A 67,994-nucleotide genomic window follows, 5' to 3' on the forward strand; every position below is an offset into this window, starting at 1 on the left:
TTGGAGAGGTAGCCAAAACAAATTGGCTTCCAGCAAAATTTGAGGACAGATAAGAACTATTTGGTCCCTCTAGTCTGTCCATTTTGTTCCTGCTGTTAAAAAAATTAAAAACCATAATTGGTCCTTTGTCTTGTGATATATTCAGGATACCCTCACGCATATCCTATGCATGTTTATATTCTCTTACTGTATAGAAAGAAAACAGACACATGCTCATACATTAAAACAAATTTATCTTGGGGAGGCAATTGCCCTGTTGCCCTCCCTGGATCTTCCAATGCTAGGAGCAGTTGGACACTTATCATGCAAACAGTTGATTACCAATCCCTGGCAAAGGGAGTCGGAACGCTAATTTTCTTTACTTTTTTTCAGCAAACTTTCCAAGTTTCTTAGGATTGTTTGCATAGATTACATGTAACCGCAGAGAAACCCACCCAAATATATTCAACTGTATCTCCAGATTACAGAAATACTCCATATTATTTTATTTTATTATTAGATATTTTTATCTACAGAACTAAGCCCACTGTCTGACACCCTCATTTGATTGCGCAACAGCACACAGAATACGGACACAGAACATAAAGGATTACATGATAATATGCTATACAAACATGGTTTAGGTAAAAAGGAACATTTTCACAAATGTGCAGCCATATGATCTCACTATAGATCAGCTGGCAACCTGTTGGCACACTTTTTTGTAACTTTTATGTTTTTCCTTTTTTTATTACTAGTGGTTTTTTTTACTTTTCTGAGGCTCCTGAAGCCAAAATCGATGGGAATTTAAGTGTTTGGAGGGGATGTGTTGCTGCTGTGCATTAGCAGTATCTTCACAAGCTGTAAGAGCTGCATATTAAACTACATAATAAGTAAGCACTCGTTTTGGTGAGGCTATTTGGGGCAGCAGACCGTCCCTTTAAGTAACACAATTCAGTGAGCTTATAGTCTTATCCACCAGAGGGCAGCATCCCACGGTGTTGTTGTCTTTAATAGTGAGTAGAGCACTGTCAATGATTGACAAAATCCAGTCTTACGTACGAAAATATTACACGGTTCGCCTCGCTGCCCACAGTAAAGATGGCTGCCTGCGCACATCACTCATCAGACATGTCAAACTCGGTCGCCCCTTCAGTCTTGGTAGTGGGCGTGCATTGGCAGGAAGTCACGTGACCTCGAGTGTCACGGGGAAGGGAGGCGGGTTGGGTATAGTGTTCCCTCACTCGTTTGATCGGTGATGGCGACGACTACGGAGGTTCTCTCCCCGGAATGGGAATTTGATCGTTTTGATGACGGCTCCCAGAGTAAGTAAGGGCATGTTCTGAGAGCTCTTGGAATGAAGAAGGGCGTGTGACTGGGACAGAAGGCTCCTCTGCGTTATACTGTCACATATGTGTATAATGCCCCAAAATACAGAGGGGCACGTTCCTTGTCATTTGCATGAATTCCAAGTAGCGACATCATATGTTCACTCTTAGCTCGGTGGCATTCCCATGATCTGGCTGTGAGTGTTGGTAATGACATAACAGCAATACCCCAATTATATCTAATCAACCTTCCAGTAATGATGTAAGAAACATAAAAGTGGGCATTGTCATGCGTGATCTCAATGTTGAGTTCTTGTTAATACCTCCTAAGACTGTTACATCTCGTTTACTAATGAATTAAAGTGATTGTTGTACTGTGGGGATTTGCTTGTTAAGTCACTGCGCCAGTGTCCCCTTACGTCACCCAAATTGTTATATGTGACCTCGCAACATTTTAAAAGGGGCGCTCCAGTCATCAATGATTGCTTAGAGGTCCCTTTAAATTTACACGGTGCCCCCCTTGCAGAATCCCCCATATGCATTTCTCCCTTTCCCTAATCCCAGTTCAGTCAAACACATCTCCTTTATGTGATCTACTTCCAACCGGTCATCTCAGATACCCCAGTAACTGTGTAGTCAACGGTGTATTAAGATCCTTGTGTGCATTGCACAGAAAGTGCTTCAGTTGATTTCTGTGGGAGCTCTTTCTTGCCACTGATTGGCTGCTTCAAGAAACCAATCAATAGCACAGGATGTTGGAACAGCGGATTGGGTGGGAAGCACTGCAGCTTCTCCCTCAGACAAAGCTCCTTTCCCCCCGATTTGAACAATACATATGAAAGTACGTACAAAGTATTATCACATGCATTGTTTAGGGGCTTCCTGGGACACTGGACTGGCCCTTTAAATGCAGATCATTTAGGTTTACAGGCAGGGCTTTGCTTAGACTTTATGTGACTTTATTATTATCTTTTATTTATATAGCGTCAACAGTTTACGCAGCGCTTCTTACAGTACATACAGTCAAAGGCTATGACAAGACTAGAACAGACAGACTAACCGATCCGTTAGATAAAGAGCTTACAATCTAGAGGGAGGATGACAGTGTTATGTGTAGATGGTAAGGAAGTAGAACTTGGGTTTGGACTTTGCACTTTTCTTCTATGATGGATTTTTTTATTGGTGACGATGGCTCGTGTAGGTTTTTATTATTTTTTGTTATTTGTATATATAACGTTTTCATGAAGAAAGCCAATGTCCCTTATCACTGCACTCATACTTCACAACACATTTAGATGGAAGATGCATAAGTTAATACTACTTGTTAAACACCCAAAAGTGCAAAGAGCATTACATTTCTTAAAAAAACGAAACTTTTTTCCTGCATGGCAGCTGCTGTTCTGTGAATAGAAGTCATGCTGAATAAATTTAGATTTGCCCATGCCTTTTAAATGAACTTGAATTGAATTAGCGAATCGCTATGGCAGCAATCGGCTGCCTATCAAAGAAACTGTGTTGAAGGGCAGTGTATTCTTTGTATACAGCTATATCCTCTGTCTCCACTGAGGAACACACAAATTAACATTTTGTCTATTACATTCTAAAGATATATAATATATATATATATATATATATATATATATATATATATATATATATATATATATATATAAATTTTGTAGTATACTGGCAATTTTCCATTTTGTAAGTTTACTGTATCTTCATTGGATGACAGATGTGTGCTACGGGTAATGATAATGTTAACGTTTAAATGGTAAGTTTAACAAAAATGTTAGTATTGTACACAATAATAGTTAATAGCCTTGATAACCTAGTTTTGCGTAATGGTTGTCTGCTTCAGTATCCAAGGTAACAGGTGAGACTGAGCAGCTTCTAATATAGCAAATATATAAGTATGTATTACCTGTTACAAGGCCTTTGCTGTTTGATCTTGGTCTTAGGTCTGTCTCAGTCCATCATAATAATCCCACGTTCCTGCCAGAGATTTCACCAATTTGTTATAAAACTAGCATTTAGATTTACTGAACAGCATAGGCTCTTCATGGTCTAGAGTCAAATCAGCAAATGCTATGTAAAAACACCTATCTGAGGCATAAATATTGGAGATTCGGTCACACTATGTGGCCATATATTGCTTAGCCCCCCACTACGTCAAAGTATCCCAAGTTTGGTGAGTCCTGTTTAATTTTTCATGGCTATATTACTTCCGCGGGTCATTTGACAGTTCTTTTCTGCTCCCCACGGCTCACGGCCTGCTCAGTACACCCACGTGAGAGCTAACAAACTCATTGACTGTTTATATAGACACCCTTTGCAATTTAAAAAGCCACAGATGTGGGAAATTAACCTTTAATTGCCATTTTAACCTGTGTGTGTGTCACCTTGTGTCTGTAACACAGCCAAACATTCAAGGGTATGTAAACTTTTGATCGGGCCCATTTGGGTTGTATCTCTTGTCATTATGTTGTAAAAAAATCAATGCCAACATTTCATCATTTCTGCCAGGGTACGCAGCCTTATGAGCACAACTGTAAGTTGTCCGTAAAGTACCTGGGAAGTATTATGTGGTTTTTTACTGATGATTTTATTGGCTTTAAGTCTGTTGGAGATTGGGCAGCTAGTGTTCTCTGAATGGTATTCTAGTGCCTGTAGAAAATAGAACGTGCGCTGTCGTTGCTAATAAGTGAAAAGGGACCGCACTGTCACATCTGTGCATTGTTTGATGGAGATGCTAACGTACTGATTCAGATCTTGGAAGACATATAATCCTCCAACTATGAAATACTACTTTACGCTTCAGTATTATTTCCATTGAAATGCTTTATACCATACACATAGTTCAGTCTAAGCAACATTAAACATTTTTGACTTATAAAGATAAAACGGCTTTGCTGGTGACTTCCGCCTGCCGGTTTGTCCCTGGTCAAAATCATTCCTTAAGTAAACCGGGCTTTTTTTCTAAACTCGTAAAGGAGGCAATGACCCTGCATTACATCTCTCATTTACTATGAAGGGTGTCTGAAGTGTTTGTGTTGCTGAAAGCAACTTTGCTACTCTGGATCTGTCGGTTCTTTTGAGTTGTTGAAAATGCTTTCTTGTAGCATGAAAACTGAATCGGGTTCCTCGTATTTCATCATTGCTCTCTAGTTACAATGTACTGTTGTTGCAAAGTACTTTAATATAGAGTCGTTGTCTCGGAGGCTACTTGGGGCAACTATTGCAGAAAACATTCAAATGACTGCCAATAGGCACTTTTAATTCCCAATTCCCAACACTAGCACCAGTGAAGCCAACGGTTATTTGCTTTACTGACGCCTTTCTCATAGGAAAATGAGCATCATGTTACTTGGAAACGCACCATGCTTCCTGGGAACATTTTCTGGTAGAAGCGTAGCATAGCTTCCCGGGTATATGAAGCCTTGCATGTGTGTTCAGAGACTGGGGCTCACGTCCGCATTTGCTCAGTGGATTCTTCTATAGAGGACAGGATCTGGGTTAAAAGGAAACAAAGGCCATTGTTATCACAGTGAAACAAATACGTCAATAAAACAGAGCCTTCTTTATCACCGCTAGAAGCCAGGTATGGGTGACAGGTCCTCCTTACTAAATTGTAAGAAGCCCAAACGTCACAATGTTTCTATTTAAACTTTCCTCTTACCCGCAGACCTCGAACATGCCTGGATGTATTTCCCAACCTTGCACAACATCTCAAACGGATACAAATCAGTTGATTACTAAATCGTGTATGTGGGTAGGACATATTACGAACATGAAATAATGGAACTGAGCCAATAAACGAACACTCTTCCAATCTTACATTGTACGTTAACCTTTTATGCTCCACTGGTGCCATCTGAGTACATATGTAGCATCCTACTCATTTATCTAACTGGTTATTACTGTTGCTTTTCCTTTGACTTTATAATGGGATGGGTTCTTTAAGGTGTTGATTTTGAAGCAGGCATGGAATGATGAATCTGGGATTAGGAGCAACGGATGCAATAAGTGATCCAGTATTCCATTGTTGCTTTATCATACCCTCTTTGAAATAGTTACATTTCAGCTATACGTGACAGGTCCTATATAAACAGACGTCATTGTTATGTGGGTGTATGGCATATTCAGATTGACTCCGCCAAACCAATAAATAAGGTAAAGAAAGCCTTGCTTACAAGCTGTTTAATTGGATATAGTCTTGGAAGTTAAAGCTTTGAAATTGGCAGTTTTGACATGTGAATGCAGAACTTCCTAAGAGTGCTGTTCCACTTGGGCACAACATTAGCTACACTAGTAGCAAATCATTCTTAGCAGAACTGTCTTTTCTTTAATGGTTTAATCAATTAAAAAATTCCGAATCTTTTAAGACGCTCTTTCAGTCTCTATGGCGGGGGTGTCCAAGTTTTTTTCTGCAGTGGGCCACTTCATCAGAATTGTATGCGTGTGAGGGCCGCACTCATTTTTCACTGAGAGAAAATATGGCCTTTAATAAAATATGCAGATTAAAATAAAGTAAATGACACAAAACCTTTACTTTTCTCTCACTGATTTCTGGAATTTCTGGGCCTACAAATTCAGGATTCTGGATAAGTAAAAATAAAATAGTTCTATTTATTTTAGGGATGCACCAAAACCAAAAATTCAGGGTTCACTTAGCCGAAACTGAAAGTGCCCCCTCCCCCACACTTTTAATAAAAGTAAGTTACACACCAAAATTGTACAAAAAATTATATATTATGATTGTTAACAGCAATCTCAGGCATACCCAGATTCCAGCATGTACTGGTTGGCTGGGCATTGTATTTTTTGTCCAATTTTAGTGTGTAACCACACTTTTATTAAAAGTAACACACCAAAATTGGACAAAAAAAATGCATGATGAGACTGTGATTGCTGTTAGCAGATTGCTGTTAGCAATCACACTCCTATCATCCCAAGTCAGCCAATACATGCTGGTACAGGGTGGCTGTGAGTGCAGACCCCATACTGCTGGCAGCCTCAATACACAAGAGGGGCAGCTTGCCAGGTTTCAGCATGTACTGGCTGACTTGGCATGATAGGAGTGTGATTGCTAACAGCAAACACACTCTTTTTATACCCAGGCAACCAGTAAATGCTGGAACCTAGGCATGATGGGACTGTGATTGCTGTTAGCAATCACACTCCTATCATCCCAAGTCAGCCAATACGTGCTAGTTCAGGGTGGCTGTAAGTGCAGACCCCATACTACTGGCAGCATCAATACACAAGGGGGGCAGCTAGCCAGGTTTCAGCATGTACTGGCTGACTTGGCATGATAGGAGTGTGATTGCTAACAGCAATCACAGTCCCATCATGCCTAGGTTCCAGCACTTACACATCCATGCTATCACACACACACACATTCATTCATTCACAGATTAATTCCCTCAATCAGACATACTCATTCACACACCCTCCCCCACCCCCTTACCTGCTCTACAGCTCTCGATGCCGCTCACAGACTTCAGCAGGGGGCGTGGCCTCCCTCGTTCTCCCCACAGAGGAGGCAGGACTGGAGCAGAGAATAGACCCTCCCACAAGTAAGCAGCAGGGCTCTTATGATCCTGCCTGCCGATCTCACGCGAGCCGCACCTCGAGGTTCCGGCCCGCGGGCCGCATGTTGACCGCCCCTGCTCTATGGCAACAACCTATTAGCCCTTGCTTTTGTGTAACATGATAATTAAATGTTCCAGAGAAACCTATAAATGAGACAATTGTACATTTAAGCGTTCTCTTCGTGTCTAATGCTGCATTTTTAATTAAAACATATATATATATATATAGGGCTGCAGCAACGAATCGATAATAATCGATTATGAAAATCGTTGTCAACGATTTTCATAATTGATTAGTTGAATCGATTTTTATCGATTTATAAAATGATGGTTTTTAGAGCAAATGCTCTGAAAAACTCCCTTCTATAATCCGATCTCAAATAGAGATGGGATTATAACTGTAGAATCCAGACCCCCCGCAAAGCTGCAGGAGATCTGGATCCTCTCTGCACCCGGAGAGGGTCTGTGCAAAACGCGCAGACATCCTCTGCTTCTCCCCTCCCCTTCCGCTGCTCCCCTCCCCTTCCGCTGGGACTTCTATTACTGAACCCGGCGTCAGGTGAACTTCCGGTGCGGCTTCCATCGTGGAAGCCCCAACGGAAGCGGAGGGGAGAAGCGGCTGTCTGCGCGCATCGAACAGACCCCTACCGGCTGCCGGAGAGGATCCAGGTCCCGTGTAGCGCTGCAGGGGATTTGGAATTTAGTGCGCGATGTGCGCAACCTCCGCTACTTCATCTCACTGCCACTTCCACCTGCCCCACCAGGGGTTAATATATCAACAGAAGAAAAACAGGACAAGTAAGCAGCACTGGGTAAGTATTATCTTTATTTTTATGCTCATTTGCCCTGTGTTTCTTCTGTTGATATATTAACCCTTGGTAGGGCAGGTAGAATTTTTGTGGGATCTATTAATTATATGCATTCTTTAATTTGTGTGTTATTTTTTGATGTCTGTAATATTTGATTTATTGTTTATATTTTCCATATATTTATATATATTTATATTGTATTGTGTATTTTTTTTTGGTCTATATTTAATAAATATAAAAAACCTATTTAAGCGATGTCAGTTTTTCTTATATCGTGGGGGCATAAGACATATCAGGGGGCACAGTGGTATCAGAGGGGACAGTGGCATAAAGGGGCTATAAGGCGTATCAGGGGGCACAGTGGCATAAAGGGGCTATAAGGCGTACCAGGGGGCACAGTGGCATCTCAGTGGCATATAGGGGTAAAAGGCATATCAGGGGGCATGGTGGCATATCAAGGGTAAAATGCATATCAGGGGGCATGGTGGCACTGTGGCATATATGGGGCTATAAGGCATATTAGGGGACAGAGTGGCATATAGGGGTATAAGGCATTTCTGGGACAGAGAGGCAAGCTGGGGGTGAGATGTGCATAACTGGGCAAAAATAGTTTACATGAATATTTACTAGTAAAGCTTTTTTTGGTATTTTTTGGGTTCTTGTTAAAGTATAGCTTTAATTATTATGTCAGTAAAATAAGAAGGCAAATCATGAAATGCCATTGTAAATTATACGTTTTTTTATTTTAAATAAATGAAAAATTTGCATATTGGTTTTATTTTTTACCCGATTAATCGATTGATCGAAAAAATAATCGGACAACTAATCGATTAGGAAAATAATCGTTAGTTGCAGCCCTATATATATATTCAGCTCAATAGGTGGGACAACACCATTAAAATGTACATGGGAAATACGAATGAGGATCCAAGAGTATATTGACTCTTCTACTTGCTGCAGCTTTCTATAAGCAGACTGTTTTATTATTCCAGAAATCCATGCCGAGGTCCAGCTGAAAAACTATGGCAAGTTTCTTGAAGAGTACAGCTCTCAGCTTCGGAGAATTGAAGATGCTTTGGATGATTCTATCGGGGATGTTTGGGATTTCAGTCTGGATCCAATTGCCTTAAAGGTTTGTGTTCCTTAATATTACGCAAAAGTGATTTGCGTCCAATAAATAACACCCCATTTAGAACTGTCATTACTACACTGCACTGTTTGGGGGGGGGGGCTGCAACTCCTTGTTAGTCTTGGAGAATTTCTACATGTATAAATATGTGTATAAAAAAAATTGAATCTCATGGCTTGGTGACTTTGTAAAAAAAAAAAAAAATTAAAGCTTTATATGTTTATTAGGTGAAAAAGTCAGTTTATATTGCAGTTATCTAGAAATACTTATTTTTAATATAGTCGGGAGTTAGAACTAGGGCTGCAACTAACGATTATTTTCATAATCGATTAGTTGGCCGATTATTTTTTCGATTAATCGGATAAAAAAAAATGAATGTAAATTTTTTTATTTATTTAAAATAATTTAATAAACAAATGATGTTAAATACAAACAGCAGAATAAAGAAACTTTGATAAAATGCATTTCTTGTCTTTATTTCCCAACCAGCCCCCCCCCCCATTTATGCACATTTGAGCTTGCCACGCTGCCTCCCAGACATGCCACTCCCCTCTACCCCCACATATCTCACTGTGGCCCCTGATATACCACTCAATCCTCCCCAGACATGCCACACTGCCTCCCCAGACATGCCACACTGCCTCCCCAGACATGCCACACTGCCCTCCCCACATATGCCTTATATATACCGTATATGCCTTATACCCCCAGATATGTCTCTCCATCCTCCCCAGATATGCCTTATACCCCCCAGATATCTCATAGTCCCCTCATAGAGTCACAGACCCGTTCACAGCACACTGACACCATACTTTTATAAATAAATACAGGGTTAATCTTCACTGCCCCCAGGATTTAGATTCTCCTTAGTTTGCCCCCCCCTTTACCTCTAACTGCACCTTAAGTTAACTTTATTAAATTAATTAAATTAACCCTCAGTCCTCATCATTAAATTAACCCTAAACACCCCATTAACCATAACTACCCCTAAATTAACCCTAAACACACCATTAACCACAACTGCCCCAAATTAACCCTAGACATCCCATTAACCATAGCATCTCCTAAATTAACCCTAAAGACCCCATCAACCACAGCATCCCCTAAATTAACCTAAACACCCCATTAACCATAGCTGCCCCTATATTAACCCTAAACACCCCATTAACCATAACTGCCCCTAAATTAACCCTACACACCCCATTAACCATAACTGCCCCTTAATTAACCCCCAACTCCCCTAACTTTCAGCAGCCCAAATATTAATTTTATACTTAGTTAGACGAGTGTCACAGCCATGTGGTTCTTGGAGAAGGAAGGGGGCGGGGCCAGTTGTCACGGTGATTACAGGGAGGGACTGGTAAGTAGGAGTTGCTGCTGTGAGTCACTGAAACGCATTATATAAGGAGGGGTATTTTTCACAGCGTTTGCTCTGAAAAAACCCTCATTTTCTAATCGATAAAAATCGATTCAACTAATCGATAATGAAATTCGTTGGCAACGATTTTCATTATCGATTAGTTGTTGCAGTCCTAGTTAGAACCCATATAGGTGTAGTTGTGTTTTCTTAATTGTGCACAATAACAATAGACAACAATAGACATCATGCAACAATGTTGATGTTTGTATATTAATAAGCTCAAGTTTTAAGGATCTGCTCAATCATCTTTAGTAAGGCATGAATGGTGCCTGATTTAATAAACTGTTGTCTCTGTTATGGACATGACTGTTACATGAAACAGTCTCCCTTCCTCTGACCCTAACCTAGGGCCATAAAGAGAATGGCGTGGTCAATCTTACTTTGAGATTACACTAGACAGGGGCATGACTTCCATCAAATTTCAGTTGTGAGCTACATGGCTTCTTGTCTTGATGTACTAGCTTAGCATTGCTCCTCTTACTCAAGCAGACCCTTGTGACTTTGGTGGCAAACTGTTATGGTAGGATCTAGTGAGAGGTCATCGGGAGAAAAGGACTAGGGTGCCACCTTTTTACTACTAATCTAAAATTCCCCAAGTGAGCCAAAAATTCCACACCATTGATTTTTGTTTTTCTGCAAATATCTATGAAGGGAACAGTGCTTCCTTACTATTTCATGTTTTAGCTCTCTAAAACAGCTAGAGGTAAAGCCTCTGGTAGACACCATAGACTATGGAATGTATTATCCGTTAATGACAATTTATATGTTAAACTCTTTTTTACGATTATAACCGGCTTTATAACTCATAAACTGACCGCGTGACTATAGCATTATTACATGTGCCAGCCTGGTATCAAGTTCCATTTGGTCCCATTTCCCGAGTCAGTCTCTGCACACTTACTTGGACCTTCAGAAAACATGTTTTTCATAATAACCTCTGTCATCTGACGCCTGACATCTATAACGTTTGTTAAGTCAGCATCCTCTGCTGTATATCCTGTGTCGGTGGGAACATGCTTTGTCAGAAGCAGGGCATTCCCGTAATGACCACTTGTATGTTTGTGAACTTTTCTTCCTCTCTGCAAACCATAGAACAATAGCGATCACCATATTCTTTAAAATGTATTTGATGCGGCCTTTCTGATCTATGCCTAGCCTCTAGTCACATGTGTATATAAATACTTTGGATGATCGCAATATATTTAAATAAACTTTACTCCAAAGTTTCTGTATAGTATTGTTGTTCAGTGTCCATATTCTGCCCTTTTTATTTAACCAATTGATATCTGGATGTGTCTTCAGTTGTGTGTCTTTTTTTTGGAATGTACCGTATTTGCTCGATTATAAGACGACCCCCCAAAATCAAAATATTAATTTAGGAAAAAAACAAAAAGCCTGAATATAAGACTACCCTATAGGAAAAAAAGTTTTACTAGTAAATCTTAATTCATGTAAACTATTTTTTCTTATTTAATAAAAGCTATGATTGAGAAATATATATATATATATATATATATATATATATATATATATATATATTTTATTTCCTTTTATTTGCCAACCTGCCCCCCCAGTTATGCACATCTGCCCCCAGGCTTGCCACTCTGCCCCCAGAAATGCCTTAAACCCCCTATTTGCCACTCTGCCCCATGATGTGCCTTTTAACCCCCTATATGCCCCTCTGCCCCATGATATGCCTTATACCCCTATATGCCACTCTGGCATATAGGGGGTTAAAATGCATTTCTGGAGAGATATATATATATATATATATATATATATATATGCTAACAGGAATCACACTCCTATCAAGCCAAGGCAGCCAGTACATGCTGGAACCTGGGGATGATAGTAGTGTGATTACAGCCTCCCTATGCCCTGCTACCACCACCACCCCCCTTACACATCCATGCTATCACACACACACTCATTCACAAACATTTAAATACTCATTCATTCCATTAATCACACATACTCAAAAACCCTCCCCAACCACCTTACCTGAACTGCAGATCTCCCACTCGCAGACTTCTGCAGGTGCCCAGCTGTGCGAGCAACTTCTCTGGCCCCGCCCCCAGAGGAAGTAGGGGGGAGGTAGCGTTATGTGAGGACTGTGCAAGCTTCCTGTTCTCCTGCTGCAAGTAGCAGCGACGCTGCTCGCGACCAAAGCCCGGTAAGCAGAACGGCCCCAGCAGAATGAGGTCTGGAAAAAACCTCGTCTTATAATCGAACAAATACGGTAATTTCCTGGTTTTATCCCATCACCTGGCAGTTATAAAACTTCTAAGCTCATATGCAGCACCAGTCAAATAAATATCTCTGAAAAAATTTACACATGAACAAGTCAGGGGGGCTCTGTTACCTCTTTGTCAATGACTAGATGCAGTAAGACTATGCCTTCCAAGTATCTTGACGTTCAACAAATAATCCCACACTTGACCCATGTGCCTTGTCTTCTGATATGCGGTTGGCACCATGTGATGTATCTCAGGCTCATTGTTGTCTTTCCAAACTTGAAGGTTCTGGAGGTCAGGTCACGGTTGGAATGATCATACTCCCTTTTCTGATCTGTCTCGGCTAGTTGAGCTCGCAGTAACTCATCGCTGATGTCTGGCTGTTACAAGTGTAGTTGAAAGGGAAAACTTAAACTTATTTTAAATGGACTCTCTGGTGTCCCAGGCATCCCTGTGAATACTAAATGCATAGGAAAGTACGTTGCCTTCATTTAACCACTTTAGGGAAAATGTTTTTGTCGCAAAACTCTCTTTTGTTAGACCCCCTACCATGAGTTTTCGCCAAGCCAAAAATTTAAAGGGACCTCTTAGCTATCATATGCATTAAACTTCCTATTCGTGATATGTTTTTATAGACTGTAGCAGTTGCTGTTAGGCATTTTACTTTATGCTATATAACATTTAATTGTCAAAGAAAAATACTTTGGACATTTCCCCCTTCTAGATTGTAAGCTCGCCTGAGCAGAACCCCCCTTACCTCTTGTTTCTGTAAAACCAAATTGTTATGCTCTTTGTCATGTCGTGTTTACCCATTGTACATTGCTGCAGAATATGATGGTGCTAAATAAAATGATTATCTTATGGAAATAAACATGTCTTCTTATCCATGTTTTAGCTTGTCCCGTACGAACAGTCTACTCTTTTGGAGCTCATCCGGACAGAGAACAAGGTACTTTCGCAAACATTCTTAAGCCTTTGCTATTCTTCTGAGATGACGTGCTCATAGCTCCACCAGGTATAAAGTTGTATTACAAAGACAATAGAGCGTGTTATTCTTGCGCTGGGGTGCTTTGGATTCTGTTTTGTTGTTTTTTTTTGTATTAATGGCTTGTTTACTGGCTGCTTCAAACATTTGTACATACAAACTTGAGGCTTTAAGAATTCTTTAAGAATTCAAGTAGGCTATTTACAGCCCCCTCTTTTTAAAATACATTGAGTAGTAATTTTGTAATGTTAGCAAGTATCCTTGTGACTCTGTTGTCTTTTTATTTTATTTTTTATTTATTTTTTTAACGTCATTGACTTACCATCTCAAAACCGCTTTCTTTCCTTTCCCCCAGTAACATGCTTAGTCTGCTTACCGCACTTACATTTTTTTCAGCGATTCTATGCTCCCAATGGTGTTAGTAATACCTAACACCTTATGTTTTTTGTTTTTATTTGATACAGTAACACATTTGTTATTCATTATGAAAAATACAATATTTTATGTAAAATTATTTCCCTGTAAAAGTAGTTTCACAGCATGTAAGATGTAGGAGAAAGTAAATACTGCTAATGGTTTTTTCAAACATTTACATATTAATTAAGCAATGCTCCAGTAAACATTTTGAAATGAGGAGAAAGTATATTTTTCTTCACTAAATGCTTTCTATATTCCATTTTTCTTTGTTCTGCTTTCTGTAGGAGTTTTTCCACAAATACATTCAGTGTGGTGTCATACTTATGGATTACTGTTAACGCTGCTCTTTTTTCCCCTACAGGTTTTAAATAAAGTCATAACAGTGTACGCAGCCTTGTGTTGTGAAATTAAGAAGCTTAAGTATGAGGTAAGAATTTCAATTTGTCCTAGATTTTAGTTTCCTTCCTTTTTTTTTTTTTATATAAAGCAAAAGTGTGTGTGTGTGTGTGTATATATATGTATGTATATGTGTGTGTTTTTTTATATATATATATATATATATATATATACACACACACAATATTCACAGTCGTGTGAAAACAAAAGTACACTTCCTTTGAATTCTATAGTCTTACATCAGGACATAAGAATCATCTGTTCCTTAGCAGGTCTAAAAATTTGGTAAATACAACTTAAGATGAACAACACATGACATGTTACAGCGTGTCATGATTTATTCTACAAAAATAAAGCCAAAATGGAGAAGCTATGTTTCAAAAACTGAGTACACCTTACTTCTTCCATAGGAATTAAGATGCTAAGTAGCAGACAGGTGCTGCTAATCAAATACCCTTGATCATCAGCAAGTGTAACCACCTCTATAAAAGCCGAAGTTTTAGCACTTTGCTGGTCTTGAGCATTCAGGTGACAAGGAGGAAAGACATCAGCAATCTTAGAGAAGAAATTGTTGCTGCCTTTCTGGAAAGGGTTATAAGGCCATTTCCAAATGTTTCCATCATTCTATAGTGAGAAAGATGCCAGTCTTCCCAGGAGTGAACTCGTGTGTGTGTGTAATGTATATGAATTAATTTACTGCATTTCATAATGTTTATTTTCCTGTCTTGTTCCAGGCGGAATCCAAGTTTTATAATGGCCTTTTATTTTATGGAGAAGGTGGTAAGTTGTCTTTCATAAACTCTTTTATAGTTACTACAGGCATTTATTAATAACTCAGATGGGTTGTGGGGAGTAGAAGAATATATCACATACGGCAATACACATTATACAGGACCATCCCTGGCAAGAGATGGCACTAAAACTTAGGGGCCCATTTCACACTCAGGAAAAAAAGTAGTTCTAATGCAAGCTATTTTCTTTCCAAAGCTGCTGATTCCAGTGTTCCGGAGGGTGATTCCCAGATACAAATGGGAAGGTTTGTTTCATTCTTACAGGTAAACCTCCCTTCACGTATAATCCATTTCATTCCCATTTGTCATGTAAATTCAGATGGATGTTTGTTCCTGGCTTTCCTCACCAAAATTACTTTTTGATGAAAAAATATATCTTTAAAACGTCTAGTTGATTCTTAGTCTTGTGATAATATTGTGTTTTCTTTTGGGTAATTAGATGGTGAGAGTTAGCAATAATAATGTTTAAACTGCAAGCAACGGTCAACGTCATATCTGCAATTAAACCTCTTGTTTATATGCCCCCCTCTTTTAAAGGACTGGTAAAGTCTGAATTCCATTTTTGTAGCTATAGGCTTATCTTTGAAACCATCTACTAAATATATTATGTGTTTGGCCACGTATTTTCAAACGGGCCACAAAAACAAAAGGAGCTTTCATCTATCTATGCATAAAGTGCATATGGTGGCTGGAGTTTTCATTTAAGGACAGATTGTAACATATTGCATGAAAAAATATGAATACATTTGAGTCTCACAGGCATCCTCAGCAAACATTACCATCTATTTATGTGGCATAGGGACATAAATATGACAGCATTTCATACTTATTGGGGCAACTGTGTTAAATGTGTTTTGTGTTGTCATGATCCGCTGTACGTGTCATGCTTTTATAGTCCACACCAATTGATATTTGTAGGTATTTCTCCTATGCGTTTCTGTGATGTTCCTTCTTAATTTTGTTTGATAGCTGCAGCCCCAATATTGGGAGTGGGAAAAAATCATTCCCGTTCTGAAGTCACCTTGGCGTCATAACAACAAATAGAATATTTAGGTCTAGTTATCATTCATTGCGCATCCAAAAGAAAGCCTTTTATGATGGGAGCATAAAAAATGAATGGCATTGATACTGGTAGACAGTGTTGGTTTTATCGACTGGTTGTGTGTGAACACAGCTGACACAGCTAGGAAACGGGACAGGATTTTAACTTGTTTTAAGGTTTAAAAGTAATCCACTTTACCAATGCAAATTATGCACAAGCTATTAATGTGAAGAAACATATCTTCATCTTGCAGGCCGGCCTGTGTTAAATCCAATGTTGAGCACACAGACACGCTCACGTTTCTAGAAAGGGCCTTTGGAGCAGCTTTCAGCTTGGGAATCACAGATGAGACATCTAGGATATCTTCTCAAAACATATACGTAGATACGGGCACAGGCCTCTCAAAGCTACAGCCAAATTTTACCTGTAGCTTTGGCCTGATGCTGTAGTTTAACGGGAGATTATTATTTAACAAGGGTTGCCCACGTTATCACTCCTGGTTACTTGATAATCTCCAAGCCTAATCTTATTTTATTAAAATGATCAGTATCTGGAATGGACACTTATGTCGGCTTTGCTAGCCGCAGAACTAATGATATAGCCATGAGCTAAATCTGTTTGATCTGCAGGGAAGTCAAGGTTGGTCATATTTTCTCACCCCTTGTCTGTAATCCGTTGATTTCTTACAGGAACTCTCGTGTTTCGTTACCCGGTGTTATGAAGTAGCTACGAATGTTGTTCATCAGCTAGCAGCCTTGTACACAAGCAGCAGGTAATGCCTAACTTTATAGACTAGAATAAACTTACCACCTAATAAGAAATGGGGATGATTGGAGCCCTACTCTTTTATAGAGCCCACTAGTGAAATGCGATGTGGAACCAGGGAATCTCTAAAGCCAGCAGGGAATTGGATTAAGGGCACTAGGTGCTAGTTGTTCTCATCCTGGTAGTAGCTAGTAACGTATGCTATCTCCACCAGCACGTACCTTTTTGGTAGAGGATAGCTGTCTGGCTCCCTCCCTTTCAGACCACATCAGTTGAACTGGAGGGCATTAGGATATTGTATGTTAGGATGGGACCATTGATTTTTATAGCGTCTAACAGTGTAGTATAACTTTGCTTTGTGTATATCAGTTGGTCTCCGACTACTGCACTTATATCAAGCTTCTTCATCTGGGGTCTGCTTGAAAAGGTTGCTTTGTCACCTTAGCTATCCATTTGCCTTTACATACATCGTAATATACCAGAAACTATCAGCTTTGGTAGCAGTAAATATAATTATTTCCAACATGTGTTTGAAGGAGTACTTCAAGGCATCTGGGTGACATGTGGACATTACGTAAACGTCGTGTATCCCACTTTATTGCAATGGACGCATGCTAATTATCTGCAATTTTACTTTTACAGAACTGAACCCAAAATTATAGAAACCACAGGAGTTCATTTTCTGGTAAGAACACCTCATTTTCACATGGACAGTGTACTTTAACTACTATAGGGAAAGTCTACATACAAAACAATTACCCTTTTAGTTATTTAATTTTTGGATTACAAAAAACAGTTGTGTTCCTTACTTTACTTAGTGGGTGAAAATATAAACATGGGATAGGCATAAAGCTCACATGGATGTGACGACCAAGGAGCGATTTAAGGTTTGACTCTTTACAGCAGGAGAAACAGGCAGACTAGTTGGCTGAGTGGTTCTTAGCCACTGTCACATTATGTGCTTCTTTTTATTGTATTAATATTGATTAAAACCCCTTGGTCTGTTTCATTAACCTACATGTTGAATTAAAAATGCATCACTGTGTTTAGCCAGCATCTCTTGGTTTTGTGATAGCTTTATACTTCTAAAATGAACCATACACAATTTATTCAGACAATGTATGAGCACCTCGGAGAGCTGCTGACTGTTCTGTTGACCCTGGATGAGATCATTGAAAACCACTCTGTGCTGAAGGATCACTGGACCATGTATAAAAGGTTAGATTGCACTTGAGCTTAATTCTTTGTTAATGTTATAAAATGATGCTGTATATTGGAAATTACAATTTAATTGCAACATCGTAATGGTTAGGTTTGACAATATCATGGTTTCCATTTTACACCAGTTACTAGTTAGCTGATTTGCTGATTAATAGCTCTTGAGCTATGCCCCTATTATAATATGAAAGTACATACCGCAAATTGTTTTTTCTATTTTTTTTTAATCAAATATATTTTGTAATATAGTAAATGACCACGTTTTTAATATATTTAATAAAGAGACGATGGGGCTGACTCAGCCCTTCTCACAGATTGTAAGGTACCAAGCCTAGACTACCCATCATTGAATTGCTTAACATGCGTAGGAGTGCTGGCCAAAATGTCTTCTAGCCGGCAGCAAAAAGTACCTAGTCCACTAAATGTTGGGTGTATTGGAAATCAGTCTTTCTGTTTGTCATCTGTCCTTACTTACTTATTAGACTCAAGTAGACTGCTATAGATTTTCCAATCATACACAGATGCCCGATACAGTTAAGATAACAGGGCCACTTTAGGGCCATGACAGAATGCCATTGTTTAGTCTATTCAAGCCTTATACTTTTAGTACATCAGTGAATGCTTTTTCTTGTTTAAGCTTATAGTAGAAGTTCTATCCACTGACAGGAATAAAGTGCTTCTACTAGCTGGATAAGCTTTATAACTTTTGTATATTCCTTTTCATAGTGCTGCTTAATATGTTTATTTACAGGTTGCTAAAATCCGTTCATCATAACCCTGTAAAGTTTGGGATCCAAGAAGATAAACTAAAACCTTTCGAGAAGCTGATGATGAAGTTGGAGAGCCAGTTGCTTGATGGCACGCTGTTTCAGGTAATTTTGAAGCAATAATTCATTGCTGAGCGGAGAACCAAAAGAGATCTGGGATAGATTTTCCTAGTTAGAGGCTGGATTCTCGCTCATTTAGCAATTTGCAATCCAGAACTAGGTAAGTACTGCAGGGAAGCTAGCAACCACAAGCACTATGCAATCATTGTTAAAGGTCCGATTAGATTGAAGCATCCTATCAGTCCCTGGTGCTGCCATTGAAATCAACATGGGGGATCTGGTTATACCCTACCCAGGAGCATTCACCAACCTTGTACTTTAGCTGACCAGTAGTAACTATAGCATTTATCAGGAGATAAGTTTACTTCTGCATGGCAGGTGATTGTATTGGTGCAATAGCACCGTGTTACAGTCCCCCTGTGTGCTAGAAACTAAACTTAAAACTAAATGTGCGCCGCTTCAGTATGGTTCTACATAGTGAAGCAGCGCGCACTAGAATGAATGTGCAGAAAAAAATAATAGACCTAAATGTTTGTGGCATTGTGTGATTTGTTGTGTGTGTGTGTGTGTGTGTTTTTTCTTTTAAATTTGGTTGTCTTATAACACAGGGCTGTGTTGAGCAGCAGTTTGACTCCTCCAATGGTGGTCCATCTGTATCCAAGAATGGGGCGTTTGCAGAAGAGTTTGCACATAATATCCGAACAATATTTTCAAATGTAGAATTTAAACTTGGTAAGCCCTTTTTTCCACAAGCAATTGAACAGATTTATAGTTTATTAATGTGATGTGATACACTGATGCCTCTCACTCCCAAAATAAAGGTGAAGCTTCTGAGATAGACCAGCGGGAGCGATATGTGGGACTGTGTGGACTTTTCGTCCTTTACTTCCAGATCTTTCGCACCGTGGACAAGAAATTGTACAGATCTCTATTGGATGTCTGTAAAAAGGTACTGTTGATAAAACATTTTCACAATTGGGTATAAACCATGGGAATAATGTTATAAGGGTTTGCTTATGTTCCAAAATCCAACTCAAAAATCATTTTTTATTTCTTTGGAAATTACAATGTGCATTGTTTCATATGTGCCCTTTAATTTGTTGAAATTGGTTGAAATCCTAGGTGTAAGTCAAGTAAATGAACATTTTTTTCATTTGCATTAGCCATATGCATTTATAATACAATAATGAAACAAAATCGCACAAAACTATAATTTATATATTTATTGGTACGTTTTTGAAAGAAATGCTTTAAAAAAAAAAAAAAAGGCTATATATAATTTGTGAGTACACTAAATGTGAGAGTGGGAATTTAGGACTGAACGAAGACAACAAAAATGCTTTTGTCTTTAAGTGGAAAAATCTTTTGGCCTTAAAGGTTTAATAATACCAGTTTTACTTGGCTGTAGGTGCCGGCAATCACTTTAACAGCCAACATCATATGGTACGCTGACAATTTCCTCAACCAGAAAGTCCCAGCTGCTGCCAAACTTATGGACCGGAAGAGTTTACATTCCATTAAAGCACAAAGGGAAGGCTACCTACAGACTCGGGCTCAGTCCTTAACCAAGTGAGTTCATGCCAGATTGTGTGCTCCCATTATGTGTATAGTACTGGTGGCAAGACTGGATAATACAATAAATATAGATATACAATCAATATATATATATATATTCCGTCTAGTATTAAAAATGTTATGTAGTTTTTCACTAATTTCCTGTTGTGGGATTTCTCCAAGAGATGTCCAGTCATACTACGTGTTTGTCAGCTCCTGGATGATGAAAATGGAATCTATTTTGGCAAAGGAGCCAAAAATGGACAAATTTGCTGAGGACTTGACCAACAGATGTAATATGTTTGTACAGGTAATAACTTCACAGTCTAAAATCTGATGCGAATTGATTTTCACTTTTTATATGTGAGATCAATTGTTTTGAAGAGAAAAAAGTTGACAAAAATGAATTAAAATGAATTGCGTTCAGAAATGCATCTTGCCAGAAATGCCACATTTGTTGACACGTGTTTATTTTCTTTTTCTAGGGCTTTCTGTATGCATGCGGCCTTAGCAACATCATCAAAACAACTATGAACTTGTATATGTCTATGCAGAAACCTATGACCAAAACGTCCGTGAAAGCACTATGTAGACTTGTAGAACTTCTCAAGGTAATTGACACAGAGCACGTGTAGCGTTATAAGCGGATACTCCTGTGATTTCTTTGTGTTATTATTTTTGCTTACGGGTGCACTTACAGGCAATCGAGCACACTTTCCACAGAAGAAGTATGGCTGTTGCAGACTCTGTGTCCCATATCACTCAACACCTACAGCATCAAGCTCTTAATGCCATCGCTGTGGGCAAGGTATGGACCTGTGCAATGTGTGTTAAGCTTCTAACCATTAAATGACATATGTTGGATAGAACATGCAGTCCTCCTGCTTTTGTAGAAGTACTCTTATTGGTGTAGCTGCGTTTAGGTTAACTATACACAGCCAATATTTTTGTTCATGATCTTTGTAAACCTATATATGATCAAGTGAGTACACATTTATTCCTGACCGTAACAGAAAAGAATGCCTAGTTTTTAAGAGGATTGCTTTTTTTTCACGTGAATTGATTTCTGAGCAAAAGCTTCCCAAGGGTTATTCTTTAAATAGATCACATTTGCAAAGTCGATCTTTCCTTTCCTTTATTGTGGTTTAATAAATGATCTGTGTAGGAATGACTATTAAGCATACCCTTAAACACAGACACACACGTTTAACATTGTAGATGTAGTTTGATGTCTGGTCAGTTCCCTTGCATTGTTAACTTTCACATGTGTCGTGTCCCGGCACAACAATTATCCTAGTGTTTTGGGATGAAAAGACTTATAAACAGTGCTAAAATGTGGGAATGTTGTAGAAAATCAGGCGAGGGGGAGTAAACTGCTCTTCTACCTCGTACAAACGCAGAAACGAGTAATATCAGACAAGAAATACAGCGAGCAGCGGTTGGATGTCCTGTCGGCCCTTGTCTTGGCGGAGAATACCCTTAATGGACCAAGCACTAGACAACGGAGACTTATTGTAGCTCTGGCATTAAGTGTGGGGACACAAATGGTAAGTCTCTTCACCACGGTAGAGGGCGTTTAAGATACTGTGACCTGCTCTCCTAAAACCATACCTTTTAATAGTCAAAAGGGAGAACATGCCAAATAAGATCTTGGTCTGCTTATATAAAGAAATGTCTTTTGATGTACAGAAAACCTTTAAGGATGAAGAACTTCTCCCTCTGCTTCTTGTTTTGAAGAAACTGGACTTGATAAGTGAATTAAGGGAAAGGTAAAGTTCCAGATCTTTATTTTGTATGTGCTTAGATCTTTCATACCTCGCCTTTAAAACACCTTGCTTTTCATTCTAGAGTGAGGACGCAGTGTGACTGCTGCTTCCTGTATTGGCATCGAGCGGTATTCCCCATTTATCTGGACGATGTGTACGAAAATCCTGTGGATGCATCTAGATTACATGTAAGATAGAGCTCTATTACATATTAATGAGGCTTATTTACACTATTGCCAGTGGGAATATTTATACACCATATATTTCAATAGTTTTGTGTTTAGTCCTTTCCGATGAGGAAAGTTACAATGAATACTGAGGCATTGCTAATTTTAAAAGAGCAATATATTGTACTCATTTTTGTATACTAAACAACGACCTCACAAACACAGGAAACCATAAATATAAATGTACCTTTTACTTCCTGCATGTACAATGGCGGCGTCCACATGGCAGGTTTCGTAAAAAAAAAATAATACTTCATTGTAGGATTTGCATAGATTAAGGCTGTGTCTGTTTGTGGTTTGTGGTTTTCTCCTGCTTCATATGGGGCTCTGTGGGCCTTTTCTGCCTGTATGACAACCTTTGTTTTTTAAACCAAGTCTGGTGTGCTTACTTGCCTGCAATCGACGTATACTGCAGCTTGTGTGCTCCCCGGTTCGTATGATTGACTGGGTTCATTCCCAGAACCCGTTATTCTGAGTGTGGGAAGTAAGCATATGGATGGATATTTTCATCTCTTTTTGTTTGCATTCAGTACATGTTCAGTGCATTGTGGAGCTGTGTCCCTGCTATGAAGTACGCCAGGCACCTGGAGTCCTGCGAGCTCTTACTGCAGTGCTACAACAAGGAAATTATGGACATTTTGACAGAGGTAAGCTTGTAAAGATAGGTTTGTGTATGTGCGTCTCTTTCACGCTCTCTCGCGTATATATATATATATATATATCACACCAAACAGAAGACTATTATTTCTAGAACCGTTTCTATTGATTTATTGCACTTCTTTTGTAGTGTATTGCAGCAATCGGTACAAAGCTTGTTGAAACATATAAGGAACCACATAGATGATATTTTGTTGAGAACAGTTTATGAAGCACACACTGCTGATCTCTTGCTTGTCTGAGAGAACCCTGCCTGCAAAATCAGCTGCTATAGACCAAGCAACTTTTATTAACTTGTGAAAAGTTCCTTTTTCCGGGTATATTTATAGAAATAACAGAAAATATATTATTGCTTTTCCACATCTACATTTTGTTTAGATGTCAAATGTCTAGTTGCATAATGCAGCAAAACAAAAAGCTTGAGTGACAACCCTGGTTCCTTTTTTAATTTGGGAAACCACAACTGTTAATACAGACTGACAGAGCACACCAAATGCATTTATATTAATACCTGCCTTCATGAAATCCACGGTGGGTGTTTTAGAGCAGAAATACTATACAGAAATAGAGGCTATTTATGTGGAAAGCCGTTTCTGTTTAAACCTTGAAAAGGAACCGTAGAGTTAAAGATTGAAATAGCTGCAAAGCAGACCTGGACCTATCTAGTACAAATCATGTAATGTGCAGCGTTTTATTGGGCACCAGCCAGCTAAAATGTCAGTTTTTAAGAATTCCATAAACATAATACATCGATATGAATTGTTTGCCAGCACCTGTTGGACAAGTTATGTAAGGAGATCGAGAAGGACCTCCGCCTCTCAGTCCACACTCACCTGCAGCTTGATGAAAGGAATCCATTCAAAGTGGGCATGAAGGACTTGGCTCATTTCTTCTCTCTGAGACCAATTCGCTTCTTTGATAGGTTTATTGACATCAAAGGTAAGATCCTCCAGCTGCCGTGTAAATAGCATTACAATTGTATTCAAGTCTTATTTGTTTGAGCACCTAAATGAGCTAGTATTAAAACAGTAGCGTACCAAATAACCAAACGTTTTGAAAGTTCCTGATTTTCGTGGCTCAGATAATAAGCCACAGATTGATGTTAAAGAATGAAAAAATGAACAATACAGCCGTTTCTCATAGAAAAAGCTAGTCTACATAGGAAGGAACTCCATCTTAGTAAGGCTTGTCTTCTCTCTGTGATTGTATCGGTCAGCCAGGACCGTATTCTACTTATATCCTGATTGTGTCTGTAGACTGCTCTGCTTATTATATGGCAGCATGAAGGACATATGTTAGCATATACATTAAAAATATTAATTCAACCATACATATACAGGATGTATAGAGCTGCAGTTTACAGCAACAACCAAACAGGACAGTGCAATATACCATGTAGAAAAGTGTGGAAATTAAAAGAACGGCAGAATTTTGTTAAGACCTTGGTATGTGGTTATAATGTGGTTCAATACCTATATTTTTGGGGAAATCTGCCTACTTAATGTCGGAGCCAGCCGTAAATCTATCTGGATGGTCCCAATGATTGTTTGTGACCTTCATAATGTTTGATCATGTTTTAGTAGAGATAATAAATGTCTCTGTGCTTTTGTTTTAAAGCCTATGTGACCCATTATCTGGATAAAACCTTTTACAATCTGACAACAGTGGCTCTCCATGATTGGGCCACCTACAGTGAGATGCGAAACCTGGCAACTCAGCGCTATGGCTTAACGATGACTGAACCTCATCTACCGAGTCAGACCTTAGAACAGGTACTCTCGCTGTTACAGAGAAATCATACCATCCAGCACATGTGTGCCCAATGTTTATGATTTGATGCTAGCTTCTTTCATTTCAGTCATTCTTTGGTCTTGTCTTAAGCTCCTATCCCATGTATTTGTAAATTCCCTTCCTGTATTGGCCCCTTCGGCTGGGAGGCTGTTCCACTTATCTGCCACCTTTGTCATATTGTTGACCTGCACTTCTAAAATTCTTAAATTCCAAACCACTTTGCTGTATTCTGTAATTATATGCTTGTTTCAGGGTTTAGATGTTCTGGAAATTATGAGGAATATCCATGTATTTGTGTCCCGTTACCTATACAATCTCAATAACCAGGTAAGTCCCTTTTTTTAAAAAAAAAATGACAGTGCTCCAGATGTCCTTCTGGAAGGCTAATTTTGACGCTGCCTTATTTCTGTCTCTACAGATATTTGTCGAAAGGACAAGCAATAACAAGCACTTGAACACTATCAACATCAGACACATTGCCAATTCCATCCGAACACATGGCACCGGAATCATGAGTACCACTGTAATTAGCATTCCTTGTTTCTTTGCTAAATTAGACTTAGCATTTCTGCAATCAGGATCCTTTTAATACTCTAAAAAAAATATTCTGATTTAAAATCTGAAAAAAAAATGCTACAACCATACACAATAAACTGCATTTACTGATTAACAACAACAAGAAAAAAATTATAAATAAAAATGAATGAAAATCAAAGATTCTGAAATCAGGAATTTTTGTTATAGTAACTTTTTCCACCCATCAGTACTCGCTGTGCATAGTCTCGATTCTGCCACCAGGTTTAATTTTAAGGAGATTGATTATAAATGTAAAAATATTGTACTGGTCCTTGTATGTTACTAACCAATGTGTTTGCATTACTTTTGTCCCCTCCCCCAGGTGAATTTCACATACCAGTTTCTAAGGAAGAAGTTTTATATTTTTAGCCAATTCATGTATGATGAGCATATAAAATCCAGGTTGATCAAGGATATTCGCTATTTCAGAGAAGTTAAGGACCAAAATGATCAAAAGGTAAATGGATGGTAGCCTCTTGAACATTATTGTTCACTTTCCAATTCTGCTGTTGCTAGGGCCTACTTTTGTTCATTATTGAAAGTGTTCCTAGAAATCGATTCCCAGAGTTATCTAGTTCAATGGCACATAGCGAATTCATTCCTTTTCCACGCAAGCACTGGGCTGTTTCACGTGCCTTGATGAATTAGAAACTTATGTAAACAAAATCCAGCATTAGAAACACCATTCCTATAACTGCTAGATGTCCAAACCATTCCCGATATAACCAGAAATAATTATAATTATTAAATGTCATTTAATTTATTGTTTTTATGTGACTGATGTATTTAAATCAAAGAATAAAATGTCAGATCTGCAGGAGAGGGTATGTATGTTCGTATGTATGTGGACATTATTGTGGATGTAAGCAAGAATGTGTATGTGAAAGTGTTTGTATGTACAAGCATGAATTATTATTGGTTTCTTTAGGGCCATATTCCATAGCGCATTACAAAGAGTAGACAAGACATAACTAGTGTATAGCATAATAATTTAACTTACTAGAATCTAGAATGTGTAAATTTTTGAGAGGGAATGAGTGTGTTAGGGAGTATGAGTAAGGTGTAAGTGTGTTTACATACAGTACGTGTGCCACAGTGCATGTTGTAGGCAGGGGGAGGATGACAAGAAAGGCGTCAGCTGTTTAGGAGCAATGATGGCACAAGCAAGCTGTTTGGGGGCAAAGATGGCACAAGCAGGCTGAGGTTAGGATGACACTGATAAGCTGCTTGGGGCAAAGGTGGCACTGTGGGACATGTGGTTTTTAGTTGTGTCTGGAAATGATGGTATATGCTATGAAGTCAAACCTCCTCTTAAAGAAAATCGGCCAACATCACACTCCAAATTAAACCGCATGTTATGGTCAAACTCATTATTTCCCTGATGTCATCTGTTTCAGTATATTCCTTTTTGATAAAAAGTACAAATTATAATAAACCATCCGGCCATCTTAAATATGTTTCCTATTAAACAGTATTGTATCTTGTTACAAGCTCCCTAGCTTTATTATCACCTAATCAAACTAAAGCTTTTTGTACTTTTTTCCCCAGTATCCTTTTGAAAGAGCAGAAAAATTCAACCGTGGAATTCGGAAGTTGGGCCTCACTCCTGATGGTCAGAGTTACCTTGATCAGTTCCGGCAGCTAATTAGTCAGATAGGCAAGTTTCATGTTAATGAGATGATTATATTAACAGAAATTCCTTTACATTGTTTCTAGATCTACAACCAAGATGCACAAATGCATGGTCTCCCAACCCTTAAAGAAAACTTTTTTTTTTTTTTTTAAACAAACAGGCTTAACTTAAATAGTGGAGCATGGTTGGGATGAGTGGATCATTGATGAAATGACTTAAGATGTTAAAGTGAGTGGAGTTATGAGACATATGAAGAAAAAAGTCCCGCACGCCAAGGTAAGTTGTTCAATGATAAATTTTATTATTTGTATAAAGTGCCAGTGGATCAGAAGAAAAGGTTTAATCGCTTAACGCATTTCACACTTAACTAAGCTTAAAGCGTTATTCGATTAATTTTTTCTTCTGATTCACTGGCACTTTATACAAATAATATTTATAATTGAACAACTTACCTTGGAGCGCGGGACTTGGATTTCTTCATATCTAGCTTTTGGGCACTTGAAGGAGACGCTGTGAGTCTCGAACACCTGTCATTGGTTTAGCATTTGTAAATGTGCCCGTGTTTTCATAGCGCTATCATTTAAGTTGCTGTATTTGCTTCTCAGGAAATGCCATGGGCTATGTCAGGATGATCAGGTCTGGTGGACTGCATTGTTGCAGCAACGCAATCAGGTACGCAAGACAAAAATGCATTATTTTTTTCTTAATGGGGCGGGTAAGAGTGCCAAAGGCTGCTAATTTATACAGCAGTTTACGCTGCATTACTTGTCAGTGAAAACCAATCCACCCCGACATACACGGTATGAATAAGCAGCGTTCTGCACTCCATCCCTCTTATTCATACAGTGTACGGTGTGGGTGGGTTGAAGTGCAGGAGGCTGATCGCTCACGCTGTGTGTGTGCATGGGTTGGGGGAGACCTGGGTTTGAGGATGTAAAATAGTGGTGTGTTTTGTGTGCTGTATGTATTGACCTGCTGCACACGATATGTAGTGGCAGCCTCCTGCCCCTAAATGCCACGACACACAAGTAGCGGCCTTCTGCACTCTGATTGGACCTTCACCTTACGTGCTGGCCAGAGGGGCCAACAATTCCTACAGTGACCTAGTTATTCTAGATATTAGATACTTTGATTTAATTCCATATTATTCATTTCTGTAACCGCATTAGCCTTTAGCAGAATTAGCAGCTATTCCAAAAATCTCTATCAATCATGGGATCACCTCGGGTCTTGAATGTATTGAGTGTGGAATGCAGAAAGGTGTGACTGTGACAAATTATAAGGCATGTGTGTGACAAATCACCAGCCTGCGCCAAACTAGCAACCATTAACAAAATAACTGCGCATCCTAAGATGGGTGTTTGTGAAGTGAATTTGTAATGTTAAAGACTGGTCTTATCTTCACTTTTACAGATTTGTTCCAGATCTGGAAGACATAGTGAATTTTGAAGAGCTGGTCAAAGAAGAGAATCTGTCTGAAGAAACACAGAAGGCTGCAAGGTGAGATCTGTAACTGTATCAGACACCGTATTAGTTCAGGGTTACTCTATGGACTGTAATCGGCTACCACATAAAGGCAGCCTATAACTTGCAAAAGGAAATTTATTGTATAATGTCTTTTTGAATATGTATTGCAACTTCCATTTGACTGTATTCCATATCTGTATCCAGACAGCTGGATTTCGTTCTCAGTGACCTAACACGAAATTCTGCAGAAGGCACAGAATACTTCAAAATGCTGGTGGATGTGTTTGCCCCTGAGTTCCGCAGCGCAAAGAACATCCACCTTCGGAACTTCTACAGCATTGTCCCACCGTTGGTAAGTTTGTGCTGGCCTTTGCACACTCCTGTATTAGATGGACCTCGGGATTAGTCTTCACAGCTCCTTTATAACGTTTCTAATCTTTCATTGGAGACAATGCCTTACTGTTTTCAGATAATACTTAAGAAGTGATTGGTTGTGCATATTTTGTGATTTTTTTTTTGTGTTGGGCAGGGCATGATTAAATGGGCTTTGCATTGTGCATTCAGATTCATACCGATTGCAAATTTTAACAAAATTTGCAGATTTCATCAATTCTTATGAATCTCTGAAAACGAGGCCACGCATTTTCATCAGAAATTCCCAGGTTTTCACTGTTTCTACTTCCTGTTCTTTTTTCGTCTGCACCCACAACTATGCCCACATCTGTTATGTTATATCATGATAAATCTCTTCTCCCACAGTCCCATGCTCTCACAGCGTCTTCCTACTTTCTCCACTGACTGTTTCCGTGTCCCTGTCTGCTTTCCTGCAGCTACATTTTTTGTCTCTTCTTGGTTTTTTCTCTTCTTTCATCATCTGCTTCTTTCATTGTCAGCATACTTACATGATCATACACACCCGTACATCCCCTCACACCAAAACCCTGTTAACTCACATACATACTGGCACACAGTTTTACACGCACACACACACTCACATTTGCAAAGGCTTACACACTCATGCACATATTCCCCACACATACATACACGCTCATACACATTTGTTCACACACACACTTACACATTTATGCTCACTCACCATTTACACGTACAAGCTCATACACATCCACATCCATCCATCCATGCTTACTCCCTCACCCCTCCCCCACCTTAACCGCAGCTTTTCTTCTGGCTGAGCAGCCTAGCTTTTAAATGCGCACCATCTTTCCCGGTCGGAGGAAGGGTGGGGATGCTGTCCCCGTAGCTCTCCCTTTTTGCTGAAGTGAACGAGGGGCCAGAATAATGCCGCTGGATTTGTAGAGAGAAAGAGGTGCAGGAACACTTCTCCATCTCCATGAATCTGTCCTAGCAGTGTCATGGACCCATCTGGCCCGTGTAAGGGCCGGCTCTGCGGTGCACACATTTTGATATAAAGAGGTTTTCAAGTAGTCTTAATTTGGGCTGATTCAGGAAAATAACCAGACCGTACATTTGTGGCTTCAAACACAATTTGCATAAATTTGCATAACACCGCACTATAGATCTGCTATAATCTTAATTTTTTACTATTTTTGGAGAGATTGTCTTCATCCTAAAACTCTACTCGTTTTATTTTGTCTGTTTTAGACTCTGAACTTTGTTGAACACTCCATAAATTGTAAGGAAAAGCTGAATAAGAAGAATAAGCTTGGGGCTGCTTTTACTGATGATGGGTTCGCAATGGGTAGGCTCTGTTCACGCTTTTTCTTTATTTCTCTTATTCTATAAAAGCTGTAAATGGGATATTTTGTGCCCCCTCGTCTAATCATGGACACATCTGACTTGTTTACTATAGGTGTTGCTTACATCTTAAAGCTTTTGGATCAGTACCAAGAGTTTGACTCTCTGCACTGGTTCCAGTCGGTAAGAGAAAAGTATCTAAAGGAGAAAAGAGTGGTTTCCAAGCAGCAAAGCGTCCAGTCTAGTAATCAAGATGAGAAGCTACTGCAGACGATGAACTTAACACAGAAAAGGCTGGAAATCTACCTTCAGGTATATTGTGGGTGTTTTTTGTTAGTAAGATCACAGATTGATGTTGAGCTGATATCGATATGGCAGGAAAGACCTTCTCTTTTAGGAGTTCAGCTGTCAAGGGGTTCCTTGGTGCTTTCAACTTTTGCTGCTCCAGGGATAGGTGTAACAATGCCCCTATGTAGCAACGTATTCTAGCTCAACTAGGCCTAGAGTGGCGGGTCCAGGGTTTTTGACGTCCCCTCAGTGTAAAACCTTTTAAAAGATTAGACCCTTGTGTGTCTCTTCTTAATCGAGTGGTAACAAGGGGGATCTCTTTAACAATGTAGTTACACAATACCCAGGTACTGCACTGTAAGATGCACAGTGAGGGCCTTGGTTGTGGAGGGGGCGGTTGGGGTCGGTTCTAGGGCAGTGTCCAATGTAAATACATCTCTGCCGCTATGTGTGGTTACCCCCACCTCCTCACAAAGCCACTTCTCCAGAATCGGGAGCGCTCCAGGTAGCGTGACAAGAAATATTAGGGACACAGTTTAACTGAGAGTCTATGACATTTACTCCACGCTCCTGGTATGGAGATTTCTTCTTGACTGCTGTATATAGCGAACTTTTAGTTCTGTTATGCGTGACGTATGCTGCTGCTTTCGACAGTTCATGAGACCAAAAATTAATTGTTTTGTTTTCCCACGCTTTTTAGGAGTTTGAATTCCTGTATTTCTCATTGAGCAGTGCAAGAATTTTCTTCAGAGCTGACAAGACAGCTGCAGAAGAAAACCTGGAAAAGAAAGAAAAAGGTTGGCTAAAGCTTTCATGAATAAAATTTGTAAGGTGTGCTGAAAAGGTCTGGTTGCTAACTGGTAGACAAAACTTCCAAGGTCGAAAAACGTTCACTGTGGTAATGCCTACACCAGGACTTGGCAGTATGCGGTACTCCAACTATTGCTGGCTTCCAAAAACATCTGAAACATTATTATATTTTATTTATATAGCGCCAACAATTTACGCAGTGCTTAATACAATACATATATTCAAGGGCTATGACAAGACGAGAATTGACAGACTAAGACAAACCAATACATTAGGTGGAGAGAGCCCTGCTTGCAAGCTTACAATCTTGAGGGAATGGGGTGACAAACGTAAGGCACAGAGAAAGTGTGAGAGGTGTTGGTTGTATCAATAACAAGGAAGTTCTGGCAGCTAAGATGGTATGCTTCTCTGAAGACGTGGGTTCTTGAATGTTGGGAGGGAGGGTGAATGCTGAAGGTTCGTTGGAAGTAGATTCCAGAGATATGGACCAGCTTGAGTGAAATCTTGTAGACGAGAAAAGGAAGCTAAGTGAGGAGGAGAGCCTTAGCCCATGGGAAGAACTTAAGGATCCAGTAGGAGAGTATTTGCTTATGAGAGCAGAAATGTATGGAGGAGCAGTGTTATGGAGGGCCCTATATGTTAGTACCAGGATTTTAAATTTAATTCTAAAGGTAATAGGGAGCCAGTGAAGGGTTTCACAGAGTGGGGAAGCAGAAGAGGAGTGGCAGTGGAATGCCAACCAGAAGAGTGTTGCAGTAGTCAAGACGGGAAATAAGTGAATGAATCAGAGTTTTTGTGGATTCTTGGGTGAGGAATGGGCGGATGCGAAAGATGTTTTATAGGTGCAAGTGGCAGGATCTGGTGAGGGACTGATTGTGAGGGACGAAGGAGAGGTTAGAGTCAAGGATGACCCCAAGGCATCGGGCCTGGTTAGTAGGAGAGATAGTAGTGTTAATGGTGATAGAGAATTCAGGTAGTGGAGTGGAGATGGAAGGAGGGAAGATAATGAGTTCAGTTTTAGAAAGATTAAGTTTCAGGTAGCGTTGTGACATCCATGAAGAAAAAGCAGACAAGCAATTGGTAATACAGGACATGAGAGATGGAGAGATATCAGGAAAAAACAGGTAGATTTGGGTATAACCTGCATATAGATGATACTGGAGGACAAATGAGTTCATTAGTTTGCCAAGAGATGAAGTATAAAGAGAGAACAGCAGAGGGCCAAGGACAGAGCCTTGTGTGACGCCAACTGAAAGTGGAAGGGGTGGTGATGTCTTGCCAGAGAAGGAACGGTTAGACAGATATGAGGGGATCCAGGAGAGAGCTGCATTTCGAATGCCTGTAGAAGCAAGCGAGTCAAGAAGAAGGTGGTGATCAACCGTATCAAAATCAGCAGAGAGATCCAGTAGTATTAGAATGGAGAAGTGACCTTTTGCTTTGGGAGAGAGCAAGTCATTGGAGACTTTTGTTAGAGCTGTTTCAGTAGAGTGAAGGGTTTGAAACCAGACTGTAGAGGGTCATGGAGGGAATTAGAGGAGAAGACGTTAGTAAGGCAATTGTACACAATCTGTTCAAGCAACTTAGAGGTAAAAGGAAGCAGAGAGATAGGGCGGTAGTTAGTCAGACAGATGGGATCTGAGGAAAGATTTTTTAGAATGGGTTTGATTAGCGCATGCTTTAAGGCTGTTGGTACAGTTCCAGATGATAGAGAAAGATTAAAAAAGGTTGGTATGTGATGGACATAGAGACTTTGTGAGATGGGATGGGGTCAAGGGGACAGGTTGTTGGGTGAGAGTGGCTATCTCTTCTTCAGTTGTAGGGGGAAATACAGTTAGTATGGGAGGAGTGGTGTAGGAGGGAGTTGTAAAGAAGAGAGGTCTTGTCTAATAGTCTCAATCTTGTCTTTGAAGTGGGTAGCGAGATCTTGGGCAGTGAGAGAGGTTTGTGGTGTGGGTATGGAGGGACAGAGAAGCGAGTAGACGGTAGAAAAAAGGCATCGCGGGTTGGAAGAAAGGGAGGATATGAGATTGAAAAAGAATAGTTGTTTGGCGAGAGAGAGGGCAGAGTTGTATGTGCGAAGCATGAATTTATAGTGAGTAAAGTCTTCGCGGGATTGAAAAGGCATCGCAAAGTAGCGTTGGTAAACATTTTTTACACACAATAAAAGTTTTTTGGCTTTTACTTTTGTAGAGGACTTGACAGCTTTCTCTTTCTTTTTTCCTGTCTGTCTTTCTCCTAATGGCATCCTCCCGCTCCTGTCTTGTGTCTCTTCCATTTATATATATGTATATATATGAAACAAAAGTTTAGCATAACAAGTAAAGAGATTGAAAAATAAGCTAGTCCCAGAGAGGGCAGTTATTAAAGTGCAGCCCCTACCTGCTGTAAACCATCAGGGATAATTTAATGAGAGAATACCATATAGGAGGCTTTCATTAGAATGTTTTATTCTCATTAAACAGGTCACTCTGTAATATGGAAGGAGGGTTTGTCATTTGGTGTACAACTGGAAGCGTGATATAGTAAAACTGAATGTGGATTCAGCTCTTCTGATGTTAAACAGCTAAGATGAAATAAACTAAGCACAAAATCTATCTTTTCCTTTCCACAGAAACATCAAAGCTAAGCAGTGGGAGTCTGCCTGGGAATCCTCCTGCCTCTGATTCCGGGATGAAATGAAGCTGTGTGACAGACCCCTTCGTCAGAGTCCATAAATCACCAAGCTCAAGAACATGCTCTCATCTCAGAGACTGCTGGGGAACTCTCAGCAAACTGGAACTAGACGATGCACTTCCCACTGAAATGAAGCACTGTGAGCCCTGGAATTCAAGTTATAAATGCGGAAGCTGCCATGCTTAAAGTTCAATGTCAAATCGGTACATCTGGCTGCTTCAGATCACAAAAGGACAGCTGACATTACATCTGTACCTATATGAGAGAGAATATTAACACATTATATGATGTTATAGCATAGTGATCATGTTAATGTGTCAAAACTGTGTTTGTGGTTTAGAAGTGGATTAAAACTGGAACTGAACCGGGGAAGTTAGAGCTGTATAGATGCATAGATTTTGTATATTAACAAAAAGGAACACATTTAATAACAGATTGTGGATCATATGAGCGTGTACAGATGTATAAATGCACAGCTTTTGTACATCATACGTATATTGTAAATGTCGTATCTACAAATGTAAAAATGTATAAAATATATACATTAATTCAAACTGTCAGGCGTGTGCTCTTATCCCTCATTTATGTATATGTGTGTGTGTGATAGCATGGGTGTGTAAGTGGGGGGCGAGTCTGTTTCAGGTCTCTTGACAGACCCGCACCATTCATTTCCTATGTGATCGGCATAGTATTCTGGTCTTCTCAATATAACCAGTCATCTCCAACTGCCCCTTCAACCTCCTAAATGCCCTCTTCAGCCACCTCACTGTCCAATCTCACCTCCCACCCCAACCACACCTTTCAGCTACCTCTGCCTCCCACTGGCCCCTTCAACCCTCATCTTTTTCCTCTCCCTCAACTGCTTTCATTAGCCACTTCAGACCCCAATCGTTCCTTCAATCTTAACTTTCCTCTTCTCCTGATATGTTCCCTCACACCAACAGCCCTCTACAGCCTCCCTTAGCACCAGTCATCTTCGGCCCATCATCTGTAGTCTGACCCTTGAAATGCCCCTTTGACTGCTTCAGACCCGCATCTGCCCAATTCAACCACCCCCATTGACGCTAACCCTCCTTTGACCTGTGGCCCCTTACCCTCAGCTGCCCCCTGACCCTCCAACTACCTTTTGAGCCACCTCAGTTGCCCACCTGCCCTCATCAACCACTTTAGTCCCCTACTGCCCCCACCTGCCTTCTAACCCCATATATCCGCATCAGTATTGATCCCTGACAATGTCATATTTTTTTTACCTTGTAATCAAATGTGGATCCGTGAATACTGTCAACACTTCTCTCCGCTACAAATCCACTAAGACAAATAGTTATTAAATTGGTGTAGCTATCATCCTATCTCCCTCCGGCGGAACGTTCCAGTTAGTCAGTATGTCAGCGCAAAGGAGGAACTGCGCAGATTTCAAGAAAGCTGACCTGCTTCGAACAAGATTCAGTGTTGGGCACCCTGTTGAATGCTTAAAGCATTCAACAGAGGGCGTGGCTTGGCTGGCAATGGAGTAGGACGCATGGTGGTGGAGCTCCTCCAACAATTTCATACAATGACCCTTCTTATTTCTTTTTTTTTGTTCTGACTTATGATTTTTCGACAATAATTGCTTCCAAGATGTCTGCGGGCAAGGCTAAATCGTCTGCTCACAATATACCTACCTTTTTTGAGTCCAAATCGAGGAGGAAGACATCTTCCCGTGCTTTGCCGGTCATCCAAGATGGAGAGGAGGACTCGGACGCCTCACAAGGCCTTGATGCTATTCCTGCTTACCGATCTCCTTCACCCTTAGCGGAAGATTCAGAACATCAAGCTCTAACTATCTCCGATATGACATTGCTACTCGATGAGATGCGCCTAAAAGTCAAGCATGATATGACAGACGCTCTCTCTGAGATTCAGAAAGACATCCGAGAGCTTGGAGGCCGCACTGCGCATCTTGAAGACAAGATGGAGGAGTTCACAGCGGCACACAACTCTGTGGTCGACACGTGTAATTCTCTACAAGATGAAGTGGACTCTCTGCGTCTAAAGCTTAGCGACTTGGAAGATCGTTCTCGTCGGAATAATTTGCGTATCCGCGGTATACCCGAGGATGTTGCCTCGGAAGATTTACTTACCTATGCCACCACGTTGTTCCGCGCAGTGTTGGAGCTTCCCGCGTCTGAGGAGGTCAAAATCGACCGCATTCATAGATTGCCTCGTCCTAAAACGCTGCAAGGATCACCCCCACGAGATGTCATCCTTAGGATTCATTTCTACGAGCTCAAAGACAAGTTTATGCAGAAGGCAAGACACAAGACTGCTCTTCCGGAGCATTATCGGGAGCGTCAGTTTTTTCAAGACCTCTCCCAGTACACTCTGCAACAACGTAAAGCTTTTCTGGCCGTTACTGCTGCGCTCAGGGCTCACAAAATTCCTTACCGTTGGGGGTATCCCACTCGTCTACTCATCAACAGAGATGGCACCACGCACCTGGTTAAAACACCGGCCGCAGGCTCTCAATTGCTCTCTGATTGGGGCCTGCTTGACGCACCTGCGAAATTTCCTTCTACGCGGGACCCGCTTCCACCCACCAGGTATTCCCCCAAAAGACTCGCCCGAGAATGGGATGTAGTGCAGTCCAAAAGATCTCCTACACACACATGAACTGCTTGGATACATCTCCTGCCTATATCCAGGCTATGGTCTAGAGTCGCCCGGGACGTTGTGTTCACCATGATACACTTTTTATTTTTATTTTATTATATGTAGTTCTTTTTTTTTTTTTTCCTCTTTATTTTCAGCTTCTCTTGACTCCGTTCTGTGGTCATCGTGATTTTGTTGCAGACGCCTCACCCCATCTGGAGCGCTCTTTCTGCTCTACGCCGCCCCTGCTGATGATGTACCCTTGGGTCCTGGACGCTCTCCATCATCTGTTGACATCTGCGGACTGCTCCTGGTCTCGTCTGTTGGTCCATTCATATCTTCAGGCCGGTTAGACTCTCGCTTTTTCCTCTGTTTGGATTCCTGTCTCCACGTGTACCTCAATCGGGTCTTTCCATGGTTTTTGAGGACGTTTCCAGGGCTGCAGGGGTGAGACCCGCTGCTTTATGTTATACTTTAACCCTCTGTGGGTTTGTTTTTTTTGGTTTTTTTTAATCTTTTTTTTATGTAATTCTGTATTTTTGTTTTTTAATTTTTCAAATGTATAATTTTCTGCTTTTTACACCACACAAGCCACGACATTCCATACGTTTTCCCGGAGACCTGTGGCTCGGACCTACCGGGCTTACATACCACTCTACACGACATTCTCATTCTTTCCTCATACACCTTGCACTATTCCATTTACATACACGTTTATGTCGGTCAGTGTTTGGTCTGGTGTTTTCTAACTGCTTGACCTACTGATACACGAATGTATTCTGCATTTCATAACAACCCTTACACTACCCCAATGCACCATACGATACTCTCTCTACTTGTACAAGGTAGTGATGGCACATTTTATAGATACTCTTTTGTTCCATCTTGTCTCCCTTGCTTGCACGCACACACACGTATTTTCACATAAGTCACAACATTTTTATTTAGTTGCTCATTGGGGTCCTTTTTTTTTATTTTATTATTGTTCTCCTTTTTACATATGTTGGAGGTCTCCCTGCCGTATTTGGGAACGACCTTCACATCCCTGTGTGGTCTCTCTACACGGTACGGGTTATCACCCCCCCTGACGGCCCAAAGCGGTATGGGCCGATTAAGTTCTGAGTTTCATACCAGTTTTGTGTTTTCCTTTATTTTTCTTTTTACTCTGGGAGCGTTTACAATACAATGCTACATCTTGAATATTTGTTTTCATATGATTATTGATCTGTCAATTATGTTTTATTTCCTTTTAAATGCACCTTACATATCCACATATTTTTTCCTTGGTTCTGGACGCGGCTCGTCCCACTATGTACTTGGGGATTTTCTTCCTTGGGGGTCTCTGTTGACTTTCTCTTCCACTACCACATTTGGTCCCATACCCTTTAATTTTTACCACTATGGCGTCCCTTAACCTTTTGTCATTAAATGTTAATGGCCTGAATACTCCCCATAAACGGAGACTGCTTCATTCTGAGGCTAAGAAACACCACGCTCACATTCTCTGTGCAGGAAACTCATTTTAAACAACCTTCTCCTCCAAATTTCTTTTTAAAAGATTTCCCGTGGCACTTTCATTCCATGGCAAAAACGTGTAGAGCGGGAGTCTCTATTTTTATTTCGAAACACCTTTCATTTCAGTTAATTACAAAAACGGCTGACCCCCAGGGTAGATATCTGATCCTTAATTGTGTCATTAATTCTATTGATTATACCTTGGTTTCTTTTTATGCACCTAACACCTCACAAACACATTTTTTTAGGAAACTGTTATCCAAAGTAGATTCCCTTAAAAAAGGTCAACTTATTCTGTGCGGTGATCTCAATGCATTTTTTAACCCCCTCTTAGATACCTCCTCTGCCTTAACTGGTACGTACGGCAGACAAATGAGATCTCTAGCTAATACCCTATCCACCACTTTACATTTGTTTCAACTATATGATGTTGCCATCGCCACCCTTCTGAACGGGACTATTCCTTCTTTTCTGCACCACACAATTCTTACACCAGAATAGACTGCATTTTAGTTGATAAACTTACACTGCAGGCAATCCGGGACTGCTCTATTGGCATCATTGACTGGTCCGATCATGCTCCCTTACACTTAAAGTTATGTGTTGCACATCCTTTCCAGGGCAAAGGCTCCTGGCGCCTTAATGATTCTCTTCTTTCTGACGATTCCTTCACATCACAAATTCACTCGCACTTAGATATGTTTTTTCAGGAGAACAAAGATTCTGTGAACTCGGTTGAAACCTTGTGGAATGCCCATAAGGCTGTGATTTGTGGTCGATTTATTAGTATGGCTTCACATCTCAAAAAGCAAAGGGAGAAGGAGGATGATAAAGACTCTTTACTTCTCCAACTATATGACCTAGAGGCCTTGAATAAATGTTCTCCGTCTTCCCAGAATGCTGATGAGATTCGAAGCATTAGACTCAAATTAGCTGAAATTCAATCTCGCCACACAGCTTTAATGATGTTGAAAATCCGACAACGTTTTTATTCCAAAGGGAATAAGGCAGATACAATGTTAGCTCACAAGCTTCAACATTTTTCAGCCCTGGCGCGTCCCTCCTCTCTTCGCTCCTCACAGGGAGTGGTTTTGCAAGACCCGTCCCATATTGCTGGCGAGTTTGCTACTTTTCCTCTCTCTATAATCTTTCTACTGATACCTCTACTCCTCAGCCTGCGGCCGACTCTATTAATGCTTATCTTAACTCTGTTTTCTTACCCTCTCTCACGGATGATATGAGGCTTAGTCTCGATGCTCCCATAGATTTAGATGAAATACAAATCATCACACGTCAACTTAAAAACAAGTCTGCCCCCGGCCCGGATGGACTGACAGGTCTATACTACAAAACTTTCTTCCCAATTCTTGGTCCTCACCTTCTTTCTCTTTTCCAATCTTTCATGTCCAAGGGGTGTATCCCGACTGAAAACCTTCGTGCACATATAGTTACCCTTCCTAAGCCAGGCAAAACACCAGATAGATGTGAGAATTTTCATCCTATTTCGTTGCTGAACAACGATATTAAGATATATGCCAAACTATTAGCAAATCGGCTCTCCGCGATTCTCCCTCTCCTTCTCAACTCTGACCAGGTGGGTTTTGTTAGACACAGACAAGCGAATGATAATACACGCAAGTTTATTGACCTTTCCTGGGAGGCCTCGCGCCACAAAACCCCATGTCTCTTTATCTTGTTCGATGCGGAAAAGGCCTTTGACAGGCTGCATTGGCATTTTCTTTCATCTGTCCTCATGAAATTTGCTTTTTCTCCTTCCACAATTCGCTCCATTATGGCCCTCTACTCTTCTCCTTCTGCATCTGTTCTTTTTTCGGGTTTTCTCTCGCCTCCGTTTTCGATTTCTAATGGGACGCGTCAGGGTTGCCCACTATCCCCTCTGCTGTACACATTGGCTCTAGAACCACTGGCCCAGTCTATCCCTTCTGACCCGCTGATACGTGGCTTTCAGCATGCTGGTGGACACGAATCTATTCTTGGTCTCTTTGCAGACGACATATTAGCAGCTATCACGAATCCCTCAGTTTCCTTACCTGCTTTACTGGCCCAATTCACAAAATACTCAGCGGTGTCTTACCATAAACTTAACACAAAACACAGGCTATGCACATACATCTCCCAGCTCACTTATCTGCCTCGCTTCGGGCCACATATAATTTTGAGTGGCGACGTGATTGCCTCTCTTATTTGGGAATTAAGCTTCCTAAGTCCCTGTCCAAGTTGAATGATTTTAATATCATTCCCCTATGGAAGCATATACTCAACACAATTCAAGGGTGGCGGTCATTCGACTTTTCCTGGCTCGGACGCATTGGGTCAGTCAAAATGATGGTCCTTCCAAAATCGTTGTACGTTTTTAGAGCAGTCCCGGTTGCTATCCCTTCTAGGTTCCTATCGCGCATACAAACCTCGCTTACTGATTTTATTAATCTGAGTGGTCGCTCGAGAATTTCCAAACAGGCCTTCTTTTCTCCTAGGTTCAAGGGAGGTATGAGTGCACCAGACATTGTGGCATACTACAAGGCCGCGATCCTCTCACAAGCGGCAGCTTTTCATTACCGCAACTCCATCCCCCGTTGGGTATTGCTGGAAAATTCCTATTTGCGCCCTTATTCAGTATCGCAGCTCCTATAGCTTCCGCCTCGCTGTATTCCTCCTCTCCCTCCTCTCCCACCCACTACACTTTGTACATTTTGGACATGGTCTCGGGTCGCTAAATGACTTCCTCCACTACGACACCTCACTAGGGCTACGCCGCTAAACTCCCTAGAATTGTTAATTCCGCACTTACAAATACAGGCTTGGGAGTCTGCCTCCTCCCTCCGTTTAGGTGACCTTTTCCTTTACGCCCGTTCTCTGATTTGTGTGTCACATTTTTGTTTCCGCCGCGAGACTTTTACAAATATTTACAAATTAGACACTTACTTCAGTCTATCAATCCTTCTCTGCCGATTAATATTTCTTCCTCGCATCCAATCGTTCTTTTGTGCTTAGCCTCTGCTTCCCGTAAAGGTGCAATTTCAGTTTGTTATGCCTCTCTGATCTCTGGGAGAATAAACTCCCACATATGCTGGCATGGGAAAAGGAGTTGGGCACTACATTTCCGATTGAGCTGTGGCTCGAGTCTGAGGAGGCGATGAGGGGTGTGACGCACTGTACCAACCATGTTGAATTACAAAAAAAAGTTAGCGTGTAGATGGTATTTGACACCTAAACGTCTATCACACATGTTTCCCTTGTGTTCCTCCCTATGTTGGAAGGGGTGCCACGCTGAGGGTATGATGTTGCATGTCTGGTGGTCGTGCCCACCTATATTAGCAGTATGGGAGAAAGTGTTTCATTTTCTTGAGTCCTCCCTAGAGGTTCGCCTCCCTTTTTTGCCACAGCTCGCGCTTCTACACATGTTCCCCGACCCCCCCCCAGTAGGAAATTTATTATACATTTTTTTCTGGTTGTTAAATTACTCATCGCCCGTCACTGGAAGTCAATAGAGATACCCTGTTTAGCGTCCATACGGCAACATTTAGATCGTATCCATGTATTGGAAAAACTTTCTTTCAGGAATGACCATCAAATGATTCAATACGAAAAGGTTTGGGCTCCTTGGCTAGTCATGCGTGATGCCATGATTTGGGAGGGCGACTAACCCCAGGTATTGACGGGCCGCGTCCAGGTGTTCTTATCGTTTTTTATCAGTTTTTTTTTTATGCTACTGTTATTTTCTGCCTAGGGCTGTGGTTTATGGGATGTTCCATTCCCCATCCCGGAGGGCCTACCTGCGACATAATTTTTTTTTATTTTTTGTACATGATAATGATCGTTATTCCATATCATATATATGGATTTACATTACACGTCTAAGGTGCTTCGCTCCCAGAGTCGAGAGTCAAGTGTTGGTTTCTATTTTTGTTTATAAGTATTTTCAGGCACCCCGTTGTCCTGGTTTGTTTCTTAATGGCACTTTTTCTGTGGCTTTCAGGCTGTTAACGAAACGATTTTCGCTCATAATTACCATCATCAATTTTACGGGATGCTATGAGCTATTTAACAACTCTTATTGATATGTACGTTACATGATTGCTATCCTCATTTCGGTGATTATGTATCATGATGTGGCTATTGCTTGATGCTATTCTTATGTTTATTTCATCATGCTGAGCTGTGATACTATGTATTAGCCATTGCACGTCTTGAAAGTCTGTTCTTGTATATTCTGACTATTGTGCCTTTTCAACAGCAAAAGAAATAATAAAAAAAAATTAAATAAAAAAAAAAAAAAGTATTCAACAGAGTGCCCAATACTGAAAGATCAGATTCAATTTCTAACATAAGACCAAAAAACCTGGCCTAATTAGATTTATTGGGCCTTTTGGGGTCTGATCTCATCATCTATCTCATCATCTATCATGCCTCCATCACCACAAGACATGATAACATTTGAGGGACTACTTAGTACACAGTCATGGGAACCACGTACAGTACTTCCTAATGTAAAGCTTGTAAATATATTATGTCCACGAAGAGTTTCTCTGGTATTGTTACTAAAGAGGTTTTCTGGATGAAGCAATTCTTGAATTCTAGCAACACATTTCTAATTTCATTACCAACACATGTAGCATTTAATATATTGGGGAGACTATTCGTCCATTCAGGAGGAGGATCCTTAAGTCTATCAATTCACTAAAAAGACTCCCACCTCCTCAGTATGGTAGACATGAAATTGTACCATACTGAATAATGCAACTAAGCCAGTTCTATACACTACTTAGACTAGAGGGAAATAAATCCCAATACATACACCAACAACACTAAAATAAATGTAACATGTAACTTTTATTATGGTTTTTTTTCACAATAAATAGTAAAAACTTATGCTGGTGATAAAAACTATATCATTCGTGTAACCCACTTAAACTAAAGACTTAAAATTAAAGGGCAGTCTGTACCACCAGCACGAATCATATGTCTTCATGTTTTTGAGATCGGACCTCATGCTCTTATTTATAAATTACCCATGAACTATTAGCGGAAAATATAAAACCATTAATCCATAACATAAAAAAATCCATTTATATATAATGCAATTATAACACACCTAAATCATCAAATACGTTTACATTTTTATTAATTTATTGTATTAGAAAGATTAGACAAAAAAATTCCCCTCCTAGAATTACATAAACTAATAATCACTAATCACAGCTGTATCATCCAGCATCAATTGATATTTATTCTAACTCTAATAAGAATTCCTAAAAAATCTGCCATCAGATAATTACATTAATAATTGACAATAATTAAATGATTGCCCATTTATGCTCTTATTACATTACATTTTAACCATTTGTGTGAGTAGCCCTTAACTCGAAACTGTTCTTTAATAACCTTAGCTTTTCGAACAACAGTGGAGCTACTGTATTCCTCCCCAAACGGAGGTATTGACCGAGGGGAGTAGGATGATATCTGTCTCCCTGATATTTTAATGACAACATTTTCTTAATTGATAATTTTTAAATTGAGAAACACAAGTTCCAGGTCATTGATCACTGATGTGAGCTTCAAATCTCTAGTGTTGTTGTTATTGAAATAAACCATAACCTGATTAAATTCATTATGTGTCCCAACCCAAATCAAAATTACATCATCAATATAACAAACCCAATAAAATATTTATTGGGTATATTTAGTTAAACTATGTCCAAAAGCCATTCCTTGTTTCCACCAGCCAAGACAGGGATTTGCATAACTAGAACACAGTATGACATCATAGAACTCCGAGGCTCTATAGCATCACAATACATGACGCTAAAGCTGCAGAAATTGTCCAAAAGCTATTTATCTGCCATCAGATTCTATACGGATTTGACGAAGCAAGTCGCAAAATGAGACGTCCAAAGCTACTGCTTGGATTATTTGCGTTCTTACTCCTAAACTTCATAGGTAGGTTCTCATCATTCTCATATTGTGAATAACTATAGTGATCGGTTCAATAACGTGTTTAGGATTTTTGCACCGGATGATCATGTGAATGGGGAAGTGCTATCCTGAAGTCAAATAAGTAACATTTAAACACTGCCACCCCCGTTTTATCTCCAGGAACCGGACAGGCTCGGCCAGTGATGCCGCTTCCCTCTGGAAACCAGCAGGAGTCCAGAACAGCGTTCCCGTGGTATGCCATAGGTAAGTGAGCCTTTCCAGCCGTTCTCATCTAATACCGACCCCGGTGCTGCCGGAACACCAATAACCGGCCTGTGTGCGTTTCTTACAGTGATTGCTGCGGTCAGCCTGCCGATCCTCATTTTCCTGATTTACAAATGTTTCCACCCCAGAACCATCTTCAAGCAATGCATGTAAGTAACCCCCCCTGCTGTATGTGTCCCCTACATTTGCATTAGGTGTATTTCCATGGGATTCTTTTACCCTCATGTGTCCCCATCCATTTATTTGATAGATTAAGTGCATGTAAAAAAAGGACCCTAAGCCATCATTGAGGTTTATTATGGAGGTGCAAGCAAACATATCCCAGATCACATTCATTACTAAATTCCCACACTGTATTCATCTCTACCACTTCTGCAGTGAGGCTCCTCCACTTATCCACTACCCACTCAAATCTTGAAATTAATGAATTTGCACTCCATTACTGGATAAAATGTGCTGGGTTTTGGCATAGTTTTGGCACTAGACCTGATTTCCAGGTAAAAAAAAAAAGAGGGGCAGCTCTGTATGTAATAATAAGCCATTTGCCACAAAAACCAGAGGGATTAAATGATCTTATTTGTTTTTTAACATGAAACTCATTCACTGGGACAAACCATGTGCACCTATCCTCGTGGGGTAATTTATGTGACTCTTTGCGTATCATTTATTTTATTCTGCATAATGGCTTTTTGATTGCATACCTTGTGTGATATGACCCACAAAGTGCTAATCATCACTATTTCTCTTTCAGTAAATCGCAAGGTGGCGAAAGCGGTTAAGGTAAGCAGAAGGGGTGAGTGGTGGGGATCCATGGCATGGGGACAGAGAAAAAGAAGTATCATGTTCTGCTTGGCTGTGGTGGAGGCCGAGGAAGGATTCTGAGCATAGATTCAAGGGGGCCCTCAAGAAAATAAAAAAATCTTAAAGGGGAACTGTCACGTTCCTGATTATTACCCAATATTAATTATTCTAGCTAAAAAGAGTAAAAATGACCAACATTAAAACTGACAATTTAACAATAACACATGGTAAGATATCCAAGCATTGAAGAAGACCTTGCTCTTGTGAGCTTACACTCTATTAACGTGTGTTAATGTTATTGCCCAATCATTTTCTTGTATATTGCCAATGTGTAACCGTACATTTTTTATTGAATGTTTTGCAGATGCAGAAGATGATTGTACTCGCAGGTACAGATCGCACAATTATCTTGAAGACCATTGCAGATGACAACTACAGACATCTGGAAATCTGCTAATGAATTGTGTCTCTTTCTGTTTAACCTGCCTACCTGTCATTAGATAAGAAATAAAATGTAAAAAATACTGCCGGTTAGTGTCATTTATTTTACAAACAAAACCATAATCAACTTGTCTGATGTGTCCGAGAGCCGTGAACGTTGCTCTAGAGTCCCTGAGATGTTCCAAAGAGTTTATTCACATTCATAATGTCATATAAACACATTTAGAACATTACAGAAAAAGTCCTCTGCTTGGTAGCTAATAACAAAATACAGATTATCTGTAATGCACTCGCAAGCACAGTGTTATAGGAAGCCTTTGAAACGTTAACAGCCTCTGAATATAATTGTCAATACTCCATTCTTTGCTGCTTTGCTGCTTTTTATTGCCTTGCGCTGGATTCTGGATTGTGAGCCAACTGATTGCGGGGTGAAGGAGAAAGACAAAAATTATAATGCTTTAGAAACAGGAGATTCATACCCAATTGTTGTTTCGGGGTTTGTAAATTGTAATACCTTGTTTGAGAAATTAGGAAATTCCTAAAAATGAAATTATAGCTGTTTATCGTCTACGTGTTTGAGGATCAGCGGCAGAGTTTGGAGTGGGTACAGGAGTTTTAGGAGAAAAGGCATTTTAATAAGGTGCACTTTTCCTGAAAAGGACAGATGTAGAGACTTCCAAGTTCTTGAGATCTGTTCTGATTTGCTTTATTACCCCTGGAATATATTTTTCAATAATATGTACATACATTGTATTACCCATAAATACCCATGGGCAATGTTTGTAATTTTATCTGACCAAACACGGAGCAATTATCTCATAGTAGCCTGGCTTAAATTTCTTGACCTGACGAAATATGGGAGGCGCTTATGTTTTGTATATCCTGGTAATAAATATAAAAAGTACATTACAAGTAAATATTGATTTATTTAACATTAGACATGAATTTAAAAAATCATTTTGGTTACTGTAGTGTGAGAAAGCATAGGGATTAAGGTAAAATATTTACGATTAATTAAGATGGTTACTAAACAATTGTAAATAAACTAGTAATGTTTATATGGAAACACATTCCGTTCATAAAGAAAGTACTTGGAAAAAGGTGTATTCGAAAATGTTCACGCTGTAAGTATTTGTTAAACCTTAAACCCTTCGGCCAGGGTTGTTTTAGTTTTCATTTGGTCTTAGTTGTCTTTTATTAACAAAGTACAGTGTAAGTCTTTAGAACTCAGGCGTCTGAAGCCATTCACAATGCAAACTTAGATGCACAGGCCCAACTTTACACTTCAGAAGCACTTAGGCACTTCGTGTTCCAGGAAGCTATAGGACAAGATGATCAGAAATGATTCTTTACTTTGCAAGGCAACCTTAAAATGTAGTGACCAGTCTGCCTGGTGGAAAGATTCTCCTTTGAACACACAATAAAATAAGACAATTTTAGTTGGGTATGGTTTCCAAAGTGCAATCTAAAAAAAAAAAAAAAGAGAAATTATTATCATACCAAACCTATTTACTATTAGGCTAATAAGAGGGTCAACCCCTTCTCACATTAGTCTCTGTGAAAACATATAGTAGGAAATGTCAAAGTAATGCGGGAATGTTTTAGAAGAAAAACGAGTTGAGATGTAAAACAGCTGGGCTATGCTTCTGACTCAAGTCCTTCTTCATCATCCAAACTCCTGTTCTTTTCCTCAGGCTGGTCACTTAAGAGGACAAACTTCCCATCGTTCGATAACGGGACCGATGACATGAGCTGCGCCAGGGCTTCTGGATCCTATAATCAAGAGTAACATTTTATATATAGTCAGGCTCATCTGCTATACTTTATTCAAATAAATGCTAAGATCTAAAAGAACACAAACGGGTTATTTAACCATTTGTTTACTAAAAATGTCCACAGACCACATTCCACAAAGGCATTGAGTACTTGCCTTTTGAGCGGCAATGATTTCTTTCCCCAAGCTAATTGCATAGCAAATCTGTAAAAAAAAAAAAAATGTAAAAAAACCCCGAAAAGCACATTAGAAATCATCGTAGCTTACATTTAAACACGGTATTTCCTTTCCAAAAAATACTCCAGCTACCACATACACTTTAATGTTTCATGCACTTTTCTGGGGTGTCCCGCTTGCATATGCATCTCGTGGCGTGCGATACTTTCCGTCTGTCTGCTCCAGCACTGGCTAGGCAAAGTACTTTAATATGAATTTGTCTCTGGTGAGGCTGCCAGGGACACTAAACTTCCCCTTTAAATACCTAACCAATTCACATGGATATGATTAAAATGTACTTGTGTTAGTGATGCATACACAAGCACCGAGTTGTAGGTAGGTTTAGATTTCTCACCAGGCAGGTGCCTAGGATACCTTATTTTAGGAGGTGACCTGTTAAAAGAAAAGGTACTTCAAATAGATGCATCTGCACACATCTAGGCTCTGCCTTTTTTCACTACGCCTGCCCATTTTCTATCCATATCTCATCATGCTTCACCCTTATTTTACTTAGGCCCTTCTGCATAAAGTTAAGCGTCCCAGTGGTCCTGCTTCCTAGGGCACCTGAGGATTAAATGCAGCCCTTACTTAGACTGAAACCTACTGGATCATATTAAAGACAGACAGTTACAAATGCAAATGTAAGCATTCATCTTATAACTAAATTATCATAGTAAAATAAATCAGACCTTTTCACCCTCTGTGTTGCTTTCCAGAATATATGAGCTCAGAGATTCTTCTCCAGAAGTTTCTGGAATTGAGACAACAAAACCAACCAGCCTTTTATTCTCTTGATGTGCCCCAAATTGGGTTATATTTTCAAGGTCAAACTGCAAAAAAAAAAAAAAGATATATATATATATATATATATATAACACATTTACAGGCAATCAGCGCAACACATTTAAACTACAGAAAAAGCAGGATCAGGGGACATTTAACAAACTATAGTCACATTATACGAGAATAAAAATGAGAATATTGTAGATTATAAACACAGCCCTCTTCTCCTCCTCCCCCGTGTTTTAACATGTTGTCAACATTGTATAATTGTCAATATTTACATTGTTGCTAATTGTGCTACAGAATGTGTTGGTCCTCTATAAAAACGTTACACATAGATGCAGCACGGAAATACTTTGCAAGGTCCCAAAAAGTTGGAGATGTCAATATTTTTATGAGAAGAATAATAATCATAGTGTCAAGTATCAAAACACACATACTGACTACAGGTCTACTCACACTTATTCTTGTGACTTGTGTTTGTGGATCTATTAATCTGCAAAAAAAAGCATTTTTGTTAATATTTCAAGTAACATATTAAAATTTAAAAACATAAGGGCCCCTTTTTTCACAGGTTGTAGTTATATTAACAACATATAAAACAGGACAATTTGCTCTGGGTCATCATAGACAAACACATTGTTCCACATGCTTCTAAAAGATGAAAAACATTAATCTACAAAATATATTTATTATGTGACTGTTAATCTCATGCAGATGTTTTGATGAAAAAGACCAGGGCCACCCCTACAATATAGGCAAACTAGGGCCCTGAGCCGGTAAAGAGCAGTAAGGTACTTTTCTATTGGCAAACAAGCGCATGCAGGAGAAGTCTTTAGAGACATAGTTCGACTAGAACGCAAGAAACCTTAGGATGGACCCGGATGGACACTTAAAAAGTCAACATCCTTTCTTTGTTCCACAGGCACAGAGCAAGAACAAGAAATTTCATTTTTAAAGACACCCAGAACAGTACAAGTGTTGGATTGTCTGAAGTTTAGATTAAGAAATGCTATATGGACAAAGTTGGGAGCATAATATTGACCAAAATGTCTTGGTATGTCTCCTTCAGCATATCAAGACATTTTGGACAATGCTATGCTCCCAACTTTGTGGGAACAGTTTGGGGAAAGCCTTTTTCTATTCCAGCATGACTGTGCTCCAGTGCACAAAGTAAAGTCCATTAAGACATGGTTGGTTGAGTTTGGTGTGGAAAAACACAAAGCATTGACCTCAACAACATCAACTGGAACAGAGATTACAAACCAGGCCTTCTTGTACAACATCAGTGCCTGATCTCACAAATGCTCTACTGGATAAATGGGCAGAATTCCTCACAGAAACTCTCCAAAATATTGTGGAAAGCCTTCCCAGAAGAGTGGAAACTATTATAGCTGCAAGGGGGGGGGGGGGGAGACGGACTATATATTAATGTCTATGTATTTAAAATGCAATGTCATGAAAGTCCCAATTCATTTGACCATATGGTGTAGTTTATATATACGCAACCAAGAGAACTATCTAAAGTTAATGCTCTTCAGAAGAATACAATTTGCTTTAGCAGCTTCACATAAACATCGATCACATGCAGAGTAGATTTTAAACATAAGAGAATCATTACATTATAGGTAAATCACTGTATTTTTTTTTTTATACATCAGTATAAGCATTAGGAGTAAGAAGCCTGAAAGTAACACACTTGATGCTTTTACTGGTCACCATCAAGTGGGATTCTGTCATCCGGAAAATATTATGAATGGCTCGTGCAGCCAAGACTTGTCTCATGGCTTCAAATATAACTTTGTTGCTATGGTCTGACTTTACCGCCATTGATCCTAAGAAGCGTACTACAAACATCTGCTGTAAAAGTGACCCTAAAAAAAAAAAAGAAAAAAGAAAATGTAAAGTTGAAATTGCAGCAGTGAAAAACTGAATAAGCTATTTATTATTTTTTAAAATAACTTTTACTGAATTAAGTCACACTTTACTCTGCTTTTACACCACAGCAATATATTTAAAATAAAATGGAAGGGGTAATTCATTACTCATTCATGCGTAAAAAAAAAATTGAAGGAACAGGTGTGTCATTAATAAAAATACACAGTAACATGACTCATAACGTACTGGATTTTTCTGCAGGAATTTACCTTCCTCAGGAGACTTTTCATTTTTATCTTCAGATTCTCCAAACGGATTTGTGCGCCTGAGAATTGGTAATAAAACACAGGCATTATATACCTACCTACACACGCCGAGAGTTATTATTATTATTTTTCTTTTATTTACATAGCGCCAACAACGTACGCAGTGCTTCTTACAATACATTTATTCAAGGGGTATGACAAGACTTGAATTGATAGACTAAGACCAACCGATACATTAGGTGGAGAGGGCCCTGCTCGTAAGCTTACAATTACATACAATGTCACCCTCGCTGCAGTGGCTGAAAGTTTTCTTAGTGTAGTGATCCTGAATCCCTGAATCCATAGGACACAGAATATACCAACGCTGTAACCAAGTGGTCCTCCAAAACACCCAGACACAATGCACATTTTCATCTACATGGATCAAATGCACTGGATGGACTGCTGACAGTCCCAGATTGACCATTGGGTATATACCAGGCAAATGCCTAAAGGACATTTTTCCAATGGTGCTTCCCATGTATCTTTGTCGTCACTTGTGTGGCCGACCCACACTGCAAAAGAGTGTACCGGGCAACTGTGTGTTTCCCCCAGCGGGCCTGCATGTGTACCAGTAAAGTAGTGGTGAACTATGCAGCAGTGGTCTTCAGAGAAATGGAAAAGATGAAGAAATAATGTATGTCCATAAAGCATTCGCTCACAGGAAATACTTCTCACAACACTCATTTCCTGTAGAACACCCAGACCTTACTTTACCTGCCGCTCCTGTTCTGGTCCTGGAATTCAGTGGCTGGCAGAACAATGTCAAATTGAATAGGTGTCCCTGGAGCTATTAACAGTTCTGGCTCAGAGTCTTGGAGACGCACCTCTGCTGGCTGGCGTCGGCTCTCAGTATGTACTACTGTCTGCTTCACAGTCTCACTATACACATCAAGTACATAAAAAAAAAATCAAACACAAGGAGATGGTTTCCCTGCGCTGTGCTCATGCAGATTTTTAATCAGGTGATGAGGTTTATTCTGTTTGCAGGTAGAGGTACTGGTGCCAGACTGCATCGGCTATGCAAACATGTGTCCATTGAATAACCTTTGCAATGTGACCTGATTAACACTTTCCATAACCACACTATAATGGGTATGGGGTATAATGGGTATAAAGCACAATCATGTATTTTAATATGAATGTATATGCACCAGGCCTACCAAATCTATAAAGGAAGATCCTGGGCTTTGTTCACTAAACCAGGAGATTGCAGATGAATTACAGGGAATACTTCAGCTCCCTGACTGCACTTTGTGTTTTCAGGGACCAACAATAGTGAACATCTCTCTTACAAATGTCTGTTTAAGTTTAACAAGTGAGAAGGCAAGCAGCTATCCATTATGCTGGGCCAACAATGCCCCTTCCTGAAAAAGCAAGAAGTAGCATCTTGTAAGATGCAAAAGGTAACTTTCTTACAAGTGAACATGCAGCTTCAATACTAATCTGTATTTTATTTTTGCTGTGCTACGTGTCATCAGAAAGAAATGATCCTATGCAAACCCAAGAGTTTAGTGCATATATCCAGAGATGCCTCTAATAAAATACATTTTGGTACATGATGCTGCACACCTCTGGAATACTCTTGGGTATTCCTTCAGATCCCCAGCACTGGGTACCTACCTGGCATGTGGATTTTCAACTCTTTTATCAAAGCTAGTGATTGGAGTCACCGCCTCTATTGCCGTCTGGTTTAATTTGATAGCCACCGCCTATGACAAAACAGGGTCAAAATTAAGAAGTGGAACAAAAAACTGAAGCCAGAAGTTAATGATCCATGGACTTAAAAATATATATCAAACACAATACCTCAGGATTATCTGTTAAATAAATCTGTCTGGAAATATTGTTGATAGCAGAAATCCACTAGAAATGAAAAAATAGGTGAATTTAAGTGTCAAGTGGACATTGTTCCAAGCACATGTTAGATCACATTATAATAAATTTTGTTGTGCTGAACAAAATGAATTAGTGATTATTTTACCTCTTCATACTCTCTTTTACCTTCAGCCTGAAGGATGAGACTCCTAATAAAAAAGGTATAAAAAAAATAAAATAAACACTTATTACACAGCCACAAAAGGAGAGCCCCATTCCTCGTAGAATATAATCCTCTGGCACTGTTTGGTTAGTTAGGTACAGCCATCTAATGCTGCAAAGCAGAAAAAAAAGAGCTTCCGCAAACCAAAAAACTCCTTAAATGTCAACAACTGCACGCACTTAAAACATCAGCTAGGCTTGTCAAACACACGGCAAAACAAACATATAAAGCAAGTGTGTAGAGCCGAATGTTTCCACATGACGGGAAACCCAACACCTTCAGCTCTTACGATTTGCCGTTGGGAGCGGTGATCTGAAAGCAGTATCTTCTGTCCTCACAATCCACGGCCATGACTGAGCAATTGTCCAGGTCTTGAATCAAACCTCCAGCTACTTCTCCTCTATGCTGACACATTAAGTTGCCACCTTGAGTGAAGAAATACAATCTTTCCCACGATGTAGTCACCAGTCCCGTTTTACTGAACGGAGCAAAAATATTAGTAACGTTCAAATTTCTAGCCATTCCAACAGATTTGATAGTAAGTTAGGCGGATAAAAATACAGAGCTTTTTCTTTTTTATTTAAGCTATTTAATTTCAATAAAACACAATCCTATTAAAACATTTAAATAATTAAATGATGTGTAATTTAAGTATTGCAAATTATATATATATATATGGCTATGAAAAGTATAGGCTTGCGTGCTACTTTTATGAAAATAACAGCAAGTGTCAAAATTCTAGAAATAATAACCAAGGCAGTTGATGGCATGGAAACAGTGCATGTCCCACATTATTAACTAATCACGCCCGTGCTGTGCTATAGCACATTTACTCTGCACATGGAATATGAATATGATGTTTACACTATCATACGTGTGAATGCACTGATCTGAAGCTGACCTTTGGTCCCCCTGTGAGAACAGGAGAGCATTAAAATGACACTGAACATTATATTAGGGTGAACACTCTGACATTATTCAATTATTAGCATGTTTTGCCCCAGCAGTGATGTGTCTAGCTCACCTCCTCATATTGAGATATCCAGCCTTTTGTATGAGGTTTCTGTTGATAACAGGACTGTTAACATCATAATCCGGAGTGTAAATTAAATCACTACCAGATAGCAGCTCTTGCTGAGTTATTCTCATGGTGTCTGCTTCTGTGTCCAGTTCTCCATGTACCCTACAAGACAAGTAACATCCTACGTCATGGGACATTCTAGCACTATGTCATTGACTCATATAGTAATAAATCCATGATGTTGTTTTAAGCAACTTCATTCCACGGAAGCATGTGAATATGCAATGTAATGGCCAATAATACAATTTGATACAACCACCAGAGGAGGAGCCCCCATTGTTGTAGCCCAGTAATATCCCGAGGCTATTCAAAGATTGCAAATATCAAAATAAGAAGATATACTTGTGTGGTGTTAGAGACAAAGCAGAGAAAAATAAACAGGTAAACTATTTTAAAATAATACAATGACCCCTGATAAACAAGCAGAAGCTAATAACTACACGTCGGAAATCCACAGCATAGCCAATTTATTGATACACTGCTCAAAAACTGCACAAGCAGACCCATCCCACTGTCAGCCAAGGGCATATTGGTGGGATCTGTCATTGTAAGCAGAGTGTTTCCAAAGAATAATGTCTAAATGTCTCACTGTGCTTGATGCTGGCCCTTCATTCTTTGCTATGCATTATACATCTATAAACAGATACTTACACAGAATAATAATAATCTACCTAATTCAGCGGCCACTCATTTCTCAAATCCAACTGCAGGACATGGGTGGGCTTCAGACAGCCAAACTGAGCACTGGCCAATCTGAAGCAACTATAGGATGCAGTCCTAATGAGCACTCATGTAGCATGTATAAAAGTACAGCGTAAAGACCATGTACTGCCAGGGCCGGCCCGACAATGGAGCCGAGTGGGGCAACCCCAAGCCCTTTTTTTTCGGCGCTCAGCATTACAAGCCGGCACCGAGAACGAACAGGGAGACTCGCCGCAGGACTGCTGAAAGGTAAGTACAAGGGGGGGGGGGGCGGAGGGACGGAGGGAGAGGAAGGGTAGATAAGGGGGGGCGGCATTTTAAAATTCGCCCCAGGCGGCATTTTGCCTTGGGCCGGCCCTGTGTACTGCTATCATCCAAAACCTTCAGGCTCAGTAAAAACTAAGGGTTTGTGTTCTTAGCTGTCAGAGACCATTACAGTAATCCTTAAAGTGCTCTCCATGTTAAAAAGCTTCCCATTTTTTCTCCACGGGCCACCATGCTGAGGACATACATCTCATATGTTAAAAGTTCCTCCCTTAAAAATAATGCATAGGTATAGGGATGTGGGGGAGCGCACCACTGTGGCTGGTCCGCATATATCTGTACTAGCTGTAACCCTCTAATGCTGCCCCTGTATACTATATACACACGCACCAGATTATTATATTTTTGCATACTGTACCGTTGAATCATACTTGATACTGAAGAAAGAAACCCATCCATTTTCCTGGAAAACATTTCTGAGCCCTTCTTTAAAAATGAAATCTGTGGAGAAATGACAATAGACAGACATTCATATCAGAAATCCATATTTTTGTTCCAATTATCAAAACTCTCTGATGAGTAAATCAGGTGGTTATGATTTCACTTATAGGCATAATGATGGTATTGTATCTTGTGCCTAAAGTATTGATTGTTTGGATGTTTAATCAACTGTTTAAAGCACCTACCTTTTGTATCAACTTGACACATTTACATGTAACGCCAAGAGTTCAGCTGCTAGTGGGCCTGTTCATTACACACAATGAAGCTCATTGCCCTGCTAAGTTCTGAGTACTGATTAGTAACAAGTGAAATAGCTTGAATTTCCTCTACAACCAGGCCCGGACTGGGACAAAAAATAGGCCCGGGCATTTAAGACTGAGCAGCCCATTTTTATTTATTTATTTTTAAAGCCCACCCTTCATGTACCATCTTTGCATTTCCCCAAATCACTTAAACATTCATGATAGACACAAACACTTACTCACTCATTCACACAAATCAATAACACATATTCATTAATGCAGTCTCACAAATCATTCAAGCAATTTATCCACACATGAATTCATTAATTCTCATACGCATTCACACAATTCATCCACACATTTACTCATTCATTCTTGTACGCATTCACACTACCCCCTCTCCCCATCCCCTTCTTATCTGCCCCTTCTAACTATGTTCCTCCCTTATCACTATGTACCCCCTTCCCCCTCTATCTCCCCCTTTCTATCTAACCCCTCTCCCCCCTCTCACTGTACCCCCCTCTCTTACCCTACTTACCTTGTTGCCGGACTAAGCAGCAACTGCGACCGGGTCCGCCACTCTAGGAGGCCGGGCAGCCAGCACCAGGGCCGGCCTTAGGGGTGCGCGGCCGCACAGGGCTTAAATTAAAAACATCGGGGTTTTTTACTTTATTAAACATCCTCCATGTTAAATAAAGTTAAACAAACTTTATTTAACATGAAGGATGTTAAATAAAGTAAACAAAAAAAAACCCCCCGATGTTTTAATTTAAGCCGTGTGCCCGGAAAATGCCCGGTGTGCCCGATCCGGGCCTGTCTACAACTGTTCAAGTTTGGCCAAACTGAGATGCGACTTGTTGGTACAAAACCTTATCTGAGTTCTCACTGCCTGCGTCCCTACTGAAATTAGAGGGAAGCAGTGGCGGAACTACCGGGGTCGCAGGGGTCGCCTCTTGGGCCCCCCTGACTGACAGAAATCCAGGACTCCTCTGCTCCCCGCCGCTGCCGCTGCTACTGCTGCTGCTGCCGCCGCCGCCGCCTGCCTCAGCGCTGCCCAGAGTGCAGTGTTGGGAGCTTGAGGCGTTTGTCTCAGGTGCCGGCGCTTCACATCATAAGCGCCGGCACCCGAGACAAACGCCTCACATTCCCAACACAGGAGTTGACGGTAAGTGACCTACAAAGGGGGGTAGGGAGGGAGAGGGTAGATCGTGAGAAGGGGGGGTAGGGAGGGAGAGGGTAGATCGTGTGAAGAGGGGGTAGGGAGGGAGAGGGTAGATAGTGAGAAAGGGATAGATGGGTTGAGGGGGGCTCTTAACAGATTCTCGCAGCGGGGCCCTGAGGTTTCTAGTTACGCCCCTGGAGGGAAGTTCAATTCACAATGTAGAAGTCGGAATAGGAGGCTGTCTCCAACAAACCCACCAGCAATATGTTGCAATACAGCAGCAGCTAAGTGTGACCTATGGTCTTTGATGCATAAAAAATATTTAGTTGTAAGCAAGCATTTAAGCGTGTGGCATAAATAATAGAGGAACTCTTGAGAGAGGAAGGCCTACCTGCCCTTGTGTATATCCAAGGATGGGATCCAGCATGGCTGTCCTCTTCCTGTACTGAAGAGCATTTAAGGCACAGTAGTACTGCAGGGATGACAGGTGCTGCTTTCTTCTTGCACTGGCCACTTCTTTTGCAACTTCAGCCTTTAGCTGGAACAGAAACATCATACCAATGGATAACTGATATGCAATTCAAATATAAAATATTTTAAGAAATACATAAAAACACTGTAGCAGAGGAAGGTTTCATTAACTAGCTGGCGTTGCTCCTGACAATCAGACTTTGGCAGCTCATTGACAGACTTTCGGAGTAATTATATATTCTCTAGGAAGGGGATAAAGTAGTTCTCTCCCTACTTCATATCCTGAATGATTTTTTCACACCGACCAGGAATTGGTATGGCAGACATCAAGAGAACTTCCAACTGGGCAAAAAGCTATTGCAAGAGAAGCTTACTATATAAGATTACTCTACCTGCATCCATTATTCAATGAGGAAATATTAGATTTATATCAATTGCAACATAGGAATGTGTGAGTATTCTGCAACACTCATTGTTTCCAATAATGTTAGAAAACATAGCACTAATAATTCAACTAGAAAAAAACGAACAGATGGAATCATGAAAATAACATGTCTGTCTTTTGTTTTCTGTTAACAATGTTTGGGACAATGGGCGGTCCCAAAACCCATACATGTATGGGGTTTGTCATCAAGGGGTTAATGTATTAGTTAACAGTGTGCCTCCAAAAAGATTGCAATGGGCCAAATTAATGATGCAGCAATATCCATACCTTTTCATTCTCCCTCTTTTTTGGCAGCCTGCTGTATTTTGCCATGGACAAATCATGCTCTAAAAATAATGAAGAAATGTTGATTTTTCAAAATTGTGTTAATGTTTTGACTGTGGATTACAGTACAGCAAAAATCACAGATGGGTTATTAAAAAAGGTTAGTAAAGATGAATCAGTGAATTCATTTTGTATACAAAATAAAACATACCATTGCTAGCAAGAAGAAAAAGATCTTTTAATGTGCTTACTTCTGCAAAATAAACAAAAAATTATAAATTAAGACAAAAAAAAAATACACAGCCATCTCCTAAGAAACACACGTTGCAGAAATTATACCGATCATCTATTTGCAACAAATAAAACATAAAAGTGTGTCCTTATAAAGTAATCTAAGAGAAAAACTGTTTTAGCATGACTAGATTTATTAATTGAATATATTTATTAACTGTATATTTTGCTTAGCCGCCAGTGCATTTGTTTCACATGTTGTATAAATACCCCCCCACCCCCAATTGACCAGGGCTCCTTTAGATTCTACAATTTCTTTTCTTATTTTTGAAGTTTGGATTGTGGCAGGAAAAGGGGGTTTAATGTATATTAATAGTTGCAGGGGAGGGGCAGGCAGATGTTTGGGCACCTTTTTACATTTTTGAAATCTCAATTTTTTATTATTTAGTTTTTTACACTTTTTTTGGACCTCAGAGATCTCTCTTGGAACTGGATGGGGTACCCATTATGATGTCATGGTGACATCACTGGAGACAATTATTTTTTTACATTTTATTTCATTTTGTTTAGTTATTTCTCAATTTTTTTTATTGTTTCAAATATTTTTGGACCTCTTTTCACTTTGATCGCCATTGCTGCTGATCACATGTTCATCAGAACTTTCAGGTGGATCCGGAAAGATCCTCTGATAAACTTTTTACATTTAATATTGTTTCCAGCAGAGAATGCCAAGACTTCTGCTCGGACCTTCTCAGTTAAATCAAACCCCAGGCTGATCGCATGTGTATTGGCAGAGAAACGTCCCTGCCGGTGCAAAAAACATAGGACGTACTATTATGTACTTGGCCATCCAGGCCCTTTTATTATTTTTTTTAATATGACTTAATAGTAAGCCCTCAGGTCGTGAAGCGGTTGATCTCATGGAAAAAGAGATCTGTGTCTCAGGGGAAACACAACTCACCAGCAAATGCTTCAGTCAAATCCCTTTACAATAGACACTTGTTGCTGTTTAATAATAATAAAAAAAATGTTTTATAGAAGCATTGGCTTTACTTGGGCAAGTAACAGGGGAAAGTGGACAGAACTTGGTCAATATAGGCAGATCAAATGTAACATGGAAACACAGAACCTGACAGCAAATAAGTCTGCTCCCTTAAAATAAACATTCCTCCGGTACTTTGTGAACTTTATTTAAGTATTTAAATAATTTAATCATATCTCCCCTCGGAGTTGGTGAGGGAAGGTAGGAGTTACCGGGGCTATTAAAGCACTCACCTTTAACCTTAAACCCTTAAAAGCATGGAGTATGAAGCACATGCTGAGACGGCAGTAATATATATTCCAGTTCATGGCCATGTACTCTGATTCATAGCTAGCTATATGACTGAGTCATGTCATCAGCCTCTAAGCTATTTAAATATGACACAAAGGGTGTTTTTTTAAGATAGTAAAGCATTATATAGGTCACTTTACCAGTCAGGTCTTTTTCACGGAACTGTATTAAGGGCAGTACCATTGTATCGGCAAGCTGCTTTGCAAGTTCTGTATGGAGTATATTAAGCTGCAAAGACAATGAAAAATACTTTTATGTTAACCTCTGACAACAGTGTTACATTTCCTAGTGTGAATGTGCAAAATACAGCGGCACATCCATTGGAGAATAGACTGGCTAACGGCAATCTGTGATTAACATTATTTGCATAATTTACCAATGAGAAGAATGGAGGCTGTTATAGCTCCATATTAATGCCCATGGTTTTGGAACAAGCTCTTATACGTGTGATGGTCAGGTGCCTATAATATATATATATACACACACACATTATATATATATATATATATATATATAAGAAATACATTTAAAAAGATTTATAGGTGGTCTTATCACCCTAGCAGCTAACGGTATGTTCAGCAGAAAATGTTCTTTGGTTACTATGGTGATAAGACCATTTTTAAAACTTTGCAGAATCCTTATAAATAATGCATGGATTCTACTCACCATGGAGACTGTACAGTTAGTTCTGGTTATTAATCATATGTTTAAAAAAAAATAAAAAATAATGCATTGAAAATTGCTTTAACTCTAATCTGCTTGTTTCAAGTATTTTTGTAGCCTTTTTATTGAGTGCGTAAACTCAGATTTCTACTTCATGCAGAGGTGAGGGAAACAGTAATAGATAGGAAACGATTGGAGTTTACATAAAATAAAATCTGAGGAAACAAGGTGACCTGAAATTATACTAACGATTTCTTTCAGCAAAGCTACACAGCAAGCTACATAGTATTGAACGAAAAATCTCAGGGATAGGCAAAGTGTCCGTACAAGGACACCAGTGTCCGTGGCAAGGGTTGTGAAGGTCGTAGTACATCATTAAATTGTCCACCACAGACACCACTAAATGTCCACCATGACTAAGGTAGGTGCCTACCCCTGGACAATATCCATTTCAGCTTTTGCTTCTCTGGCATAGACCTCTAGAATTTGGCTGCAGTCACCAAAGTGTTAGGATATGACATCATTTTGTTGCACCAATATAACAATGTAAAGGGTCAGATTTTATAGGATGGTGTAGAGGCAGATGGGACAATATTCTGTTTTGCAATAGAAGCCAACTTTATGATCTTGGTTTGCTTGAATAATAAAGTTACTTAACCACTTATATTCCACAGTATTAACATAAACATATATACAAAAATGTATACTGACACAAGAGATAAGAAATTTCATACTAAAACAATGGAAGATTTGTCAATGTACCAACCTCATCTATTACTTTAGCAAAATATTGTAGTGTAGAGATTACTTCTTCGTCTCCTTTCCCAAGAGCAAAATTCTAGAATTCAGAGTGTGGAAAGAAAAGAGTTACATCTTTTTGTTCATGAGATAAATACGATCAAAGAAAAACCTGTTAAACTAGTTAGCCTTAGTCTTAATTCATAGTAGTTAACATGGATTTCTTTCCTTTTTGGTGTACTGTACTTCTAGACCACAGTCAGTGTAGCTTTACGTTTCTGTGCCCTGTGAAGATGACTTAACTATAAAAGTATCGACAATCATCATCAGAAAGTATGGTATAAATGTAAAATCTGATTAAAATTAATAAATACTGCCTATGTGTTTTCAATGTTTAATGGATGCAGAGTCTCGGCACCCGGTTTAGATAACTTTAAGTAGCTTATTGGTGATTTTATTTTGTTTTGATTTCTATATTTGTGGATGGGTCTTGGCATGAGCAGGAGCGAGTGATAGATATATACACACACACACACACATATATATATATATATATTATATATTATATATATATATACATATATATATATACATATACACATACATACATATATACACACACACACACACACACACCGGTTTCAAGTAATAAATAAATAATTCCTTTAGGCATCATACGTGAATTATGTTTGTGGAATGTGCAGGTACCTGTTTCTCATATGCAAGGAGTTGGCTGGAGAGCTGCTGAGTTGCCAAACACATCTCATTCTTTAGAAAGAGAAGCAAAGAAGAAAGGTCAATTTTCATCTGTCAGGTAATATTGATTGCATTGCTAAACTGTAATGAAAGCACATGTAAAATCAGAACCGTAATTAAATATGTACACTCAGACTGCTGCTGGACCATACCATCAGATGCAGAAGAGTACAGAAAAAAAACTATATGAAGCATGTATAGAGAATTCTACAAAATGAAGAAGCCAGACAGAACATTTTAGGAGCCAGGAGGGATGGGTCCAAAAATTATCAAACAGAATTAGAAAAATAAGCAAAGAAACAAAGAGTACAAGAGCGCTTAGTCGAAAAGAGGGAATAGAAAGGGTCATCTGCTTTCGCCTATCTCTGTGGAGATACTAGAACACTGTAATAAAAGTCATAATTGCAGTAAAAAATATATATCAACAGGAGCAAGCAATGCAAAGATAGCTGTGAAAAGAAATTAGAACATCTGAATACAAGTATTGGGTGTGAGAAAAGGAAAATGCATGGTGTGAAAGCGGAGAATGACATAACAGCTTACTGGCATAAAAGTGACAGGCGAGCCATGTTAAAAAAATGCATTCCCAAAACTCTTAACAATAATCCTAACCCCAGATATAAACGGCATTGCTTACATTGATCTAACACACAGATAAACTAAAAGCGTGAAGGCCAAGTAGGTCCAAAGGGTTTGCCCAGTAATCATTCTAACAATATTTGCATACATTCTATTGTCTGCTTGCATTTTACACATGGAAAGCAACTAATAAAATAACGTTTTCATTCTGAAAATCATACTTCGCATGGACACCGAAATAGAGGTCTAGTAACTAGATTGGGGAACCCCCTCCGGCCCTTTAACAACAGGTTTTAAATAGGTTGCTACACCAAAAGTGTGCCCCTTACATGCATGCTAACTGCCTGTGACAATATTTCATATTGAATTTTGACATGTATTAAAACGATGAAATAAATAAAAGCTTAGAGCTGTAGCATAGGTTGTTGCCCATGATATGATGTAAGTACGATGTGGTTTGTTCACTGTATTGCATATTTCCCAGCTCATCCTTCTAGCAAAGAGCTTTGCAAGTTTGACCCTTTATAATGCATAGTAAATTCTACAACTGTAGACTCCTTTTTTAGGGAATAAACGTCAGTTTTGCTCCCTGCCCCTGTAGATGACCCATAAAGTTTCATGAATTCTTACTTGCGCTCCATAGACACGTTGCATTGTTTGAAGTAGCTGATTTGTATAGTCAGTCAGCGTTCCTGCATCCTCTTCAAAAACGCTCAAAAGGGATCGCGTCTTTAGGAAAAATAAAGAAGGGAAGCTAAGAATGAAACAATAAAAGCAACTTGTCCGCAGGGTAAAACTGTGTTTTATGAAGAAATGCATCGTTATTTTCCCCTTTTTAAAGTGACAGTATACTGCCCATGACACTTCCACTAAAGATGAATGCATATTAGCATGCAATCTTCCAAAACAAGGAAAAAATTTCCACCAATTGGCTACTTAAAGCCAGCCTTCGTAAGGTGAATGAAAATAAGGTAAAGTGACATTTATGACATAATGCTGGGTCTGCCACAGGCTGCCGCCAGTCTCGGGTTCCATGGATAAAGTAAAGTAACTCTTAACAATTCAAAGTTACAAATAAGTCAACTTTTCCTTAGTTGAACTCCACGAGTGGACTGCCTTTGGTGTTGCTGAATGCATTATGGATACAAAGCATCTCGCAATAAAAGCATTAACAGATAAATCTAAAATATATTTTTACATCTGGGTCGGGATCTGCAAAGGCACCACGTGATTCATGCCCCAAAACACAGATATTGCTGGCCGCGTCTCAGAAAGGAACAAAACCTTCTGGACGGAAGATAAAATGAATTTTTTATGAAGAAATCCAAAAGGTTTTATTTTTAAACTATGCAGATGTAGAATGAAACATATCTGCTGTTTAAACTGGACATTCAGTTTAGATTACGTTTATTTGTTAAAGAATATGAAACAGAACCGCTTGCAGACTTGAGTATTTTGGCAGGAATTATATAGAACATTTGCTGACCCCATCACATGATTAAAAACCACTAGGAACATTACTCATCAAAACAAGATCATTTTCAACGGTAACCTTTTTTTTTTTTTTTTAATAATAAAAAAGTTCACTATGCACATTATCCTTTTTGAGAAAAAAAATACTGGAACAGCACCACGTTTCAAAAGGAAAGATGGCAAGAATAGTGAAATGTTGCAATAATGTGACAGGCAGACATGAGACTGCAACAACAAACTTCAAGTATTGACTGAGAACAGCAGGAATCAAGTATGTCAATATATTTCATTTTGAACAAAAATAATCTACACCAGAAAACAATAAAAAGTAGGTATTGGGAGCCATGACGTTATACAATAATTATGCCAAACATCATAGATTGATATTTCTAGTCGCCATACCTGAGCATATATCCTCAATATCACATCTGATGCTCTGGTACCAACACATTTTAATTAATTGTTCAACCCGCCTGGTCCATCAGCGTACCTGGGAACTTCCCAGGAGCTCTCCCTTGTCTGTGCGACATCAGCATCACCGCCATACCGATAAAACACAGACCTCATAAACACAACCCTATGTCATTATCTCCACAAAACAGGAGTCCTTACTCTTCTCCGCTGACCTCCAATCCTTTACTCACTAAAAGTAATGCAAACTTCACACAGCTGTCACAGCGCTAAATTCCACCTTCCTTTCATCCGATCCAGGAGGGGAAATTCACTTTCTGTTCTCAAAAATACCCAAAATGTATTAATCCATCCAGCCCTTTTCTATTTCGAAATACAATTCTAGTTCTCTTCTTGGCTCCTAAAGAAATATTAAACGGCTCCCGGGTTTGTCACTCTGGCTCCTAACACAGTCTTTCAAAAGTCATTGTCCTCTAGATTTTTAAAACTTAATGCTACCTTTATATTTTCACAGATACACGCATTTCCAAATTGAAGTATTTGTTTATTAAAGGGATAATTTAGTACTTTGTGAGTACTTTAATATGCATTCTTCAAAAGTGAAACTTTCCTGAGGGAGAAGCTAAAGCCTTGCAGATGCCCTCCTGCTCAATGGCTCAACCAGGATTCTTGCCACTGATCGGCTGCTTAAAGTAATTGTCTATGTAACTGTACCCTAAAGTGGGTACTAATAGGCTGAGAAAAACCCCTTTAACGATCTGCTATTTGCGTAACACTACGGAGTTCAATTAATGTTTTGTCTAGGTTGAACAGCACCTGGATTTTAAATCCGAGCTCCAGCAGGTGCCAAGCAAATAATGCATACTTATCATGCAAGTTATGCAAAGTTTGGGGTTGGCTCCATGGTAGGTAATTCTGCGTGCGGCTAGTCATGTGCTATAACTTGGCCGTCTAGATTCAAAATCTGTCTCTGGAAGCAAGCTTTAAAATAATGTGCTACAATCTGCAGATTACGTTAGATACAGATAGCCCCGGAAAAAGAACATATACATTTCCTTAATTCAGATTTGAGTGGCGTCTCTATAGATAGAGCTATGGACCAATAACTTCATATGTAACTTAAGCTCCAAAGTTTAAATATATTCCTCCCAACAGCCTTAACAGTTCCTCTCCTCTCTCTCCTAAGGGAATACTATCTCGCTTAATTACAAAAGCCATCATGGGGTTATTTTATCTTGACTAATTATACAAAATTAATGAAGCTTTCTGTATTCTTGACAGTGTTTGTCAACAGCGTTTCTATGTTTACCATACAGCGTACCTGTTTCAGCCGATTCTGAGAATGGGCCACTCCAGACCAGTTTCAGTAGGAATTAGAAACACGTATTTCTGTCTTGCGGGAAGCTGGTTTAAAGCCGAATTACAGAGAATTACATCAACCCTACTCTACAGCTCAAAACATTACCTATTTCAAAATCGTTCCTACCAAACAAGACAACTGTCCAACGGGCTGCTCCAATTTGAACATTCTGGGCCACTACCAGAACCCCCATACGTTCCTCCCCATAGGCTGGATAAAGCTAGTCATCTTGTCTTACCAGCAGCCATTTCTTAGACCCAAAACTATGTGTACCTTTCCTTCCCCAGATTCTACTTTGCCCTTGCACTAGGCCGTAGCAATTCTCAATATTGTGTGATAAGGCTTGAGGCATCATGGGGCGCTGATACATTTTAGATTTCTACAAAGTGATTTAGATATCCTTTACTGATAATGTCAGGTAGCATAGCCAACTGAGGCACTGGTCTACGTAGACAGTCCCACTAGACAGGCACAGATAACGCTGGATCAGGGACAGTTTAATGTCCCGGACACCTATACTATAGTGTATACCTACACTATAAAAGAATGGAAATCCTGTGGGTAATTTAATATGTCTTCCAAAATGGGAAAAAAATTCAAGCATTGACCCGACACAAGTTGCAGCCCTGCTCCATCAGTTGCCCTCCTTCTCTGTGGTCTGACTATTGTTATCACCGACTGGTTGCTTGAAGCAGCCAATCAGTAACAGGAAAACACTCCCATTGCTCGCCGGCAGCATTCCCCAAGCCCGTGTTGGAGGCGAGTATATCAGGCGTAGGGAAATTTGTTCAGACGAACACATCTAGAAAAACAGACAATATGAAAATTTAAAGGGCCAACACTGCTGTTATATGCATATGCAAAGAGCATATGATAGCTATAGTACCCTCTTATACTATTAAAAGGCCCAACAAATCGGGAAAATGTTACCAATCTCACCCAACTTTTTGGACAATTTTTTTAAAACTTAATTTATTCTCTGGTTTCTACAACATAATCAAGTTGGTGGAATATGTTCTGCCCAGCTGTTTCAAGTTAAAAAGTCTGAAATCTAAATCATATATATATATATATATATGGAAACAATTAGCCTCTTGATGGAATAAGATTGCATTTCTGGTGTCCTAGGCAAACTATGTCTCCGGCAACCCACTTCTGCATACAGAAAGAGGAGAGAGCCAGGTGTTGGCACCAGAGCCGGGCTGGTGAGTAACAAGGCGGGCCGGGCACTTTAAGGCCAGCAGCAGATGATGCGCTGCTGGCGCACCAGATCGGGTATGTAACGACAGTGCCCAGCGGCCCACTAGGTGTGCCAAATGGCCAGTCTGGGCCTAGTTGGCAACCGTACCAGCTCACCAACCAAAGCCCTCTAAATATCAGGGTCAGCCTCATCGGGGCTTAAACATTTTTCCTAAACGGTATCTCCAGCAAGCATTACTCCCTCTTCCCTTCAGTCTCCTCCACTGTAGTAAAAGTCCAGGGAGACTATGTGCTTGCAAACAAATCTCTTTATTAATCATCCAACACGCTGTACAATACTAATGCTAAACATAACAAAAACAATCAGCGTTTATATCAGTCGCTGACACCCAGAACACATGGAAATGATAATCCGAATGGCAATAACAATCCAGCAAGTCAGTCACAACACAGCAGCCTCCACCCACAACAATCCTGTGAGCACCACCAAGCTTCATGATAGAGAGGACTCCTACAGGCCGCACAGTACGCCCGTCACTTGGTGTCACGTTACATAGACATTCCATGCCAATGCATTATTAAGGGACCAGTCTGCCTCTACTGGGGCATCAAGTATTGTTGTACACAGCGAAGGAGACCACAAGTTTGGTAAATGTCTTGAAATGCCCCCAAATTGGTAAATACAAAAAACAACCAACATCAGAAGAAAAAGAAAGGGGTCTATTCACTAAACAGAGAGTTGACAGGAGAGTAGTGGTTTCCTGACTTCTCTATACATTATGAAGGATCAATCCCAGTAAGCCTCTGCTACAGGAAGAGCTTGACTGGCCCTGTATAATGTATCTGTGAGAGTCCTTCAATCTCCAGACTTGTTGAATTATGCGTTATACAGGGCCAGCTCAGCACTTCTTGCTGGAGAAACCTGCCAGTACCAGCCCTTCACAACGAATAGTTAAATTGAAGGGGTTAAAAACCACAGCTCTCCTGCATAATCTCCCTTTAGAGGATAAACCCTGTATTTTGGTGTGTGTGTGTGTGTGTGTGTGTGTGTCCTACTCCAGACAACAACAACAACAACAACAACAACAATCCGGGCCAGCCTGAAATTAACCCACACAGTGCCGGGGAGCATACAGGCAGCCTCCGCCCCTGCTGACTGCTGTCACCCCCTCGCTGGCAGGGGCTGCTCCTCCCGAGCTCGGCAGCTGCCTGCGATACGCTGTGACCTCCTGCACAAGCAGAGTCAGGAGAAGCTTAGTATATAGGAAATGGAAGGTCGTGAAGCAACTGAGCCTCCACCCTGCTGCAGCCTGTTCTACCGACACCTCACCGGCAAGGAGGGCTGTCATGGCAGTAGCTGATGTTACCTGAGGACTGTCAAGCAAAGCCTCCTCTAACAGCAGTTTATCCACAGCAGGCATCTTG

General features: G+C 39.8%; 2 protein-coding genes across 3 annotated transcripts; one reads left to right on the top strand and one right to left on the bottom strand.

The window, feature by feature from the left end:
• Window positions 1–1,237: 1,237 nt before the first annotated feature.
• On the top strand, window positions 1,238–31,426 carry LOC149299747 (WASH complex subunit 4-like). The gene is made up of 32 exons (XM_089486034.1): window positions 1,238–1,304; window positions 8,703–8,842; window positions 13,389–13,442; window positions 14,257–14,322; window positions 15,026–15,071; window positions 15,279–15,346; window positions 16,814–16,896; window positions 17,532–17,574; window positions 18,004–18,107; window positions 18,859–18,979; window positions 19,543–19,666; window positions 19,756–19,883; window positions 20,343–20,503; window positions 20,672–20,798; window positions 20,974–21,099; window positions 21,189–21,296; window positions 21,889–22,035; window positions 22,178–22,257; window positions 22,337–22,442; window positions 23,012–23,128; window positions 23,909–24,077; window positions 24,756–24,910; window positions 25,182–25,256; window positions 25,348–25,452; window positions 25,828–25,962; window positions 27,054–27,162; window positions 27,744–27,810; window positions 28,552–28,638; window positions 28,810–28,957; window positions 30,229–30,325; window positions 30,437–30,633; window positions 31,310–31,426. Exons 1-32 carry the CDS (start codon window positions 1,238–1,240, stop codon window positions 31,424–31,426), a joined length of 3,477 nt encoding a protein of 1,158 aa, XP_089342160.1.
• A 15,908-nt stretch (window positions 31,427–47,334) lies between these two features.
• LOC149299748 (DCC-interacting protein 13-beta-like) lies at window positions 47,335–67,990 on the bottom strand. Of its 2 annotated transcripts, none has more exons than XM_089486096.1 (21): window positions 67,937–67,990; window positions 62,756–62,854; window positions 61,499–61,558; window positions 60,819–60,890; window positions 59,530–59,617; window positions 58,037–58,078; window positions 57,829–57,887; window positions 57,037–57,183; window positions 55,159–55,241; window positions 53,718–53,876; window positions 52,983–53,171; window positions 52,637–52,679; window positions 52,462–52,518; window positions 52,276–52,364; window positions 51,370–51,534; window positions 50,617–50,672; window positions 50,169–50,343; window positions 48,929–48,965; window positions 48,376–48,516; window positions 47,627–47,674; window positions 47,335–47,469 (listed from the first exon to the last, which is right to left on the bottom strand). In XM_089486096.1, exons 1-21 carry the CDS (start codon window positions 67,988–67,990, stop codon window positions 47,335–47,337), a joined length of 1,998 nt encoding a protein of 665 aa, XP_089342222.1. The 2 variants fall into 2 exon arrangements, with proteins under 2 accessions (XP_089342222.1, XP_089342221.1); XM_089486095.1 differs by having other exon boundaries at window positions 57,829–57,901; window positions 58,033–58,078.
• Window positions 67,991–67,994: the final 4 nt, after the last annotated feature.

The sequence above is a fragment of the Sceloporus occidentalis genome, unplaced genomic scaffold, assembly GCF_023333645.1.
Source record: "Sceloporus occidentalis isolate IW3139 unplaced genomic scaffold, rSceOcc1.0.p SCAF_28, whole genome shotgun sequence".
NCBI classification, from domain to species: domain Eukaryota; kingdom Metazoa; phylum Chordata; class Lepidosauria; order Squamata; family Phrynosomatidae; genus Sceloporus; species Sceloporus occidentalis.

Coding starts and splice junctions, on each gene's coding strand:
- LOC149299747 (XM_089486034.1), top strand. CDS start 1,238: ATGGCGACGACTACGGAGGTTCTCTCCCCGGAATGGGAATTTGATCGT. Junction 24,078..24,755: donor TAGGTTTATTGACATCAAAG/GTAAGATCCTCC, acceptor TTTGTTTTAAAG/CCTATGTGACCCATTATCTG. Junction 25,453..25,827: donor CCGGAATCATGAGTACCACT/GTAATTAGCATT, acceptor CCCCTCCCCCAG/GTGAATTTCACATACCAGTT.
- LOC149299748 (XM_089486095.1), bottom strand. CDS start 67,990: ATGCCTGCTGTGGATAAACTGCTGTTAGAGGAGGCTTTGCTTGACAGT. Junction 55,242..57,036: donor TTGGATATACACAAGGGCAG/GTAGGCCTTCCT, acceptor ATTTCTCCACAG/ATTTCATTTTTAAAGAAGGG. Junction 50,673..51,369: donor GACCAGAACAGGAGCGGCAG/GTAAAGTAAGGT, acceptor ACCAATTCTCAG/GCGCACAAATCCGTTTGGAG.